We start from the raw sequence: 66,836 nt of genomic DNA, 5'->3' as shown, positions 1-66,836 counted from the left end.
AATCCTAATTAGATCTTAGGTTCCTCTTAGGTAAAGGCAGCTCTTTTTAATAAGCTTACTTTAGGTGCCATTATTAGCTTTCTAAGGTTTATTAGTATTATACGCTTTAGTTTTAATTCTAGAGGTATAGGTCTAGTTCTATCTAGCTTATAAAGTAGGATATTATTAAGGCCTTCCTAGGTAGCGTAGAGTTATTTTAGTGTCTAAGTATAGCGCGTTAACACGTTATTGCAGATAAAGTTTCTTTTAGGGTAGGATATTATTAAGGCCTTCCTAGGCAGTATAGGGTAAGCTTAGTATAATGTTATAGCTTATATAAATGCCTCTAAACTAAAGCTTGTAAAATACTATATTATAAAGATACTAAGCTAAAGAGAAAGAAAAGGGGGTTGCTAGGACCAAAGTAAATAAATATATAGTAGCAGCCGCTAAGGCGCTAGTAATAGGCGAGCCAATTATAGGTCGGCAGAATATAGCAGAATTTAGTAGGTGGTGTGCTACAGCGCCGTTATAAAGGTAGAAGTATAAGATATTTATTTATTAACTAAATTTAGTTAATATTAAGGAAAGGATCTAAATCTATAAAGGTAAGTAAGGAGAAAGATATAGGAATATTTAACTTAACACCATACTAAGACCCGTGATGCAGCTTTAACCTATAGGGGCTTAAAGCTAGGGGGGTATGTCGATCCAGGTCAGGTTTTAAAACGGGTTTCCTTACCGCCATCTTACTACCATCTCGGTCAGCAACTCGGTCAACCCCGGTTACCGACATAGTCTACTGCCCCTTCTTCCTTATATATATATAGAGGCTATAGAGCCACATTTAATAGACAGAGTCCTTATTCTTTACTTACTTATCGGTGCACGGACTACCGATCGACAGTATTATAAGCTTAATCGTGTAGGATCCCCCATAACTCCTACTAGAAAGCTTTTAAATAGCAATTAAATCGCCTTCGGGTTGCCATTGGGGCAGAGCTATACCGCTATACTGCCAATCATATACAGGTATACCAATTGCCTTAGGAGATAATCGCGTACGATCTAGATAGCCCTAATAGGTAGCTACTGTCTCCCTTATCTCCTAATCTGTATCTACTACTATAAGCAGATGCGATCTGCCAGCGTCTACTGGTGTATCTACTCTGCAGTATACGCAATCGTTTTAGGTAAAGGTAGAGGTCCTAATCCGTATTTTAATACCATTATGCGGACAGTGATCTTGTTAGATTGGAGTGAAGTGGATTTAACCCCCAAATCCACTCTATATACCAAAAAGCTAATAGAGCTCCAGGAACTCTAATACAGCTCCAGATCAAATATATACTATAAATAGTAAGTCTTAGCATTAGATCTAAATTAGACGTTAAGCAATAAATGAATAATAATAATATAACTATAGTATAAGCCTCTTATGCTGCCGCTATTAGAGAAAAGAATTTATCAATTTATTTATACTATAAGAGTTAGTTTAATAGTACTTATAGCTATTTAAAGACACCTTTATATCTTTTTTATCCTCTATATCCTATAGGTACTTACTATATTTAATCTTTAATAGTAAGAATACATCTAATATATTTACTATAGCTTTTTTCTATTCTATTAATTCTAACTAATACGCTAAGTAGTAGGGTTATATTAGATAGTACTTTAAGTTGAATTTAAAATAGTATATAATATCGTACTTTTTATTCTTATAGTGCTATTAAAGGTAGTGTATTGTAACGTGTCCCGCACTACGTCGCCATACGGCCAAAAAGATAAAGAGTGATTGCGAACCTATTGCGACTCTTGCGGGACCTAATATATATACTCTTACATATATATAGACATTTACCTTTAGCTTCTATATAATTACGCCATTTAGAAGCCTCTTTTCTATATTTTAGTAGTAGTTAACACCTTCTTTTTACTAATAGCTTCCTCTACTATATTATTATAATCCTTACTAAAGAACTCTACCTATTTATTAGCTACTACTTTAGTTAAAATATTTACTGCTTAAAGCGCCGTCTAAATAACTATAGTAATTTTAGCGTTTTTAGTATTAGTGGATATATTAATAGTTATAGCGGCCTTATATTTAACATTAAGATTAACCCTTTAAGCCTTTCGTTTATGCTTTAACTATACTTCTATTATTTTCTTTACTTCGCATTATTTATCTATATCGTTTACTTTCTTTAGGTATTATAGGATCCTTCGGATTTAATAACGCAATAATAGTAGTTAATTAATTAAGCCAGAAAGATTAAAGGCTATAATGTTTATAGCTTAATATATATTTTAAGCAATAAATACTTAGTATTTAAAGGCTCTAAATGGAATAGCTAGGATATTACTAAATATTTATATTTAGGATAAAGGCTTAAAAAATCTTTGGGCTATTCTATAATATAAAGAGGTGTCGGTATAGGTAGTATAGGTTTAATAGTAAGGTCTACTTCTTTAGGCGCTTTAGAAGTGTTCTTTATAGTATTTTTAGGTGCTTTAGCTTTCCTCCTATGCGTTATGGCGCTAACTAAAATAAGAAATAATATCGGCTTTAAATGGCTTCGAGATATAGGCGACAGCGATACATTAGCATGCAGGATGGGTGTTCTCATGCGCGAGTATAGAAAAAAGGTTCAAACAGGCGAGGATTCGGTGGTTGATCATGGTTTCTGACATTTGATCGTCTTTTTCCGAAGCGACTGTAAGTAAATTTTGGGCGTTGGCGGTTGGCCCACCATACAGCGATGTTCACGACCAGCTTCACCCCCCCCCCTTTAGCGAGCGCTGCGAGATTTCAAATTCGCTACGCGCATCCAATCTCGCTTGATTGCCGCCAGCTGTACATAGTAATTGTAGCGAAGCCATATGCTTGGCTGCAAGAACGTCGCGATCCCGCAGTGTCGTGATCTTCACCAGATATCGTGAGGTTTCCACCCGTATGATATTGCTAAATTTCATNGACCTCTCTGCAGAGACAGCGTTGTATTCGCGTTCTGGCGGCCACAAGGGAGGCGTAGTTACGGTGGGAGAAGGGGGAGAAGAGGAAGCGTACGTCTTTAATTTAATTCCCCTAGCCAACCAAGGCGTTTCTCTAGGGCAACCAAAAAGGTCCTTGCGTGTGGCNACAGCCGTTCGCTACAGGTACTACGTACGGCTAGTAGCAATTAAGCGAGGTTGGATACGCGTAGCGAATTTAAAATCTCGCAGCGCTTGCTAAAGGGGGGGGGTGAAGCTGGTCGTGAACATCAATAGTATGTCCACGGTTTGATTTGTATGGCTAAATTAGCCGCTAAGTCACAATTTGGTAGGCAGGAGGCCCGTGCGCTCAGCGCCATGTGGATATTACCCCATATTCACAGTCAATCTTTAATCGCCAGCAACGCCGTAGCAACGTCGCGCTCTTAACACCCGTTAAGTGGTATACGTAGAGCTGTCCAAGGGCTCTCTGCTCGCACTAGGATGGCAAGAATTGGCCGTAGGTTAATAGAGATATTTGCGTTTTAAATTAGGCGCTACTATTATATAAGTACCCTACTAAACTTATACTGCACTAAAATAAGCCCCTAAGGGGCTATAGATAAAGGCTTTAAGAGGACTCCTTAAAAGTTAAATATATATACTATTTTAAAGCTTTTTTACCTACTTAAAGCCGTTTATAAAGCTAATCTAGCGAGCACTATATCCGCTTCTGCTGTTAATTAACCTACTATATAGCCGCTTCCTTGCTAACCCTTTAGGCCTACGCAACCCGCCTAATTTCCTTAATAACCTTAAGCTATAGGGAGTACTATTAGAGCTCGTTCTACCAGCTAGCCTACTATTTACTACCCTATTTAGAATCTAGCGCTGCTATAAAAGGATTACCTCTAAGCCCTTTAGTCTACTCGCGCTAAAGGGCCTATATAGACTTTATTATACGGCATATACAATATATAGGCGGCTACTTAGGCGGCTGCTTGGGCTTAGGCCCTTACTATAGCTATAGCTATAGCTATAGCTATAGCGGCGCTAGTAAAGGGGAAGCTATAGTGCTTACCTAGGCTAATATATTCTAGCTTAATTCCGTAATAGATAAAGGCGCTAGTAGACGTACTATTGGTAGACGTACCGTTAGTAGGTATACTGTTAGACGTAAATATACGGATACTAAAGGGACCTTAAGCTAAAAGGTAAGGCTGCTAAATATAAGTAATTAAAGCTATAAAGACTGCGCCTACTAGGACTTGGCTATATAGTTAAATAACACCTATAGCTTGCGTACTTGGGCGTCTATAGTCTTTAGGCGGTTTATAATAGCTAGTATAGCCTAGTAAAGTATTAATAGCTAGCTAGGGCCTTCTTCCTCCTACTATAGGTAGGCTTTAACCTTCCGCGTAAAGGGTAGATAGGCCTTATACTAAAAAACTAGGTGGTTTTATATAGGGCTACTTAGGAATATCTTATAGAGGACTACTAAGTTCTATAGGATAACCTCCTAGAGATAAAATAGGAGGTTTATAGTGCCTATAGCCGTAAGGTTGTTAACCTAGCCAACCTAAAGGCTAAACTAACCCTTTTAGATGTTTAGCTTTAGCTAGATTATTAACAGTAGTATATTAAGGGGGGCAACGCTTGCCCTATAAATCTTAAAGCAGCCTATCTACGGCAAATAGCCGGCTATTGTCCGTATAAACTCCCGCGGTAGCGAGTTTAAGTAGTAGCTAACTATTTACTCCTAGTTTTACCTACTAGCGCGTTTAATCTGGTCCTTGCTAACCCCTTTTAGCTTCACTATTTTAGCGCTAGCGCTTCGCCTAATATAGGTCTTCTTTTATAAAAAGACGCTAATAGCCTAGAATGCCTTAGTAACCTACTCCCGCTATAAGTTATACGAGAAGGCCGTCTTACGGTCCCTAGCGCTGCTCTTAATTAGGCGGATATTATACTACGCTAACCACTTATTAAAGTCTAGGAACGGCTTATTACTAAGGTCCTAGTAGTATAGGAGGTAGAAAGCTAGCCCGCTAAGTATATAGATAAGCGGCTTCTTATTATATAGAGCTCTAATAGTCTTAAGGCGGCTATATTAGTTCTACTTACTAGCGTATATAGTAAATATTAGGGGCATATAGCGCGTAGGACCTTCCCCCTTAAACTTAAAGGTAAATAGGTCTAAGATCTCGGCGGAGCGCCTATTACTACCGCGGGTAAATATATAGTAGCCTAGTAGGATATCTACAAGTATATAAAGGTAGTATTCTAGTAAGGAGTCTCTACAGGCCTATAGCTCGCGGCAAACACTCTTAAACTCGTCCTCTATATATCCATTAAGTAGTATATCCCTACCCTTATCTATAAACTACTCCTTTTCCCACTACGCGTCCCTCCGTTATAGAACCTTTAGGTAATCCCTAATATTATCCTCCTACGGGGACTAGTAGCTATTTATCCTTATACCCTTCTACATCTAGTAGAAGTCTATTAGGGTAGTAATATAGCCATAAACTAAGCGCTAGGAGAGCCGCGTCTTATTCTAGGGCATATTATTACTAGCCTTACGGCTTTTTACTTTTAGTGGCTGGCCTATAACCTCCTTAATAAAAAAAAGAAGTAGCTTCTCTTCTATAACGGTATTACTATTATAGTACTACTTCCGCTTATAAAAGGCCTAGAAAAACGTGTATTAGTTATAAGTATACTACTCTATAAAGCACCTACCTACTTACCTTAAACTCTTTCTACTTCGGCTTATAATTTAAAGACGTATTTTTAGATCTCTCGGAATATATAAGGGTAAAGATACTCTACGCGTTAGCGCGTAGTTCGGCATTATTCGTAACGTTAATCTTTACATAACTAATTAATGGTATTTTTAAGATATATAGGACGCTGCTAGAGAAGCTACGCCCTAAGGGGGGGTTCCTATTTTCCTATATACGCAAATATAGACTAGGGAGAAAAGGTAGAGAAAGTATACCTACTAAATAAGTAACTTTACCGTATAGGGTAAATAAACGGGCGTATGGCTGGGCTAATAGGCCAATAGTACGCGCGTATTAGCGACTTGATTAGTAGGGGTAAAGACATTTAAAGATGTCCACGGCTTGGCTATAGGCTTGGCCGTAGATATCCGCGAATGTTAATGGGGGTCGTATATATTATATACGGCTCAGCGACTAAGCGGGCGCTTAGCTAAGCCGTAAACACTAATAGTATATCTACGGTTCGATTTATATAGCTAAATCAGCCGCTAAGTTATAATTTGGTAAGTAGGAGGCCTATACGCTTAGCGCTATATAGATATTACCCTATATCCACAGTCGATCTTTAATCGCCAGCAACGCCGCAGTAACGTCACGCTTTTAACACCTATTAAGCGGTATACGTAGAGCTGTTTAAGGGCTCTCTACTCGCATTAGGATGGCAAGAATTAGCTATAGGTTAATAGAGATATTTACGTTTTAGATTAGGCGCCGCTATTATATAAGTACCCTACTAAACTTATACCGCACTAAAATAAGCCCCTAAGGGGCTATAGATAAAGGCTTTAAGAGGACTCCTTAGAAGTTAGATATATATACTATTTTAAAGCTTTTTTACCCGCTTAAAGCCGTTTATAAAGCTAATCTAGTAAGCACTATATCCGCTTCTACTATTAATTAACCTACTATATAGCCGCTTTCTTACTAACCCTTTAGGCCTACGCGACCTACCTAATCTCCTTAATAACCTTAAGCTGTAGGGAGTACTATTAGAGCTTATTCTGCTAGCTAGCCTACTATCTACTACCCTATTTAGAATCTAGCGCTACTATAGAAGGATTACCTTTAAGCCCTTTAGTCCACTCGCGCTAAAGGGCCCGTATGGACTTTACTATATAATATATACAATATACAGACAGCTGCTTAGGCGGCTACTTAGGCTTAGGCCCTTATTACGGCTATAGCTATAGCTATAGCTGCGGCGGCGCCGGTAAAGGGGAAGCTATAGCGCTTACCCGGGCCGATATATCCTAACTTAATTCCGTGATAGATAGAGGCGCTAGTAGACGTACTATTAGTAAATATACCGTTGGTAGGTATGCTGTTAGACGTAAATATATAGATGCTAAAGGGACCTTAAGCTAAAAGGTAAGGCTGCTAGATGTAAGTAATTAAAGCTATAAAGACTATGCCTACTAGAACTCGGCTATACAGTTAAATAACGCCTATAGCTCGCGTGCTCGGGCGTCTATAGTCTTTAGGCGGTCTATAATAGCCAGTATAGCCTAGTAGAGTATTAATAGCTAGCTAGGGCCTTCTTTCTCCTATTATAGGTAGGCTTCGACCTTCCACGTAAAGGGTAGATAGGCCTTATACTAGAAGACTAGGTGGTTCTATATAGGGCTACTTAGGAACATCTTACGGAGGACTACTAAGTCCTATAGGATAACCTCCTAAAGATAAAACAGGAGGTTTATAGCGCCTATAACTATAAGGTTGTTAACCTAGCTAACTTAAGGGCTAAACTAACCCTTTTAGATGTCTAGCTCTGGCTAGATCGTTAATAGTAGTATATTAGGGGGGGCAACGCTTGCCCTATAAATCTTAAAGCAGCCTATCTACGGTAAATAGCCGGCTATTATCTGTATAAACTCCTACGGCAGCAAGTTTAAGTAGTAGCCGACTATCTGCTCCTAGTTTTACCTACTAGCGTATCTAATCTAGTCCTTACTAACCCCTTTTAGCTCTACTATCTTAGCGCTAGCGCTTCGCCTAATATAGGTCTTCTTCTATAAAAAGACGCTAATGGCTTAAAATGCTTTAGTAACCTACTTCCGCTATAAGTTATATAAGAAGGCCGTCTTATAGTCCCTAGCGCTGCTCTTAATTAGGCGGATATTATACTACGCTAACTACTTACTAAAGTCTAGGAACGGCTTATCGCTAAGGTCCTAGTAGTATAAGAGGTAAAAAGCTAGCCTACTAAGTATATAGATAAGCGGCTTCTTATTATATAGAGCTCCGATAGTTTTAAGGTAGCTATATTAGTTCTACTTACTAGCGTATATAGTAAATATTAGGGGTATATAGCGCGTAGAACCTTTCCCCTTAAACTTAAAGGTAAATAGGTCTAAGATCTCGGCGGAGCGCCTATCGCCGCTATAGGTAAGTATATAGTGGCTTAGTAGGATATCTATAAGCGTATAGAGGTAGTATTTTGGTAAGGAGTTTCCGCGGGTCTATAGCTTGCGGTAAACGCTTTTAAACTCATCCTCTGTATATCCGTTAAGTAGCGTATCCCTACCCTTATTTATAAACTACTCCTTTTCCTACTACGCGTCCCTCTATTATAGAACCTTTAGGTAATCCCTAACGTTATTCTCTTATAGGGACTAGTAGCTATTTATTTTTATACCCTTCTATATCTAGTAGAGGTCCGTTAAGGTAGTAATATAGCCGTAAACTAAGCGCTAGGAGAGCCGCGTCTTATCCTAAGGCACGTTATTACTAGCCTTACAGCTTTTTACTTTTAGTGGCTAGCCTATAACCTCCTTAACAAGGAAAAGAAGTAGCTTCTCTTCTATAATGGTATTGCTGTTATAGTACTGCTTCCGCTTATAAAAGGCCTAGGAAGATACGCGTTAGTTATAAGTATACTACTTTATAAAGTACCTACCTACTTACCTTAAACTCTTTCTGCTTTGGCTTATAATTTAGAGATATATTTTTAGGTCTTTTAGAACACATAAGGGTAAGGATACTCTACGCGTTAGCGCGTAGTTTAGTATTATTTACAACGTTAATCTTTACGTAACTAATTAATGGCATTTTTAAGATATATAGGACGCTGCTAGAGAAGCTGCGCCCTAAGGGGGGGTTCCTATTTTCCTATATACGCAGATATAGACTAGGGAAGAGAGGTAGAGAAAGTATACCTACTAAATAAGTAACCTTACTGTATAGGGTAAATAAACGGGCGTATGGCTGGGCTAATAGGCCAATAGTACGCGCGTATTAGCGACTTAATTAGTAGGGGTAAAGACATTTAAAGATGTCCACGGCTTAGCTATAGGCTTGGCCGTAGATATCCGCGAATGTTAACGGGGGTCGTATATATTACGTGCGGCTCAGTAACTAAGCGGGCGCTTAGCTAAGCTGTAAACACTAATAGTATGTCTATGGTTCGATTTGTATGGCTAAATCAGCCGCTAAGTCATAATTTAGTAGGCAGGAGGCCCGTGCGCTTAGCGCTATATAGATATTACCCTATATCTACAGTCAATCTTTAATCGCCAGCAACGCCGCAGCAATGTCGCGCTCTTAATACCCGTTAAATAGTATGCGTAGAGCTGTCCAAGGGCTCTTTACTCGCACTAGGATGGTAAGAATTAGCCATAGGTTAATAGAGATATTTGCGTTTTAAATTAGGCGCCGCTATTGTATAAGTACCCTACTAAACTTATACCGCACTAAAATAAGCCCCTAAGGGGCTATAGATAAAGGCTTTAAGAGGACTCCTTAAAAGTTAAATATATATACTATTTTAAAGCTTTTCTACCCGCTTAAAGCCGTTTATAAAGCTAATCTAGCAAGTACTATATCCGCTTCTACTGTTAATTAACCTACTATATAGCCGCTTCCTCGCTAACCCTTTAGGCCTACGCGACCCGCCTAATCTCCTTAATAACCTTAAGCTATAGGGAGTACTATTAGAGCTCGTTCTACCGGCCAGCCCGCTATTTACTATCCTATTTAGAATCTAGCGCTGCTATAGAAGGATTACCTCTAAGCCCTTTAGTTTACTCGCGCTAAAGGGCCTATATAGACTTTATTATACGGCACATATAATATACGGGCGGCTACTTAGGCGGCTGCTTGGGCTTAGGCCCTTACTACGGCTATAGCTATAGCTATAGCTGCGGCGGCGCCAGTAAAGGGGAAGCTATAGTGCTTACCTAGGCTAATATATTTTAGCTTAATTCCGCAATAGATAAAGGCGCTAGTAGACGTACTATTGGTAGACGTGCCGTTAGTAGATATACCGTTAGATATAAATATACGGATGCCGAAGGGACCTTAAGCCGAAAGGTAAGGCTACTAGATATAAGTAATTAAAGCTATAAAGACTGCGCCTACTAGGACTTAGCTATATGGTTAAATAACGCCTATAGCTTACGTACTTGGGCGTTTATAGTCTTTAGGCGGTCCGTAATAGCTAGCACGGCTTAGTAGAGTATTAATAGTTAACTAGGGCCTTCTTCCTCCTACTATAGGTAGGCTTTAACCTTCCGCGTAAAGGGTAAATAGGCCTTATACTAGAAGACCAGGTGGTTTTATATAGGGCTACTTAGGAATATCTTATAGAGGACTACTAAGTCCTATAGGATAACCTCCTAGAGATAAAATAGGAGGTTTATAGCGCCTATAGCCGTAAGGTTGTTAACCTAGCCGATTTAAAGGCTAAACTAACCCTTTTAGACGTCTAGCTCTAGCTAGATCGTCAACAGTAGTATATTAGGGGGGGCGACGCTTGCCCTACAAATCTTAAAGCAGCCTATTTGCGGCGAATAGCCGGCCATCGTCCGTATAAACTCCCGTAGTAGCAAGTTTAAGTAATAGCTAACTATTTACTCCTAGTTCTACCTATTAGCGCGTTTAATCTGGTCCTTGCTAACCCCTTTTAGCTTTACTATTTTAGCGCTAGCGCTTTGCCTAATATAGGTCTTCTTTTATAAAAAGACGCTAATAGCCTAGAATACCTTAGCAACCTACTCCCATTATAAGTTATACAAAAAGGCCGTCTTACGGTCCCCAGCGCTGCTCTTAATTAGGCGGATATTATATTACGCTAACTACTTACTAAAGTCTAGGAACGGCTTATTGCTAAGGTCCTAGTAGTATAGGAGGTAGAAAGCTAGCCCGCTAAGTATATAGATAAGCGGCTTCTTATTATATAGAGCTCTAATAGTCTTAAGGCGGCTATACTAGTTCTACTTACTAGCGCGTATAGTAAATATTAGGGGTATACAGCGCATAGGACCTTCCCCCTTAAACTTAAAGGTAAATAGGTTTAATATTTCGGCGGAGCGCCTATTACTACCGCGGGTAAGTATATAGTAGCCTAGTAGGATATCTATAAGTATATAAAGGTAGTATTCTAGTAAGGAGTCTCTGCAGGCCTATAGCTCGCGGTAGATACTCCTTAAACTAGTCCTCTTATATATCTATTAAGCAGTATATTCCCTACCCTTATCTATAAACTACTCCTTTTCCTACTACGCGTCTCCTCCGTTATAGAACCTTTAGGTAATCCCTAATATTATCCTCCCTAGCAGAAACTAGTGGCTAATTTATTCTTATAACCTGTTCATATTTAATAGAAGTTCTATTAGGAGTAGTAATATAGCCGTAAACTAAGCCGCTAGGAGAGCCGCGTTTGTCCCCTAGGGCATATTATTACTAGCCTTACGGCCTTTTTACTTTTAGTAGCTAGCCTATAACCTCCCTTAATAAGGAAAAGAAAGTAGCTTCCTCTTCCGTAAAGGTATTCCCGTTATAGCGAACTACTTCCGCTTATAAAAAGGTCTAGAAAAACGTGTATTAGTTTATAAGTATACTAACTCTATAAAGCACCTACCTACTTACCTTAAACTGCTTTCTACTTCAGCAGCTTATAATTTTTAAAGACGTTATTTTTAGGTCTCTCGAAATATATAAGGGTAAAAGATAACTCTACGCGTTAGCGCATAGTTCGGCATTATTTGCGACATTAATCTTTACGCAACTAAATAATGGCATTTTTAAGATATATAGGACGCTGCTAGAGAAGCTGCGCCCTAAGGGGGGGTCCCTATTTTCCTAATTACGCAGATAGTAGACTAGGGAGGAGAGGTAGAGAAGCATTACCTACTAGATAAGTAATTTTACCGCATAGGGTAAATAAAGGGGTACGGCTAGGCCAATAGGCTAATAGTACGCGCGCATGCAGGCGCACCGATTAGTAGGGTGAAGACATTCAATAGATGGCCACTGGCGTAGCAGTAGGCTTGCGCGATCTAGACATCCCGCGTATTAATAGACGGATCATATATTCACGGCTGCTTGAAAGACTTAAGCGGAGCGCAGTACGACCGAGCCTAAACCTAAACACCAATAGTATGATCTTACGGATCAATGCAGAAGCTAAATCAGCCGCTATAAGTTATAATTGCTACCAAAAGGCCCCGTCCACTTAGCGCGTATATAGATCCTTACCCATAAGCCAAACTCGATCGGGAATCGCTAATAAACAACTACCGCGACGTAACGTCCCCCTTTAATACCGATGGAACGCTAATACATACAGCTGCTAAGGACTCTACGCGAACTGAGAACGCAAGACAAGAAGCCCAGCCATATCCGCGCAAGTCGCAAAAGCTTACGCATACCCATAGCTAGGCGCCCGCTACCGATATTAAGGACCCACCTAAAGAAGACCGCAACTAAAAATAAGACCTAAGGGCTAGATAAGATACAAGGCTTTAAGAGACGCCTTAGAAGTTAGATATATATACTATTTTAAAGCTTTTTTACCTATTTAAAGCCGTTTATAAAGCTAATCTAGCGAGCACTATATCTACTTCTACTATTAATTAACCTACTATATAGCCGCTTCCTTACTAACCCTTTAGGCCTACGCGACCTACCTAATCTCCTTAATAACTTTAAGCTGTAGGGAGTACTATTAGAGCTTATTCTGCTAGCTAGCCTACTATTTACTACCCTATTTAGAATCTAGCGCTACTATAAAAGGATTACCTTTAAGCCCTTTAGTCTACTTGCGCTAAAGGGCCTGTACGGACTTTACTATATAGCATATACGATATACGGGCGGCTGCTTAGGCGGCTGCTTAGGCTTAGGCCCTTACTGCGGCTATAGCTGTAGCTATAGCTACAGCGGCGCCAGTAAAGGGGAAGCTATAGTGCTTACCTAGGCCAATATATCCTAACTTAATTCCGTAATAGATAAAGGCGCTAGTAGACATACCATTAGTAAATATACCGTTGGTAGGTGTGCTGTTAAACATAAATATATAGATACTAAAGGGACCTTAAGCTAAAAGGTAAGGCTGCTAGATGTAAGCAATTAAAGCTACAAAGACTGTGCCTACTAGAACTCGGCTATATAGTTAAATAATGCCTATAGCTCGCGTGCTTAGGCGTCTATAGTCTTTAAGCGGTCTATAATAGCTAGCACGGCCTAGTAGAGTATTAATAGCTAGCTAGGGCCTTTTTCCTCCTACTATAGGTAGGCTTCGACCTTCTGTATAAAGGGTAGATAGGCCTTATACTAGAAGACTAGGTGGTTCTATATAGGGCTACTTAGGAATATCTTGTGGAGGACTACTAAGTCCTATAGAATAACCTCCCAAAGATAAAATAGGAGGTTTATAGCGCCTATAGCTATAAGGTTATTAACCTAGCTAACTTAAGGGCTAAACTAACCCTTCTAGACGTCTAGCTCTGGCTAGATCGTCGACAGTAGTATATTAGGGGGGGCAACGCTTGCCCTATAAATCTTAAAGCAGCCTATCTACGGTAAATAGCCGGCTATTGTCTGTATAAACTCCTACGGCAGCGAGTTTAAGTAGCAGCCGACTATCTGCTTCTAATTTTACCTACTAGCGTATTTAATCTGGTCCTTACTAACCCCTTTTAGCTCTACTATCTTAGCGCTAGCGCTTCGCTTAATATAGGTCTTCTTCTATAAAAAGACGCTAATGGCTTAAAATACCTTAATAACCTACTTCCGCTGTAAGTTATACGAGAAGGCCGTCTTATAGTCCCTAGCGCTGCTCTTAATTAGGTGGATATTATACTACGCTAACTACTTACTAAAGTCTAGGAACGGCTTATTGCTAAGGTCCTAGTAGTATAAGAGGTAGAAAGCTAGCCCACTAAGTATATAGATAAGCGGCTTCTTATTATATAGAGCTCTAATAGTTTTAAGGTAGCTATACTAGTTCTACTTACTAGCGTATATAGTAAATATTAGGGGTATATAGCGCGTAAAACCTTCCCCCTTAAATTTAAAAGTAAATAGGTCTAAGATCTCGGCGGAGCGCCTATTGCCGCTATAGGTAAGTATATAGTGGCTTAGTAGGATATCTATAAGCGTACGGAGGTAGTATTTTAGTAAGGAGTTTCCGCGGGCTTATAGCTTGCGGTAGACGCTCTTAAACTCGTCCTCTATATATCCGTTAAGTAGCGTATTCCTACCCTTATTTATAAACTGCTCCTTTTCCCGCTACGCGTTCCTCTATTATAAAACCTTTAGGTAATCCCTAACATTATTCTCCCGCGGGGACTAGTAGCTGTTTATTTCTATACCCTTCTACATCTAGTAGAGGTCCGTTAGGGTAGTAATATAGCCGTAAACTAAGCGCTAGGAGAGCCGCGTCTTATCCTAGGGCACGTTATTACTAGCCTTACGGCTTTTTACTTTTAGTGGCTAGCCTATAACCTTCTTAACAAGGAAAAGAAGTAGCTTCTCTTCTATAATGGTATCGCCGTTATAGTACTGCTTCCGCTTATAAAAGGCCTAGGAAGACACGCGTTAGTTATAAATATACTACTTTATAAAGCACCTACCTACTTACCTTAAACTCTTTCTGCTTTGGCTTATAATTTAGAGACATATTTTTAGGTCTCTTGGAACGCATAAGGGTAAAGATACTCTACGCGTTAGCGCGTAGTTCGGCATTATTTGCGACGTTAATCTTTACGCAACTAATTAATAGCATTTTTAAGATATATAGGACGCTGCTAGAGAAGCTGCGCCCTAAGGGGGGGTTCCTATTTTCCTATATACGCAGACATAGACTAGGGAGGAGAGGTAGAGAAAGCATACCTACCGGATAAGTAACCTTACCGCATAGGGTAATAAACGGGCGCACGGCTGGGCCAATAGGCCAATAGTACGCGCGCATCAGCGACTCGATTAGTAGGGGTAAAGACATTCAAAGATGTCCACGGCTTGGCTGCAGGCTCGGCCGTGGACATCCGCGAATGTCGACGGGGGTCGTATGTATCACGTGCGGCTCAGCGACTGAGCGGGCGCTCAGCCGAGCCGTGAACACCACTGTAGTTGATCGAAGGCCGAACTTCTCGCTTTGCTCCCCAAGAACCTCCACTAGTGGAGATCCTACCAAAGCTAAACTCATCCTTGATCAAGGAACCTACAGCCTCGTATCCATTATTTTGGACGCTCTTACATACGGCCTGGATTCTGGGAACTAGAACGCAAGACTAAAAGCCCAGCCAATTCGCGCAAGTCGCAAAGCCATACCCATATATCACCGTTCCTGAGCACCTTTTAGAAGACCGCAAGTGGATTTCGACTAGGGGAAATGATGGAAGAAGACGATGATGAGTTCTACGGTCATGATGGGACGGCCAATGCTCCTGGCAGCGGTGATCAAAGCAAGCAGGACGCCTCTGCCAACGGCCAGGCCAATAACAAGGACGACAACTTGGACGAAGAGCTCGAGTCTGGAGAGGAAGAAGAAGAGGGCAGTGATTCAGTATGCGCCGACGGCTCTATCTTTAGCTCTCACATTTACTGACTGTTTTTTCAGGATATCGAGATCATCACTGATCGACCCCAAGCTCAAAAGCCTATATCGTGAGTTCTCCCAATCTCAATCACCCCAAATTTTCAGCATACCTCTTGGAGTTACCTTGTAAGAAGTACTAACTATCATAGCCAATCCACGGTTGACTCTATAAAAGACCCCCGCGCTACCGACCAAACCTCGAGTCGCTCGCAAACACACCAGCAACAATCCGCACCCAAAGCCACCCTCTCAGCTCCCACCGCCCCTTCCGCACCACAGCAGCCAGGCTCCAGTTATCCCGAAGTGCGCACCTCCACAATTGACGTCAATGCCGACCCAGTTTACCCACCCGTCGGCAAGCCCATCTCCCAAACCGACATCGACGCCGACCTCGCGGAGAACACGAAGCCATGGCGACTTCCTGGCGCTGACCAATCCGACTACTTCAACTATGGCTTTGACGAATTCACCTGGGAGATGTACCGGCAGCGACAAGCGACCATGACCGGCACGCTCGCGACCCAGAAAGCCGAAACGGCGCAATTCCAGCAAATGTTCGGCGGCGCGACGTCCGTCCCCTCGACCTCTCCCGCCCCGCCCGTCCCCGGCGCGCCCACGGGCCCCGCTGCCCAGCAGGCCAGCATGGCGAACCCCATGGCCGCGATGATGGGCATGCCCGGCATGCCCGGCAGCCAGGAGGAGATGGCCACCGCGATGCAGGCTGTCATGATGCAGCAGGGGATTACGGATCCCAGCCAGCTGGATTTTAATACCTTCATGGCGAGCTTTCAGCAGCAGATGGCGGGCGGTGGCATGCCCGGACAGCAGGCGCCGCAGCAGCAGCAACAGGCGCAGGCACAAGGCTATGGACAGGGCTACGGGAATTATGCGCAACAGCAAGGCGGAGGACAGCAGTATGGTGGAAGGGGACAAGGTGGACGCGGTGGAGGGAGAAGATGGTAGTTTAGGGAAAGGTTTCTTGCATTGGATGGCGTTTTTTGGTTGGATGGGTGTAGGATACCTAAAGCTGGGTTTGGTGGTCGCTTCAACGAGTCTTCCGTCGAAAGATTCACTACAGATGTCACCGAACGGCATCTAAAAGAAATATAAGAATAAATCCGGTCATTAATTTCACAATTCAATGACACTAAGATGTCAATATGATGGGTGCGCACAGGAAGTGGCTCCTCCCGGCAGTTCCAGCTTAACATGACCCTAGTCAAATACAGTCTAGAACAAACGCCGAGTTTTGTCTGTTTCCCATATAAGAGAATCCTCTAGGCATATTAGTGTCTTCAGTGTTTATTCCCCTATCTCATCTCCGCCTCCAAACGCGCCCCCAGGTATCCGTCCCTCATTCAGCTCCTTCTCCAGTCTCGTGATCTCCGACAGGCTCTTAGCATTCCTAATCAGCCCCTCCACTCGCTTCTTCTCCTTGTCCGTCAGCTTGACGCGGGCGACCTTCGAGCCGGGCGCGGAGCCGTTGACGTCAGATGGGATGTCGAAGGTGCGAGTTTTGATGCCCATAATCTGATTAGGAATGTAGTTAGTTGGAGATTTGGACGAGAACAACACGAAGGAAATGAAGTGGGGGAGCACGTACCTTAGAAGCTAACGCTGAAGGTTCATTAGCCGTGCCAAATAGCTCCTTGGCCTGGCTGCGTTCGGAATCTTTGACCTTTTGGAAGTCGAGGAAGCGGACTGAGGGGCAGCGGTAGAGGACCCAATAGCGGTAATGCTGTCGAAAGATTCATATTATCAGTATGCTTCTAAATGTCAAACCCGTGATCTGCGAACTGGCCAACAGACGTCTGGAGTCTTATTTCAGGAAATGGAAAGCTCACTTCTCTACTTGTAACCGGATTCTGTAACAGGACCAAATGTGTCAGATTCAGAAATCCCGCCAACGGATCCAGATCCGCGAGTTCAGAAATCTGGTTCTCAGTCAAGACCAGCGTCGTCAGGTGGGGTATCGACTTTGAAAGAGCTGGATGGATGACTGAGATGCGGTTACGTGCAAGTAGGAGGGTGCGCAGACGGGGACTGAGCGGGAAGTTGGATAGTTGTGAAATGTCATTGTCGGTAAAGTCGATCGCGTCTTGGTCCTATACGGTCCCAGAAGAACCGGAAGTCAGAGACAGCATTACAATCGTAGTCCGGTCTAGAACAGCGTGCGAGGCAGTATAATGAGAGGGATTCAACGTACCTTCGCAGCGCCCAAGTTCTCGATAGCGGGGATCTTGTGTCCTGTAGCCTCGCAAAAGAGAATTGATATTAATGCAGCTCAAAAAAGCGTAGTATCTGCCCCTTTCAGCGAGTACGCACCTCGTAGGTCCAGCTCGCGTTCTGTGAGTGGGTTGATGTAGGAGAGGGAGTTCTGGATTAGGTCCGCTGTTAGCCTCATTTTGTACCGTTTCTCCTTTCTGAAGATATCTTTTGTTTGTTTGATGAGTACCGCGGCGCAAGCCGGATATCCTTCTTGAGGATTTATTGGGAGAGGACTAGAGTGTAGTCGGTCTGTGGGAGGGGCACGATGTCGCGTTGTTATGAATGGGAACTTCTCGACATTGAAAAATACCGGGTGCACTAGCGCCTTTTTGGGAAATCCCGCCTCAGGCGAAGAGCGCTTGCCCTGCTATGTCATGGGAAATCTTTCAAATTAAGATCGCAATTAATTAGAGATGCTAGAATTGTCAACCATTCATCTACTGTCTAGGCTACCTATTGGAACACGTAAATTATGCCAGACCTGTCCACCGATATAATCATACCATAAGGATACTCCAATAAAGCTACATCAAGAATATTATCTAGATGACTTCTCAACAGGTGTTGCTGCTGCAAGGAAATAATAGACGACCTAGACGGCTTTGTAGAACCCCTCCTCGCTGACGTATTAGGGGTTCGGCTGCTATCTCGGACGTTGGAAGTCGACGACTGCTGGCCTTGTGGCTGTGACAGCAGCTCAGTAACAACAATGGTCTCCTGATTCGGCTGGCTGATGTTGTATTGCGGCTTAGACTCCTCTAGTTCTAGGCCGCTGACAATCATGGACGCTTCATAATGAGCAGTATCCCAGTATCGGACTTTCCAATCAGGGCCCGCAGTGACTAGGAAGAATTGTTTTGGATCGCTTCCATCGTCGGGAGGTTGTGTGCCTATCGCGAGGGATCGGATACCACGATTGATGCTTGTGCTACTTGTAGGCTCCAGTGATGTAGCGAAGCGGCCTAGCATGCCACCTGCCCTTTCTTCATCCACATCAATCAATGTCATGCTTTTGGGGCTATCCTTGCTCAAACCTGTGCGGTAGATTTCCTTGCAGAGGAGCTTCTCTAGATCCCAGACCGTTACTTCACCTTGGCCGGTACCGCCTGCGATGTATACCTTGCCTTTGCGTGATCGAACTGGCTGAAGAATTATCCGATGTATAGGAGATGAGCCGTGGAAGCCCCAGGCTTTAAGCCGCAGCTTGAATCGAAGATCCCAGAGATCTATCACACCATGAGTAGTGCCTAGAAGTAGCCAGTGATGTCGTTTATCGATACAAAAACAGGTTGGTGTACCGTGATGCAGAGGGTTCTGAAGCACATAGAGCTCGGCCATTGTTCTCAACTCCAAGGCAATAACTCGCGAAGTATTGGTGGCCAAAACCAACGTTGACTGAGTTTCGCTCTTGTAGTGCTCAGACCAAACAGCATACTCGCCATGACGAAGTTGGTGTTGCCGTAGAACTTTCAATTTTCCGTATTTCGTCCCACCTTGCACTTGGCTGTAATCCACTTTGACCACGTGGATACTGCCATCAGTACCCGTACATACGAAACAGTAGGTATTTTCGACAAACACGAGGCTTGAGGCTTTCGTACTCTCAGCCAGTCTGTAAGTTTGTCGGGATCGATGTGCAATATTTCGTTCCAAACGCCCAGAGTCCCAGATTTTGACGGAACCGTCGTCAGACCCAGTAATAAAGAACGAGTGATCTGGCGCAACAAGAACACGGCTAATAGCAGCGGTATGTTCGCCCATCATAGCCACTAGTGTTCCTTCAGGGCGCCATGGATTGGTGGATGAGGATGCTTGACCGTTACCACGCTTAATGGGTAGACGCCTGCTATTTGGTTGTATCTGCATCCCAAACTCAACCTCATCAACTGGATAGTTCTCTAAATAAAGAGAGTCTAGTAGTTTCAAAATACTAGGATCATTGCCAGTATAGTTATGCGCATCTTTGTACTTGATCCTCGAAGGGCTCTTCCGGTGCTGTTCTTGGGCAACTGCAAGCTGGGACTGCTGCCGACCTCTTGCCATGAAGTCGCGTTGGCTTGCACCGTCAACCTTACCGAAAGCATTCGTCGAAGTTGTTCCAGTCTCAGGAAGAGCCTTGTTGTCGTTGGGATTTAACAGACTTATGGCGCTATTCCTATGCCGAACAACATGACTATGTTCGCCCAGGGTGATACCGCCGATGGAGCTAACTGGAGATTGTCCGCCAGGAGAATCATTGCCTTTGGGTACCGATCTAGGTACTTGAAGAGAGGTACGACGAAGTTCAACATCAGAGGAAGGCGAGTCTTGAGCTGATCGTAGTGCGCCAGGCGATGACGATAGGCTAGGTAGAGTCGGTGTAGAACTCGTTCTCATGCCAGTCTCACCTCGTACTAGTTTGTCGACCTGAGTATTTGCATGAAGCCTCTTTCGATGAGACAGGTGACCATCCTCAGAGGTGGACGCGTCAAGCAAAGCGTCAGCAATTGTACGGGGCTGCCTCTCCTCGTTTGCTGAAGTTTCCCCATCTTTGACTTGTGCTTTTTCAAAGACCTCCTTATCATTATCAAACAAAACTGTTTGAGGAATGATATCTAGGTCTTTTAATGCAATGATGTTGTTGAAATTTGAGGGGACCGTATCGGGATCGTCTTTTCGTCTGCGGTGAGCTACCCGCCAAATGAACTCTCTGAGAGCTACAAGCTTAAACTCATCTTCAACGCCCATACCAGCATTCCGCAGACGAGTGAGCCATTGGTCATCCTCTTCATTCTTCGACAATCGGCTGAGAGCTTTTGGCCCAAGGTTTTTGGCAGAAACTGTTAGTATTGAATCTTCAGCAGATCCAAAAGAGAAGGTTCGTTGCTGCTTCGCTGGTATCCAGAACAGCCCTTTCTCAGATTTCATGGCCCAGGTCGAAGCCATATCTAAAATCAGTCTTGGTAATGGCTTCTTCAGCGAATCTAGAAGCCTCAATTCAGAAAGATCCGAAGGAAGCACTTTAAGATAGGTTTTGATGAGAGGAAGGACAATGCTGTGGGTATCAGCAATCGACAGAAACTTTGCAGCAGAGGATATAAAATGTGCGGCGGCTTCTCGAATCCAAATGTTCGGATGCATTGTGAAGCGTCCGACGATATCAACCAATTCCCAGGTCTTGGATCGCTGGAACAAACCAAGCTCTGCCATAGATGAGAACGATCTCAGGACCCTTTCCACAACAAACTCCTCCGGGTCCGTCAGTGCCTGAACCATTAACGGCAGAATAAATTCTTCAAGACTTGGACCCCCAACATATATTGCTACACCAACGATAGTCTCGAAGAAAGCGCATTTCAACATCCAATCGCGGTCATTGAGGTAGGTATTCAGATGGCTTAGTATAACGTCGTTCGCTTTAGTGCTTCCAAAAAATACACACAAAGTCGAGACAGATCCTAGCATAGCTCGTCGGACAGCCGAGTCGCTGTCTGTCAAAAGGGCTTTAGTCTGGACTTCAAATTGTGATACAAGGTCGTCTCGAGCTACATCAAAAAGAGTTTGATACACAGAATGACTCATACTGTCATCTTCAGCTTCAGGATCGCTGGTGGGTAAAGACCCGTCAGCACGTAGTGCCTGCATCATATCCAAGAACCTAGATGCGGTGCTGGCCAATGTAGCCATACAAGAGGCATATGTCATTCTTACCAGGGCACTTGGTTTCGTCGGCGATCCAGGCGCGAAGGGCTGGAGTCTTGGAAGTATGTATTCTGGGAAGATGTATGCGTTAATTGGCGAGACAACGGAGACAAGAGCAAGCTGTTTCACAGTAAGTTTGCTAAAAATAAAGAAAATAAAGTGAAGTTGGACGAAAAGGGATACGTACAAGCTGAGTCAAAGTGCGAAGTGCTGTTACCTTTACTAGGTCTGATTTATCGTTCAAGAGTGTCATCACGTATGGTAGAATACGATCAAGTTTTGCCTCATCTGTGGTTCTTTCCGCGAAGGCTAGCAATAGTTCACATGCGCGAATGCGAGCAGATGCCCTAGCTGTGCCCCTTAGGGAGGATACAACAATAGTGAGGAAGATGAGAGTTCCGTCATCTACCGATTTTCCTGAAGTAGGCGAGGCTTGGTGCTGGTAGTTCGGTATGTTGATAAAAAGTGGGAAGAGGTCATTGTCTAATTTGGAGGTAGGTTGGGGTGCTCTGCTTGGCTCTTTTCCATTCTCCTGACCCAAGAAGTATGAGATCTTGTCGAAGTCGTTATAGATCTTCTCAATCCGGTCATCGGATTCTCCAAGGTTCTCGGTTCCTGCAGTCACTGGTCTTCGACCTGAGGTAGGATCCGTAATGGTGTACATGTACTGCTGAAGAAATCCGTAGAAGTAATCTGGGAAGGCTTTGTGACGCCAGAAGTTTAAATACTCGTCCGCTGAATATCTCGACTCAGGCTCTAATTGGATCATGTGGGAGACCATTTCGCGAATATCTTTATCGTGAATTTTGCTGAGGTGTGTGTGTTCAGGCTCATACTCACCTTGGCGATATTTAAACAGCTGGCTCAATGAGAAGATAGGGGTTTCTAGGAATAACTCCGCAATCACACACCCAACGCTGAAAATATCCATCGCCCAGGTGACACCTGTCTCTCCGGGCTGTGCTCCAGCAGATAAAAACCTCTCCGGTGCCAAATAGCATGTGCGACGCCCAGAGGTGTCAAAATAAAAAGAAAAGTCTGCAGGATTGTCCTCTGGGAGATAAGTAGGTTTAAACGACGAAGAAAAGTCTGATAGATACAACCAGTTCCAGGAAGTAACTAATGAATTTTCCGTCTTTATGTCACCGTGATATATGTTCCGAGCATGACAATCACGGACAGCACATAGTAGTTGGAACGAGAGCCATTTCTTCTCAATGTCCTCGAGAAATGGCCGAGTACTGTGTGCATCAGCTGCAGTTCAAGACAAATATTTGAAAACATACCTCATGCGATCATATAACGAACTATGAATGTATTGCCGGACTAAATATCCATTTGTGCTCGTTTCCAAGATGCGGTGGTATCCCAGAGCATTTGGAACATCAGCAAGTACCTTTCTTTCGTCTAGACGTCAAATCAGCAACCCAAGAACCAGCACAAATTAAAAATGAACCGGATGCTGTACTTAGAAGAACCCGGACATATTCGTCAAGCTTCATGCTCGAATATGGTTTCATAACTACCTTCGCAACCACGAGGCCGTCTTTGTGTCGTGCTCTGATGGACTTCATGAAACGCGCATTTCCGAGAGACTTCTCGTATGTGAGATCAGCCAGCTCTGGGACATCGATGCCAGCCGAGCCAGCAGAGAGCGTTGTAAGGGAGTATCCTTGACCCATGATGACTTTCGGTTGTGATGATATCTCAAGTAAAGCGGTTATGTTGCTGCCTCGACGCCCTCATATTGCGTTCTTGCACCCCTTCTAGTGCCTACAGCGGTGGGAGAGATGTTGTTAATTTCCTGAGCCTGATAATGAATCCTCGAATGGCAATGAATTATCATTTGTTTTGTCTTGGTGAAGGTAAGTGTCATGTGCAGGCAGCGGTCATCAAGGCACGCTCGGCAAACCTGCCGAATCGCCTGCGCTATCATTATTACCACATTTTCGAGAACCAGTATCAAGCTTTCCTTAAAACAACAACCATGACTTCGAAACCCCAGAATATAGTCTTCTTTCACCCCGACCTAGGCATCGGTGGTGCGGAGCGTCTTGTCATAGATGCTGCCGTAGGCCTTCAAACCCTTGGACATAAAGTCACCATTTTTACCTCCTACTGCGATCCAAGGCACTGCTTCGATGAGGCCCGCGATGGTAAGCACCTTGTCGAACCATCACGACAACATATCACTCATGGCTTTGAAGAAGGTAGCTGAGACTCCGCTTTTCAAACCAAAGGAACCCTCGACGTACGCGTACACGGCAATTCCATCGTTCCCCCCACCATACTCGGCCGCCTCGCGATTCTTTGCGCGATTCTGAGGCAAATACACTTAGTACTTCAAATAGCACTTCTCTCGTCAGAGCTGCAGAAACTGAGCCCTACTGTATTTTTCGTAGATCAACTCAGTGCTAGTGTTCCGCTGCTCAAGCTACTACAGCCAAACACGCGGGTAATATTCTATTGCCATTTCCCGGACAAGCTTCTGGCAAAGAAAGGAGGTTTGTTGAAGACTTTGTACAGAGGCCCTTTTGATTGGGTGGAGAGCTGGAGCACAGGATGCAGCGATACGATCGTAGTTAACAGCAACTTCACGAAGAGCATTTTCGAGAAGGCATTTCCAAACTTGAAATACAGAGAACCAAGAGTGGTATACCCTTGTGTAGACACGAATGCAGCGGAGGAAGTGGAAAAGGCTAAGCCACTCTGGGAAAAGAAGAAAGTGCTCCTGAGCATCAATCGGTTCGAAAAGAAAAAAGATGTAGCCTTAGCTATAAGGGCATATGCAGGGTTGAGTCAGGAGGAGCGGAAGAGCACAAGGCTGGTGATAGCTGGTAAATATTTCACAAATATGCTATATTGAGTAATATTGAGTAAAGCTCGCTAATATCTCTATTCCGAAGGCGGATACGACCCCCGGGTTCAGGAAAATGTTTCCACCTATGCTGAACTCTGTGGCCTTGCATCTTCTCTGCACCTCAAACATGCCACAGCGAAAACAGTCATTAGCGCTCTTTCAGTCCCTGATGATATAGCTGTCATCTTCCTCCACTCGGTTCCGAGTGCCTTCAAATCAATACTCCTATCTACATCACGTCTTCTTGTCTATACACCTCTACACGAGCACTTCGGTATTGTACCTCTCGAGGCAATGATGGCAGGAATACCTGTGCTCGCAGCCAACGAAGGCGGGCCAACAGAGACTGTGATCGATGGCCAGACCGGCTGGCTGAGAGACGTCAGAAAGGTTCAAGACTGGACGGAGGTGATGCGTGCAGCCTTGGAGGATGGGCCTGGAGAGGAGAGGCTGAAGGAGATGGGAATGCGGGGACAGGAGAGAGTCAAGGCGGAATTTTCTAAAGAGAAAATGGCAGAGAGATTCGAGAATGAGATGCAAAATATGATGTATGCCGGAAGAGTACCCATGATAAGCATGATGGTAGTGATTGTAGGAGCAGGTCTGTTCGGGGTATTAATAGCATTGGCCTTCTACATGGTAGGCAAATCGCGCACCACAGTTTACACGTAAGAGCAGCTTCAGCATCACGTTCTCGTGTATCATACCACCATATCAGACATTGTTATTGTTCAAGGAGTTTCAAGTTTGATACAACAAGTTCGGATAGGATGAAAATGTAGCAATATGAGGATTTGTAATTAAATGAACAAAGTAGTAGAACGGTATGCTGACTAGCAAGCTGTATTGGGTTTATTACAGGCGAAGAGCAATGCAGGTGTTGACAGCGTGGTTCATACCCTGCCATGATTGCACAGCGATATTACACTGCAGGAAAAACAAACGTCAATCTGCACAGTCAGATAAGAGTATTGAATGACCTCTCACATGAACGTTTCGGACGGTGCAAGCAATTAAAGCTACAACCGCACATCTAAGTTCTGACATTAATTCAAGGCCTTGACTAAAGAACGGAAGCGGTGACGGTTCGGATAGTTAGCTCTTGGTATTCGGCGAGGTGCGAAAGTGGACCTGCCGCATCGATCGCCAATGTCAAAGTACGTCACTCACCAGGGCCAATCTAGCTGCGAAGAAATAAACGTTAGTTTTGCTTCCTAAGCGTCCGACCCTCCTGCAAACACTCTTTAACCACTCTCCATGATATAAGGGCGCCAACCGCATCCTTCCCCTCTATCAATTGACCCGTATCTTTCCCCTCAGACTCCAGATCAAGCGCGCGGCACTTCCGGAAGCTCGACATGCTGCTACGGCAGGCCGGGTTGAGCTCAGCACGCGTACTTAACCGCAGCGCAACACGATCGCCGCTCATAAACCCCAGGATACCTCACACATTCAGTCCTTACCTAGCTATACGAGCGTCATTCAGTAATGGACGGCCTTCAGCGACCCACAAGGGCACTCAACTCCCCTCTTCGTTGGCACTCCACTCACATATAAAGTGGCGCTTCCAACGTCCACTCCTCCCCCGATACGCGTCCACAAGGCCTCTGCCAGCTCCTCAATCTCGTTTCCTTCGATATTGCTATAAAGGCCTCGCGGCATTTGGGCTATTTGTCGCCATTAGCGGCGGGCTCGTAGTCGCTTTCTTCATATACGATGCTAGTACGTACAAGGAAGGACCTTCAATTGAAGAAGATATACCTGTGTCGGAAGTCGCATTACATCCAAGGAGAGGTGGACCTAAGAATTTGCCGATTGCTGAGCACTTAGTGGACGATGACGATAGCGCAGCAAAGAAAAACCAGAAACATAAACCAAAATTGGTTATACTAGGCACAGGATGGGGGAGTGTGGCTCTTCTGAAACAATTACATCCGGACGATTATCACGTCACAGTTGTTTCACCGTCAAACCACTTCCTCTTCACTCCTATGCTCCCTTCCGCCACTGTGGGTACTTTAGAGCTTAGATCGTTAGTAGAACCGATCAGAAGGATAGTGGCAAAAGTAAATGGCCATTTCTTGAAAGGGATGGCTGAGGATGTGGACTTTTCTGAGAAGCTTGTGGAAATATCTGCAATTGGACCAACTGGGGAGAAGGAGAACTTCTATCTACCCTACGATAAGCTTGTCATAGGCGTCGGTATACAGAAAACGTCCTTTATTTGCCAGTGAGGAGCTGACAGCTGCAGGTTCTGTGACCAACCCTCATGGTGTGAAAGGTCTTGAGAATTGCCATTTTCTTAAGGACATCAGTGATGCTAGGTTGATACGAAACGCGGTGATCCGCAATCTCGAAAGCGCCTGTCTTCCAACTACTTCCGATGAGGAGCGGCGGAGGTTGCTGTCTTTTGTCATCTCTGGCGGTGGTCCTACTGGAGTTGAGTTCGCTGCTGAACTCTATGACATGCTCAACGAAGATCTAGCGAAATATTTTCCGAAGATTCTCCGATGCGAAATCTCGGTACATGTCATCCAAAGCAGGGGCCACATTCTCAATACTTATGATGAAGCCCTCTCCAGATATGCCGAGGTGAGTATCCGATTGTTTAGAAATATCTTAGCTTCACTAATACGTGCTGTAGCAACGTTTTGCACATGATCAAGTTGAAGTTTTAACAAATTCAAGGGTTAAAGAGGTTCAACCGGACAAGATTCTTTTCTCTCAAAAAGATGAGAATGGGAAGATTGTTACCAAAGAGCTCCCAATGGGATTCTGTCTATGGTCAACCGGCGTTTCACAAACGGACTTCTGCCGACGTCTAGCTGCGAAATTGGATGGACAGAACAACAAACATGCTCTTGAAACTGACACTCACCTTCGTCTTATGGGCGCTCCCCTCGGAGATGTCTACGCTATCGGCGATTGTAGCACCGTGCAAAATAACGTCTCTGATCACATTGTGACTTTCCTTCGTACTCTGGCTTGGGAGAAAGGCAAAAACCCGGAAGAAATGCAAATCTCATTTGCCGACTGGCGAGGTGTTGCCAAACGTGTCAAATCACGCTTCCCGCAAGCTGCAGACCATCTTCGAAGACTAGACAAGCTCTTCGAGCAGTACGACAAGGACCAAAGCGGCACGCTCGACTTTGGCGAATTACGAGAACTTTTACTCCAGATTGACTCCAAGTTGACTTCATTACCCGCCACAGCACAGCGCGCGCATCAACAAGGCCAGTATCTGGGCCGTAAATTCAACAAAATGGCACAGATGGCACCGGGTATGCGGCTCAACCAAGTCGACTATGGCGATCTTGACGATGCCTGCTACAAGGCCTTTGAGTATCACCATCTTGGAAGCCTGGCATATATAGGTAATGCAGCCGTCTTCGATATCAACGGACTGAACTTTTCTGGAGGACTGCTGGCAGTGTACTTATGGCGGGGTATCTATTTCGCGCAGAGCGTGAGCCTAAGAACCCGGATTCTGTTGGCTATGGATTGGAGTAAAAGAGCACTTTTTGGAAGGGGTAAGTCTAATCTTTGAGGCATTGCAAATGGAGCACAAGCTAACGGTCGTTACAGATTTGATGAACTTTTGATGGAACAACTGTCAACATGATAGCCTTTTCCTTTTAGTCTATATATCCTTATTGCAGAGCAACCAACGCCACGAGAGCGTCTCCGTGTACAGCATTGATGTACACATCGACACTAGACAAGATTCCCTTTTCGTGGTCACCCCAGGCGTCATCACATATGATATTCTAGCGTAGAATACATGCCTTAAAACTCTCAGAACAGTCCCCTGAAACCTTGATCGGCTCTTCCAGCCACATTGCCTCGTGACTCTAAAGGCAGTTCCGCCTGCTCAATCAAAAATGCAGAAAAGAGCTGGCGGATAGCTTCGGTGTAAGCCAACATGCTTGACTGAAGGCATTGTGTCGTACGTTAATTAGTTTTAAATTATAAAGTCCAGCAGGATTACTTCAGCCCTCTAACTTCTTGCCCTCGTCTTACCCTTCACCCTCTCTACTAACTTATTTAGGTCGTCTCCAGCCGTGCCCTCCTCTAGATTATCTTTCATCTTCTTACTCTTCCTCCGTGTGCCTTCCTTATCCCCATCATCCCTCCTAGCCTTCCTTTTCCTCCTTCCCTCCTCTAACAGTGCCTTCATACCCTCTGTCCCTTTGAATTTCGGATTCGTCGGATCAATCGCAAATTCATAGCTCTCAAACAGCCTCGCAAATCTGGGGTCCTGAACATCCATTTTAAACCCATCAGTCTTCTCTTCGACCTCCTCTTCACCTGCCCCCTTCTTCCCTCTTTTCTTCTTCCCTTTCCGCTTTTTGGCCTTCTCGACCTTCGCAACCTCATTCATGTCAAAATGCCGCATTCCCGCTCCACCTACTGCATCATCATCCACCATCAGCAACTCTAGCTCCGCCCGCTGCGCCGCGGACGCAGCCTCCTCCTTCGCGTGTTCCTCACGCTTCTTAGCCTTCTCAGCGCGGCGCGCAGCCTTAGCCAAGTCGCGCGAGACAGTGGCAGGGTCGTCGAAGAAAGGATCATCGAAGGGATCTTTCCCTTCTCCCTCATCACCTTTTTCATTCGCTCCAGCGCCCGCTTTAACATCTGCAGCTCCTGCATCAGGGTCTCCCGCATTCCGCGCCGCCTTCGCCTTCTCTTTCCTCTTCGCCTTCCGCTCTTTCTCCTTCCGCACATACTTCTCAACCGTCGTTTCGTCTGTAATCGGCTCGTTTTCGAACACCGAGCCACGCGGCGCAGCGGCGGACAGGCCGGCCGAGAAAGTGACTTGCATGTCGCCGACCGGGGCGCCGGGCTCGCGCTTCTTAGGCTTGGACGGTCGGTCCGCAGAGAGGCCGAGCGCGGCGCGGAGCGCGACCGCCTTGTCGGCCTTCTCTTTCTTGCTGCTGCTGTTGCCGTGCTTGAGAGCCGAGCGTTCGGGTTCGTCGTCGGGCTCTTCTTCTGATGAGGAGCTGTCGCTGCCGACATAAGCCATGAGGTCGTTTTCGTCGATCTCTTTCCGGGAGAAGGCGCGCTTCTGGACCTCTTTTCGCGTGTTGTCGTCAGCGTCCCAGGTCAGTTTGACTTTGCTGTGGGTTAGCGCGTCTGTGACGAACTCATTGGGTCGGTATGCGTCGGGGATGACCGTGCACTCGTCGCGCGGCCTCTCGTCGAAAGTCACGTCGTCAGGTACGAAGCGGAGGTCGAAGAAGTTGGCCGAGGAGAGGTACTCGCGGCCGTCCATGGCATCGTAGAGGGATTTAGCTACGCTAGCGGAGGAACAGGTCAGGATGGCATAGTAGTAACGTAGGCGGTCGAGTTGGTAGGTGCGTAGGGCTGTTGGGTCGAACTCCTCGCCTTTGTTCTCCTTCAGTAGATCTTTCTTGATTTCTTCATCAACGGCGTCAGAGTCGGAATCAGACGGTTCGGGAGTGCCCTCATCGTCGAAATCGGCTGTCTTGTTCGCGGCAAAGATTTCCTTCGGAGGCCCCTCGAGCTCCTCCCTCTCTAGTCGCTCACGCCCAAACTCGCTGGGGTAAACCGTCACTTTCAGTATCCGCCCATCCGCTGACGCGAAGCTCGATGCGACAGCCATAAGGTCCACAGCACGGATGTTGTCCCAGTCAAGGTTCACCGCCGCGAGGCGTGCCGAGACCTCACCCATGGGCACGTCTGTCCCTCGTGCTAATTCGGCTTCCTCTTCAATTTCTGCTTCTTCTTCGTCCTCATCTTCATCTGACTCGCTCGTGCTCTCGTCTTCTGACGATGAAAAGCCTCCTTCGCGCGCAGGGTCATACTTCCGCTCCATTCGCCTCAATTCCTCCTGTACAGCGCCGCCCTCGTCTCCTTCATTCCCCTCTTTTCCATCCTCATCCTCGCCTTCTACCCGGTAAAACCGCTCCAGCTCTTTCCTCCCGGCGCCCTTCTCAACCTTCCGCCCATAACGATCAACGCTGGCTTTTTTCGAGAAGTCGTCATCACGCAAGATGTGCGCAAAGCGCTGGTCGAGCTTGGTGCGTGTGTTTTTCTTAGAAGGTAGGCGAAATCGCGGATCGGTTTGGATATTGGTGAAACGCGAGTCGGCTGCAAGACGTTAGCATTATAGCTCTGATGCAAGAATTAAGGCGAAGAAGAACGTACTGATGGTGGCTTCAGGCCTTGAGGGCCACGATTTCCGCGCTTTTTGCTTTGCTGGGAGAGCCATCGTGGAGGAGAGGGGGAGTTTGCAGTCAGTTACTCCGGTAAAGAGTGCAGAAGAACCATTTTTGGTTAGAGATCGAGCGCCAAGATTTCAGTCTTATCGATAAGAGAGGTTTATTAGAATGGAAGCACGCATACAAACATGTAATATCCCAATTCCAATGAACGAGTTGAAATTATTTCCTAGGATCCCATAAGAGTCTACAACAATTATATGCCTCAAATCCATTCAGGCCATTCCCGTTGTGCTATGTCATCCTTCGCCGCATTTTCTCCAGCCCTCTCCCCAAATCTCACCGTCGCCTCCGCAATATCCAGCAACGGATCTGTTCCTATCCGATCTTCTCCCTCCTCGATCAGGCGATCAAGCTCCGGATCTCTTGTTACTCTAACAACTGTGGGGAACCTGTTCGTGTATAAGCCACGGTTCTGAGCCATGGCGATCACGCCGAGGATCATGCAGACGACCGCCTAGAAAATGCTGAGACCGCTTGCAATAGCGAGGTCCCTTGGTTCGTAGGAGCATTGATTAACGAAGGGTGAGTAGGTGGCATTGGTAGTTGTATTGGATAGGGCTGCGCGGGTTGTGATGTCAAAAGGATTGGGCGCTCCGTACCGCCCACTCAACTCTCCACCAGACTTGAGCGTTTGGAGGCCCGATGCATTGAAGGCGTAATAATTCATTTGCGGACTCCCCACTAGGGCATTCATCGTTATAAAATCTGGCTGAGATGCATTTCTTGATGGGTAACTCTGGTAACCATGCATATTAAGGCCCAGTTGGTACATGATGGACTGGTAGCTCATGGTTTGGTTAACTGCCGGTCCGACGGTAAGCCGGGGATTCTCAATCCGGCAGTGAACTAATTCAGAAACTTAGTGTTCGCAGTGACATTCTGCTGACCGTTACTCGATAAATCAAAGTAGACAAGGTATGACGCATTACAGAAAGCGCATGAAATAAGAGCTAGATGAACACGCATGTAAAACTTGGAAGCGTCCGTGGAGAACATGTCAAGCATATTGTACATGTTGTTGAGGTCATTGTCGACGCTAAGGACTCCGGCTTTACCGAAGGAGCCGTTCATTCCAGGACCAAACCCTAATTGGGGGGTAAATCCTGCAAAGGCTACCAATGATTGGGTTGAATTCTCGTACTCCTCAAACGCACGGTTAACATACTGTTCGGTTGTATTGTCTGCTCTGGAACAAGACACAGCAGGTCCTTCAAATCTTAATGTATAACTGACGTTAGCATCGGAGGTCTGTCGGGAGACAGGAGTTATTACCCCTTGAATTAAACTAGGGAGGTCTGCTGGCGTCGTACTGGATGAAGCCCCACCAAACGTGGTGGTGTTGTTATCAGGATCATGGTACTGTACATTCCAGAGATAAAGTCGCGTTGAGTGATAATGAGCAGCTGCTTATTGGTAATGATCGATGGCTGCACCACTATCGTCCCAGGAGTGACAATCGCCGACAGGGAAGAAGCCTACCAATCTATAAGCAAGAGTAGCTAGTGAAATGATGGCTTTTAGTGAACTCACCATGTCACTGCTGCCAGTAAAGCCAGCAGAGGATGGTGCAGCCAGAATCGAAGATTAGTAAATTCCCAAGCACCGAAAACATGGTATCGAGACGTTCTACTTTCGGGGTGTCTATCCTCAACTAAAACCATAACCACTATGTATAAGCAACACTAGGCGCAGTTGCTAGAGACAATTTAACAATGAATGCAGCCGCAGTTCCAGCCCTAGTAACCCATTATTGTTGAGAGGCGTCGTTAACAATATGCTTATCCATGTGGTTGTAAAAGAAAGGATGAGCAAGAGCGCATTACCAGTAATGAAGCAGCATATCACTAATGTGGGAACCCTCCAATAGATATTACTAAGTCTGAATTTGGGCTTTGCCCTAGGAAATTTAGAAAACATTTCTAGGAGTGAGGTGATCTCCTGAGGATAAAGATTAAGATAATTGGTGAAAGAGCCTTTCGAAGAACAAGAATATAAAAAAAGTTCTAGCGACGAATATAAAGGACAGAGTCAATGTTTAAAATATCATATATCTTAAGCTGATGAAACTGTAAGTAGCACAGCGAATTATAAATATAATCTCAACAAGATAGTGAACTTGTTGCCCTAGCTATGAAACTGGCCCCAGTGCCGAAACCAACAGGGCTGAATATCTTGAAGAATTTTCTTCCAATAGATATTGAGGGCTTAGATTTCCGGTTAAGTCATTCCTGAAGGTTACCGCCCACTCTCAGCTATTAAGTCCTAGGATCCAGCTATTTTGTTTCACGTAGTGTTAGTCAGTGCAGCGCTTCTGCAGGGGCTCCAGTGCAAAACTGGCGCCAAGCGAAACAACTATGGATGTAACCTGGATTGATGACAGTATCGTCCAGCTCAATTTGGACAATCGCAGTGATGTACTGAGAACGGTATAAGTCCACAGGACGATGATGAGCCTCCGTTGGTCAGCGAGAAGTTGTGGTCGTACAGGTGAGGGGCCTGCACTTTACTAAGCCAAACTATACTCGCGTCATATTTGTAAATCCGCGGAAATGGTCAATTTACCAATTACAAAAGGAAGGATATCACCAGCTAGGAGAGTAATCAGGCATGATACTGTCATGCAAGTGCAAGTGTTTAGTTGAGCATTTCACTACAGCATTGACTACATCAGTTTTTCAACTACATACGAGTATCACAGCAACATACCAATGCTCTGATTGAAAGGTTTTCATAATGTCTCTTCCCAAAATCTCCCGCGTCCTCGCAGATGGCGTCCTAATTTTCTACCGCTACGCTGGCTCCCCAACTAACCCAACTCTCCTCCTTCTCCACGGCTATCCCAGTTCCTCATTCTACTTCCGCAATCTCATGCCACTCCTCAGCACCAAATACTATGTCGTAGCGCCTGACTACCCAGGTTTCGGCTTCACTGAAGTCCCAGGATCCCGAAACTACACCTACACCTTCGAAAACCTAACCACAACGGTCGGAAAATTCCTCGACGCTCTCCAGATCAGCAAATTCGCCCTCTACATATACGACTTCGGCGCGCCCATCGGTCTGCGTCTCGCGCTGCGACGCCCCTCCGCCATCACAGCTCTCATCACGCAAAACGGCAATGCGTACGAGGAAGGGCTAGGTGAGCGCTGGAAAGTGCCGCGCGAGTTCTGGGCGACCAACTCGCCGGACCTGCGCGCGGCCATCCGGGCCCAGGTCACAGATTTCGAGCGTACCAAGGGCCAGTACGTTAATGGGGCCGTGGACGGCGGGGCGCGCGTCGAGCCCGAGGCATATCATTTGGACTACGCGTTGTTGCAGAGACCGGGTGTTGTGGATGCTATGGTTGACTTATTTTATGATTATCGGACAAATGTGCAGATGTATCCCGAGTTCCAGCGGTATTTGAGGGAGAGGAAACCGCCGGTTTTAGTAGCCTGGGGGAAGAATGATGTTTCTTTTATTCCCCCTGGCGCGGAGGCATTCAAAAAGGATGTACCAGATGCGGAGGTGCATTTGGTGGAGGGAGGGCACTTTGCACTTGCTGGGATTGAGGAGACGTTTGCTAAATTGATTTTGGAGTTCTTAGAGAAGAAGTTGTAATGGGGTGGTGTTATTTACGGTGATTGAATATATTCAATCTTGAAGCGATATTCAATTTGGAGAAAAAGCAAATAGGGAGCAAAAAAAACTCACGTTAATTATTACCTTACCTTTTATAATCAAGCACTTGTTTTAATACTGTAGCTTGGTTCCAAATCCGCAGGCCTCAAAATCCGAGCTAGTTTCTTCCGGCCGATGAATGCTATGATGATCTTCGTGGAGGCATGCCCATCTATATAACAGACACTAGTAGAGGTCCGGCCGTAATTTGTATAACCATAAGTATGTTTAAAGACTAGTATTTGAGCCATGCGCATGAAGTGCTCTGCGTTAGTCGTTGATGTAGAGTTGACCAGGCGCTAAGATTTCGAAGTTATCGATAAGGACATGTCTTGTAATATAAGCTTGGCAATCATCATAGGCGTCACTGTCGTGTGCTCAAAGGGTCCAACAGCTCAACAACCGCCGCAACCTCTCTCTAAACCACCATCTACGCCGTAGAGCTGTTGTTAAAACTCTATTAAATATATTTAGCCGCCCCAGACGACCCAATGGCTTACACTAGCTTCTTCAAGTATGTATACCTGGTGTATTCCTTACGACCGCTTTTCATGTTCACCTCGCCTGACTAACACTTTCTTCTACGATAGCCGCCGCAACATCGCAATATTATCCCTTATGTCCCTCGGAGGCTCATACTTTATAATGAAATCTCGAACCTTGGCGGAGAAGAAGAGGGAGCGAGCTGTAGGAGACTACTCGGTTTCTGTGGATCGATCCGGTACGTTCGCCTCTGCGCAGCAGCTTACATAGCCTCCCTCCATCACAAACACTTCTCCAGGAGCTTACGGGATACTTTATAGGCGGTGGAATCTAAATGGCTCAAGAAAGCCTATCAGCACAACGTATCCTGATCACCGAAAATAATGATAACGGCAAGAAGGAATGGATATGGTGGCAACCTGACTTCAAAGGCGGAAACATGCTAACTAAAGCTCTTAATATTTTTATTTGGTCAAGATCTATCGATCTTTGGTGCAGAATTCTACATCCTAGGCGTTGAGAAGCTGTATAGCCTTACCTGAGCGCTCAAAAGAGCCCAGATTTTCTCTATTTCCTTCCAAAGTCTAAACCACCTCAACACCAAACAGAGCCAAATCAAGATTATTGCACTTCATTCTATTCTTCGTGTTCATTTTTTATTTCACGTCTGAATATTCTAAAGTTCGCAAAAGGATAAATACCCACAAACGTCATTCGTCGCCGAGGGATTACAAGGATGGATGTGCATGACGATCACGGACTAAGCTACGCCTTACTTCTCTCACCACCCCATAATCCTACCGTCTCACTGTCCCATGAATTTACCATCTCACTACCTCATAATCTTACCAGCTCGCTGCCCTATAGTCCTGACATCTCATTTAATTACTTCCACCATTCTGAACGGCAGTATTGGCTCGACCCCTCTCTCCAACCCCACTCACCCACCACCATCTTTCTGCGACATCCACCACAGCATCCCCCTCACCCGCGCGCAGCGTGACGATCGCAGTCCAAGTCACTCACCTACACGCCACGCAATTCATGACGCCGTCGCTCTTCGTGAACATCCGGTTCACACACACCGTCCCCGAGACGCCCTCCTACGTCGGCGGGAAACCCGCCCCTCTCCGCCCCTCCCCCCTTCCCTATACCACCCTAGCAGCAAATTTCTATTCATGGCTTCTAGCGTTACAATTCGAGTTTCCATACTGGCCTTGCCTCCCATCCCTAGACGCAGCTAAACCGCATATTTCGCGCATCTCCGCGCGCGCCACGAATACCCAAACCGGCCCGAGAAGTTGTGCCCAGCGGAGATATACAACGCGCTCTGCGCGGGCACCGCCAGGATCTGGGACGAGGTCGTGCGCGCGCCCAGCAGCGACCCGTACGCCGCGCACGCCGCCGCCATCACCACTACCGCCACCGCTTCAGCTGCGGCTGCGTCCGGCTCCGGGCACGGGCTGCGCAACCGCGTGGCGCTGCACATCATCTTCGTGCTGGCGGACGTCGACGCGGGGTGGGAGTAGGGGTTCGCGCTGCCGAAGGCCGGGGGACCGCGTGTGGATGCGGCAGCACATGACGGAGTTTGAGCGGCGGGCGGAGGAGGGGGGTCAGGATGGGGGAGCTAGTTAGGGGGTTGAGGGCGAGGGTGGATTTGCCCGGAGGGGTTTTCGCTGAAGGATGAGAAGGGAGAGAGAAGGGAGGGGGTTTTTATTGGTTCTATAAAGCGCATTCTCATACAACTGCAACTGCCCCCTTCTATCCAGCATCCAGCATTCAGCATCCAGCATCCAGTAATTTCCCAACGTGCTCCAAGCTCCGCGGTGTTTTCTTTGAGGGCTGTACAGCCGATATTGTTGGTTGTGAACTAACCTACAACTTCTTATGCGGCTTAATGGGCGCCGGATTCGCCACGGCGTCGATATTCCCAGCGAACTTCAGTGGCCCGACATCCGCCGTTGTCATGCGCGTATTATACTTCTTCCCGGAGATAAACTCAAACAGCATACTCATCGGGAACCCGATATCGAACGCACTCGCCGCATCGATCTCATCGATCTCCTGCTCCGTCAGTTCCAACCCCAACGCCTCAATATTCCCCTTCAGATGCTCGACCTTCCGTCCCCCAACGATCGGGAACACGTACGGCGCCTTGTGCATGACGTACGCCAGCGCGACCGACGTGATCAGCGTGCCCTTGACCGTCGCGATCTCCTCGAGCTTCTTGGAGACCCGGATGTCTGTTTCGGACGTGCCGAGCGACTTGCGCCCTTCGTTGCGCGCGCGCTCCGCGTCGCTCTTGAAGTTGCCCCTGCCCAGTGCGCCCCACGGTGCGAGTGCCATGCCTTCGGCTTGCGCCATGGGCAGGATGTCGCGCTCGAAATCGCGCGAGGCGGCGGACCAGTGGCCTTGGTAGACGGTGAATTGGCGGAGGCCGTGGTTGCGGGCATCTGGGTGGTGGGTTAGCTGGTTACTATGTCGAGGAGGGTTGGGAGGGGAGGCGCGTCGGGCAAGAGTGTGCGGATGTTGGATATTAGACTGCAGGCAGCTTGGGTGTTCAGGTGTTTGGGTATGGGTGTGTAAAAGAGGGGGTGGTGGTATGATAGAGGGACACTCACATTCGTTCGCCTTGCTCACAATCCACGCCGGCGTGTCGCTCACGCCCAAATACAGCACCTTCCCCGCGGCCACCATGTCGTTGAGCGACTGCATCAGCTCGGGGATGCTGGTCGACCAGTCCCACCAGTGCACGTACAGCAGGTCGATGTAGCTCGTCTGTAGCTTCTTCAAGCTCGCCTCGAGCGAGATATGCAGGCTCTTGGAGCTGTTACCCGCGTAGTTGACTTTCAGGGATGGTTGGCGGCTGTGCGCAGGAAAGCAGGTTGTGAACTTTGTGGCAACGACCATTTGGTCGCGCACGCCGCGCTCGGCCATCCATTCGCCGATCCAGGTCTCGCTTTCTTCGGCCTGGTAGCTGTTCGCGCTATGTCAGAGACAGGAATTAGCTTAGGTGCGGTGGAAACTGTGGTTGACGGGGTTGGTTGAGGGCTTCGTACGTGTCGATGAAGTTCCCACCGTTCTCGAAGAAGTAATCGAGGATTTCAAACGTCGTTTGCTTGTTGCACTCGCCCATCATATCTTTCCTGTATTGGGTAAGCCTTTGTATTCACAGAAGGGAAACAATAGTTGAGTAAGTACGGCTTCTTACCAGGCATCTCCAAAATTCATCGCTCCAAGGCATAGTGGCGATACTCGCACGCCCGCAGTGGGCGAGAGGATCCGATGGAAGTCGAGCAGACTCCTAGGAGTGGGGATGTCTCCGAATGGGCTGCGACTGTTAGACATGTTGACAGATGGATAAGAGGGGCTATAGAAGCTCGGCTAACGGTTAACTGGGAGGAGTAGCGGGGTGAGACGAAGGAATGCAAAGAGATGAAGAGACGAAGGGACTGAGGGACTAATGGACTTAAAGTGAGGAGTGAGGCCTTCAGCAAGAGCAGAGGCATGTTTATATAACTAATTTGTATGGGCATGACATCTTCGAGTTGACTCAGGTCCGTCCGGTCGAAACAGTGATGCGAGCAGCAAAGAGAGCTGCATCGCTATGGAACAGCTCTGGAACTGTCGTGCTGCTATTTCCGACCTCTATCTCCACCCCCAGTCTTTATCGACAATGAAAGAAAACCGGAGTTTCAGTTGTGCACGGATCTACTGCATGGGCACCTTAATCACAAGCTTAGACACCCTTCACAGGCCTTAATGGAGCGAAATAGTGCTGCCGAATATGATCCGGTGTCTTGTCAGTTACAATGCGAGAGTCGCTTTGCGGAGTGTCCCCTTGTTGGGCGGGAGTGTCTTCGGAAGCGACCCCACCGATTTTAGTCCGGCCTGGATATGGGCCTGATCCGGTCCCACTCCATAACCAGCTTCAAAATTCCATCCGCATAAAGTGGTCCGGCCCGTCGATTTTAATATTGCTATATCCGACTTCTACTGCTTTTAGCAGCGTAATTACGAACTTTACAAGCGGAGGCATTATTTATTGAGTCGAGGAATATCTTGAACTTGTGCAAACTCCGTCGACTTGAAGGATGATTACAGAGAGACCGAGATAAGTGGGCGATGCAGAGGCATTTGCAATCCAAATCTGGTTTAACACCTCTAAAAGCCACTTTGACCGCCATGGGAAAATCGATATCTTGATCGTCTGATAGCAGCCTTCTACATATTAACACTACCGGTAATTACATGTTGTTTCCAAGTGTTTGAAACGCCTCGAGGTGTTGACTCCTGAACACTGATCGCCGGTAATAACTGCTTGAAGCGAGCCTTGATCCCTCCAAAAGCATTTTGAATGAAAGATTAGTTGGCCCTTTGCTGAGCGGGTTGCCGCATCATCTTGTCCGCCCTGATACTCAGCACCTCACTCCGTCCGCTTCCTGACCCTGGGCAACACGAACCAGCAAATAAGCATGACCACAAAGAGTCCAATGCAGACAGGATGCAATACATAAGTCCCCACAGCTTGCGCCAACAAACCAGTCGTGAAGGGGGCAACAGCACCTCCGGAGCTTCCAGCTGACGCAATGAACCCAACCGCCGTCATCTGAACGTTGCGCGGCAACAGTTTGGCGAATATCGTCTGCGCGCAGGGATATACAGGGCCAAGCAGCAGACCGAGAACCGCGACTGCGACGGCATCACCGATGACGTTGGGGACGAGCCACACGAGGAGCTGAAATGCCATTGCTCCTGCCGTCATTCCAATCACGAAGGACCTTTCTCCGACTCTGTGAGCGACATGCGTGAGGACGAATCTACCCAGGGTGATTCCCGCCTGCAATAAAATCAGCTTCTGACAACCGGATTTTCTCCAATAAACTCACCCAGAAACCTGCAGTGACATAACCGATACGGGCTGGGTCACCGTTACGGTAGCTGATGAGGAATGAGATGACCCAACCCGAAATAGATACTTCGGCGCCTTGATATGCAAAGATGAAGAGCGCGCCGACAAGCGTGACTTGGCTCTTCAAGGCTTGTTTCATGAGTTGTGTCTTGCTCGGTTCGCCTGCCTCAATTGCTTCTCGTCGGCCCGCTGTTCGTTCCAGAGCAGTCAGTAGTCGGGTTGGAGCTTCTTCTTCGTATGACCAAAATGCCCAACCCGCAGAGGCGATACAGAAGAGTCGTAGGCCGAGGGTGATGAAGTAGAACCGTGACCAGAGGAGCCCATGCGAGACCATGGCAGTTGCTATAATTGGCCCAATGATGCCTATACCGGGCATCAGTATCAACAGAGGGAAGAAGATGATATCGATCAAGAGGGTAGTCAACAGGGTCTTACCTCCAATACCATAGCTGCCATGGGCGGATCCAAGAGTTACAGTGGAAGGGTGAAGATTAGAACAGAACACATTATTCAAGGCAAGATTAACGGCCATTCCATAGCCCAGTAGAAAGAACCTAAATGAAGGTTAGACAGTCTTAAGTATAGGAACTAGGAAAGCTTACCCTATAACTACTACCGGAAACGGTGGAGTAGCAACAAGCATAATATATGCAGCAAGCATTAGCAGCTCTGCAAAAATTAGAGACTTTGCCCGCCCGAGGCGGCCGAGAATCATATTAGTGAAGAACGCAGCTACGATGAACCCAAGGGCATTGCTGACGAAGATAAGAGCGACAATAGCGTAGCCTATATGGTAGTGGTTTTCCATGTAGGGTATAAGAGCACCGGGAGCTGCGATGAGATCAGCTTTGATTTTTTGGAACCCCTTGGAAACTTCGAGAGAACTCAAGATGGTGGTACTTCAGGTTCTGTTCCCATAAGCTACGTACCGCTATCGTTCAGCCCATTTCCGAAGTAAATCAAGCAGCAACTCAAGACTCTCCATTTATTCATTGGTGGATTTGACCAGCTTTGGACAAGCGATGTTGCTTCATCTTGCTTTGGGGATGGAGGTCTACTCATCTCCAATTCGTTAGGACTCATTGGTGTTACTGGAGTTTGTGCTCCAGTATAGGGCGTTTGACTAGTGCGTGTGGTCTGCGTTCCGCCACAAGAATTACTTGGCCCATTGTATCGGCTGCCCCACGTATAATTATCCAACTCGAAGGCTGATGGAGGTGAATTAAGGGTTTTCTGAAGAATTGCTGGTGGGCTGGTGACGGACTTTGGGCCGGGATGAATATCAAAATACCCAGCAAAGGAATTGGGAGGCATGATGAAACATTCGCTTGATTTTTTTGTAGGCTATCAGACAGAATCTTAGGAAGGAGTTGAGATTGAGGGAAGAAGAACTCAAGCTCGTTAGTCACAAAGGCTTTAAGCAGAAGGCAGACCAAATTAGTGTTGAGAGAAGAGGTTAGGAGGAAAGAGACGGGGTGATCATCGTAAAGTTTAAAGACTATTGCAAAATATGAATCCTCCTCAGAAGTGGGATAGTGTTACGTCCCTAGACCATACATAGCTTACCGTATGATACCCCTCGTGCGGGAGGTAAGTTGATTGATAAGACATGACGCTGGCGCTTTTCCCTACCCAGTGCCTCATGCATCGCGAGAAGATCACTCTGTTGAACAATCAGAAGAGGAAAATCTCCCCGGAACCGGAATTGATACCAAGGGGAAGCCATCCGTAAAAGTGGAGCTCGACGAAAGAACGGTTCTGATGTTGAATTAAAATAGACCTTTGATTCGAGGGCGGATTCTCGGCTCAGAAAGTTCTCGGCAAACTTTCCAGCTTCTAAAGGCGCCACCGAAGTTAGCAACCACTTTAACGCCTCTCGTGAATAATGGGCCGCCCAAAACGCAACCTTCTTGCGACAGCGGAGGAGACTTTGACACCGCCAGACGCCTTGTCCGAAGGCCAGTCGATAGCGCGAGTCACGAAAGCAGCCGGCAACAACCTCTATAATGCAGACCTCCCATCTAGCAGGCCCATCCTCGTTGAGCTGCCTTCTCGCTTTCGTTCTACCATCTGGATAAAACGGGGATCATATGTGGTCGTTGATACCAAAGCGCTTGCAGACCGTGATAATAAGCTGGATGGAGAAATCATTAATGTGGTAAGGGACGAAAGAGAATGGAGAAAACAGAGTTATTGGTGAGTGGGAGCATGCATGGAAACTTCACCGCATTTGTTAACGTCTTTCCCAGGCCAGCTGAATTTGCGAAGAAATCCGCATATGTAGACGATGCCGACGAGGAAGAGTCTACGATTGGTAAAATGCCGCCACAAGAATCGGATGACGAATCTTGAAAATGTTCTACCTGCTAGGATTCTATAGGACACTAATCGGTGTGCTGGTGCTGTGGTCCGCCGTTTACCATTACATCTTCGAAATCCTTCCTTGTACCCCACCACACACCCGCCACAGTTATTGCAAGAACACTCACAACCACCAACGAACTTGCTTCTGTGCTCGGGTAAACGTTCCAGGCCCACTCTTGCACAAGCCAGAGGCAATACTGAATGATAGGATGGAAGCCGGCCCGCCATAACAGGAAGGGTGTTGTCCACGCAATATAGGCGTAGAATTGATAATGGAGGGATCTCGCACAAAGCATGCCGATTGCGTTGGCTGTCAGGATTGTAGNCATGACGAATTGGGGTGTTATTTTCCTAGAAATTCGTTCTTGGTCCCAGGGATCATTAAATACCAAATTTATGAAATCCGGGAAGGGTCGTTGTGCTGGTTTGGTCCACCGGGTGATAGTAAAGAATGAAAGGAGACCGGCGTGCGCTCCCAATAGTGACAATGAGAAGCCCTTTGATAGAAAAATTTCTTCTTTAACAAATCTCCAGTTGACTGTCCATTTGTACAAGAACTGCCGTGTGAACTGGAATGCTCTGGATATGTATGAAGATGTGTAGTAATATAAGAACGGATATCCGTAAACGATCTATGCACCACTTAGACCAACCGGCACATCAAATTATGATAAACGTACCGTCATCTGCCCAATAATCAAAGCCTGCGTGATTGCTCTTGATTGGCCAATAGATTGAAGTAGAACCATACCGATTGCAGGAAGAGGCAGCAAAGCTGTCATCTTAACATTAAGACCAATCGTATACAAAAACGATCCAATAGTCCACATGCGCCTTTGGTAGGCATAGATAGCTAGGAAAAGCCCCAGGACCGCAAAGCAGTCATTAAAGCAGCGCAGGATAAAGATGCTATGCAGTCGTTTTGATAAAATAAGAAGTGGAAAAACGTATGGTGGTGCCTTGCATGAGCGTTTAGTTCTTACTTGAAGCAATACAATATAGGAAAGCGTCAAACCTTTGCTAGTCTATAGCAAGCCATTACCACGGCCAAGTTCGCCAGATATACAAGCCCAAAGATGATCTGAGCTAGGAGAATATTGGTCCCCCGATCTGTGAGCGCGTAGAGAGCGCGGTAAATATACACGTGAACAGCGGGATAGACAAGAGGGCCTGTTCCGCCTTCAATATTTTTGTAGTCTCGTTCTCCTGTGAGATAGATCTCAACTTGCTCCATATAAGCTTGCCAGTCGATTTCGGTGTCTAATAACGGCTTAGCAGAGGTTCGGACATTCTTGGCAAGATATCACAAACAGGGGATCGTCCATATTATTAGACCGCAAAGAGCCGCGTCCGCTATGAGGAGCAATGGCGAAAGCCATCTGGTATGCTTTGGGTTCCCCGCAAGGTCGACGCTCCGTTCGATTAAATTCATTGTGATAGATTTTTGTTGTGAGAAATATGGATGAGCTGATGCCTTATGGGACCTCACGGCATTATTAAAGGGGCCGTTAAGATCACGTGGCCTTAGTTGCAGGTTTCGCATGCACTCCGAAGGCATTTCTCAAGACAAATAGTGTTTCATATCAAGATTTAGGAAGCGAGAGCTTCCATCGCATTATTTTGTTCCGGATGGTCGATTTGCAGTTCTAGAACCGTTGTTATCTATTTTAGAACGTCACAAGTCACTCTAGTTCTACATGCACTGCGTATACCACCACAGATAATCTATTGTGGAGTCACAGCTCCATACTTTTCTCTATAGGAAAAGGAATTCCCCGGTATGACTCATAAAAATCGCCCAAGAAACTTCAGCTCTCTCATATACGCTGTGCACAGAGGTGTTTATGATAACTGTGATGCTAAATGCGTGGAATCAAGTCTTCTTGCCAAACGCTAAAATTAAAAATATGATAACGAGGTTTAGAAAAACGTGAAACAACATCATGGGTCTAGATAAAAAGGTCAGCGGGCCCCAGATACAGCACAGTACGCAAATGATGTATCCATTGTAGGAACTTACACAAGACTGAGAAAAACTTCCAGCCATGTTTTAGGCTTAGCACTCCCTTTCGGTGGCCTTGAGTCTTTGCATAAGATATTCCACTTCAACCTCTTTAGTCAAAGGTATGACCCAGTCCTAGTTCAGGGTCTTAGTTTCTACACCTCTAGGGGGCAGTCGGTAGTCTTACCTTATACATGGCTACCACAGCATCCACATTAATTTTGACAGGACTGTCAGATCCTCCATCCGGATCTGTGCCATATGTCTTTGCCTTCAATCTCAACCTCTCCAAGACCTGCTTCTCCACCTTAGCATCTGTGATAGCCTCATCTATTCCCTTCCTATCCTCTGACTTTATCAGCTTTACGAAGTGGTCCTTCTCCTTCCTAAACTTTGCCTCCGCAACAAATTTTCCAAAATGTATGCGTCGAGACAGTGCTTGTAAGCATGCCACATCGCAAGTAGCTGCAGACCCGTAGTTTTCCTGAGCCTCCCCTCTCTCCTCTCTGCCAAACTGTGCGCATGCAGCTGGCAAAATGAGTTTAATATAACATTCCTTGAGTTTCTTGTTTACATTCACATCGTTTGGGTGCAGGATTTGGGGGTAGTCTAGAGGTCTAAGGATGGGCGTCTCGAGGGCATCCGGGAAGAACGGGTATTCGTCTGGTGACTGATATCGGCGGACGAGTGAGTGGAAGCGTTCTTGCTCTCGGAGCATCCAATCAAATAGACTCAGAGAACTGTTAGGTATCCGCACGCCTCCCGGGACATAGATGGTATGGTTGAGAGGGAATTGGGCTCGCTCTATCAGGTGGAAAGTGATAGTGTCCTCAAGTCGGCTGGAAGTTGTCAGCTGGACTCAGCGTCCGCAGTTCGCACTAGGGGTTGTCACTTACATAAGTTGAAAACGAATGTTAGCAAGATCCAGAGCTTTCGACACATCAGAGAGATCAATTGCAGAATCCATAATGCCACAGCGTAGAACAGCCGAGCTAGTTAATACTGAAGAAGAGCGATTAACTTGTGTTCTTGGCTATCTTCAACCATAGCCGATGCCGGGAAGAGAATGACGCACTATGTAAGACCGCGACCTGCAGACCGACTTCATGCGACCTCAGGCACTCATCCCAACACCGCATGCTACCTTTTCACCAATTTCACCATTTCTTTACTAGCAGCTCCTTCCGACCATAATGACGCTCCCTACCAGCAATTAGGCCCTCCGACATACCTGCAACCTTTTCCTTCACATTTCCTTCGCATATTCGCATGGCCAGCTCCTCGAGCCGTGATGGCTCGCCGCCCCGTGGCAGATCAGGGAGCACGAGGCCAATGACACCGTCAGATGATGAATCTAGCATTATTGATGGTCTTCCTGTAAGCTCTTACCTGACATTTCAATATGCTGCATAAGCACAAAATCTAAACTTTTTTTTCTGGACAGACACGGCAGTTAGAAGCATTTGGGCGAAAAGTTACAGCAACTGCAGGCCACCTAATATCAGGGCCCCTGGGGGAAGGTGGTGTTAGCCAACACTACCAAAACGCACTTGGCGAGCTTCACAAAGAACTTAGGCGTCCAATGCTCCAACGATCGGTTTTCTCCTTTGCGCAAACAACTCCTCGAGAAATAGTGCGGTCTAGAATATCCGTACCAGAAATCCAACAACGAGCTCTTTCCTACCTCCCAGACGAGCTTCTCGCCAACATCCCCGAAGACAACAATGTATATTCGCTTTTTCAGGGGTTTCAGGCTTCTATGCCAGAGGAAAATAATGGTCTCAAGAATAGGTATGGACACAACTCGCGAGGTCAACGATTGTTAGGGGAAGCTGAAGATGACCCAAACGCACCGCCGTCTCTTGTCAAATTGAGAAAGGAGAAGCACAGTATGAGCCATCGGCTGGAGATGCTCGGTGTACGGAAGCACATGTGCGCTACCGAAATCCACGAAATTGACAACAAAATCGCAAATTTGAACACAATGCGCAAGATTGTTTTGGATAGACTAGCTGGGCTTGAGCAGGATGAAATGGACTTGGAGCGTGATATCCTAGATGTCGAAAACAGGCTTGAAGACCTCCAGGAAGAACTTGAAGATGCAGCAGCCTTGGCACCAAAGTCGCCCGATACTGGTGGAGCTCCAAGCACGGATGGGGGCTCGGGAGATTTCATGTCTGCATCTATTTATGAAAAATTGCCTTCTTCCCCGAAGTCTAAACGAAGGAAGAGACCAAGGAGGTTATCTCTGGCAATCCTACATGAGCATCTAGAGCCTGGGTCAAAGATCAAGGAATTAGAGGCACATAACGATATGATTACCGCGCTAGATTTCGATGTGCCATGGGGCACAATGGTCACGGCTGCTTTAGATGATACAGTAAGAGTGTGGGATCTTAGTGCTGGGCGATGCATGGGTTTTCTCGAAGGCCACCTTTCATCAGTGCGCTGCTTACAAGTGGAAGACAATATTGTTGCAACGGGTTCTATGGATGCTTCCATCCGTCTTTGGGATCTGAGTCGCGCAGAATACGCCCCGTTAGATAATCGGATAAATAAAGATGGCCAGGAGGAAGAGGATGACGGTTTAACATTCGAAAACGCCGAGGACGCTCCACCACCGCCACCACCAACTATCATGNAGGATTGTCCATTATTCTCACTTGAAGCCCACATGGACGAAGTCACGGCGCTTCATTTCCGGGGTGACACCCTTGTCTCTGGCTCAGCAGATAAAACTCTTCGACAGTGGGATTTAGTGAAAGGCCGTTGTGTGCAAACCCTTGATGTCTTGTGGGCAGCAGCACAAGCAACAGCCACCTTAAATGCGAACAGCAGCCAATGGCGTCAGACAGGACGGTTACCTGACGCATCAGCTGATTTCGTTGGTGCTCTTCAAGTCTTCGATGCCGCACTCGCATGCGGAACTGCTGATGGTATGGTACGACTTTGGGATCTCAGAAGCGGGCAAGTGCACCGGAGCCTAGTGGGACATACAGGGCCAGTGACTTGTCTGCAGTTTGACGACGTCCATCTCGTCACGGGAAGTTTAGACAGAAGCATTCGGGTAAGCAAAACTAGTCATTATATCGATCCTCATGGCAACTGGCTGACTTAAGCAGATCTGGGATCTCCGTACCGGCTCAATTTATGACGCCTACGCCTACGATAATCCTGTTACCAGCATGATGTTCGACGCGCGCCGCATTGTCACCGCCGCAGGTGAAGACGTCGTCAAAGTCTACGACAAGACGGACGGCCGGCACTGGAACTGCGGGCCGGGTGTCGGTGCGGACGATGAGGCTGGTGTTCTCTCCATAGTCGAGCGGGTGCGCATCAAGGACGGCTACACAGTTGAAGGGCGCAAGAACGGCATGGTAGGCGTCTGGTCTTGTTAGAGTAAAAAATGTATATAACGGGCATTTTGATGGCGCCGACATGTTATGTATAGTATCAGGCGCATGACATCGATTTTCTTTGTAGCGCTGTTGGCTGTGCTGGGATGTGGGTGTTGGATAGACAGGTTTCGTGTTGTAACATCAACCGTTATGACTTTTTGCTCCGACTTGTTTTGCTGTTACATGCGCAGTTTGATGAAAGCGTAAACGCGTGATACTCCACTCGTTCAGTCCGTATCACACCATATGGACTTTATACCAGCCCTTGAAGTATGCCAAAGCTAAAGATAGAAGGGCTCATATATTCTTCTGAAACACTCAAAATCATCCACCATGGTGTAAATAGGAAACCAAATTACGTGCACACCTTAACGGAGCATGGGATACCTAGCCAGCATTCATGGCTACATTGCTGGCTGTTTGAATTGACGATTCTGGTCTCGTGAATTCTGCCTCTGGTAGCTTAAGATCCGCATTGCGTTTGGACGCCTCTGGTGACAGAAAGGCATCTTAGACGCTCGTCAACAATAATTCGAATCTCCACCGGGATTAGAAAGCAAAAGTCTGTAGTCCTGCATTAATAGAACGTGATTCTAGCACCCGTACTAACGTGTTTCACTGCTCATCCGGCCACCCCACCAGCACCAAGACGCGTCTTCGTGCCTGTAAGAGCATATACATTAGATCCCGCAAGAGCCGCGCAAGTTCGCGAGTACTCTCTGTCTTTTTTGCCGTATGGCGACGTGGAGCGGGACACGTTACAGTACCAAAATACTTTGCTTTTTAATTTTTATATATATCCACCTATAGATTTTCTAGCTATGCTTTTAGAATTCTTTATACCTAAAAGCTCTTTAGTATCTTATAAATTCTTTTTAGTTCTCTATCCTTTTAGGTTACTCCAGGCACACGGGAGGAAGATTCACTTTTTGTGAGCAAAGAAAATGGGCATTGTTTAGCGTCCTCTACGTAGCCGAAATAAGTGTCGGTTTGGGGCACGTGCGCGCCCCACCCAAACAAAGCCCCCTGAGCATGCCTCACAATCATAACAAACCTCACAACACCACCATTTCGCACCCAAATTCGTTCGCCATAATTACTAATTATGACCTGAGTTACCAAGGAGCCTGCATCCCAAAAGATGCGGGCAAAACACTTTACCCCACCCCCAGAATTATACTACAACGCTAGGGAAAATAAGTATCTAAAGACTCCTCCACGTATAGGAGTTCTCTACGCCAAAATCTTTAGCCAATTACTGGGTAAGGCTATTCCTCCAGCTATTATATAGTAGGCTATTAGAATTATAGAGCGCTCTTAGCAACGTATTATGGCCTTAAAGCAATACAGAACTATATATAATTCTAGGCTAGAAATAAGAGGGAGAAATCGAGCTCTTATAAAGGAAGACACCCACGCTATTACCGTGTATTTAGACGACCCCAATCTTAATTAAGACTTAAAATCAGCCCTATAGCAGACTATTATTTAAAAGGCCCTAAATTATAAAGATCTTTTAATGGTTCTAGCTTAAAGAACAGGTCGCCAACCTCTTGGAAATAAGCTAAATTAAAGAGCTATAAAAAAGGATAAAGGGTATATTAATGCAAAGATAGAAGAAGAGAAGTGGCTTAACCCGGAGCAGGCAGATAGAAGAAAGAATTGGTGCTATTTACAGCTAGAAGAAAGACCCCATCCTAAGGACTGAAATAATATTGCTTTTTGTAATAAATATCACTTTGGTTTAGGTGCTAAAGAAACCCATAAAATTAAGAGAAGAAGTAGTAATCTTTACCGCTATTTACCACAGAATATTTATAGGAAGAAGGGGGTTACTAAAAAGGATAAAAAGGAGAAGGCCTAAGAGAAGAAGCATTTTAAACTGTTTAATGTCTTTATTGTTATTAGCAAGACCTAGAAGAAGTTCTTCTTATATAAGGTGGATAACTAGGTAAGTAAAATAAACTTAAAAGCCTATACCGAGCAGGTATTGCTATAGCTTCTTTTAAAGTTTAATATTAAGGGAATTACTTTATACCAGGATACAGATTCAGCGTATAAATTAAGGGAGTCTTTAGCCTAGGCAAAGGAATAGGACTTAAAGCTTCTAACATTATCTAGTTTATTACCAGATCTATTAATTATAGAGTCCTTAGCCCATCCTATTAAGAAGAAATTCCATTTAAAGCGCGTGGAAGAGGACACAGCATTGGAGCGTTTTATAGATGTTTAGGAGAACCAAGTGGATCAGGAGAAGATTGCAGAGATGTACAGCTGGTACACGAAGCGCCTACATGAGTGCATTAGGGCCGACGGGCAGATGACTCGATATTGAATTGATTTGGCTGTATTGTGGTATTGTGATCGTGAAGTATGATTTTGGTGGGTGCGCACGTGCCCCAAACCGACACTTATTTCGGCTACGTAGAGGCGTCCAATTCTCCACTACACTTGAAAGAGGTATATACAAAGCACTTAACATTTAAAGTATACACGGATGTGGATTGAAAACCTACATCTCCTAATACTTGCACCTTACTATATACTCCAAATGGACACAACTTTAAAGTCTTAATGTATACACTTTGAAACCATTCTAACGTAATAATTACCCATGAAATCTATCAGGTTTTGCCGTGGGCCCGGAGAATTTTAACCATGTGAGACAATTTACATAGCTCCGCAGTTTCTAGAGGAGTCTTCCCGTGCCGGCCTGTGATGTTTGGATCCGCCCCGCGTCTTAGAAGCAATTGGACACGCTCTGCGTCTTCCATTTCGACCCCCCGATGCAACGCTGTTCCTGCGAAGAGCAACTCATATATTGGATCCTTCACCTTCGTCTTCTCAACGTAATTGATATCCACCCCAGCATCCAGCAGGTACGTCATTATCTTAATCGCCTCTTGAGACCTGTCGGTGTTTGCCGATGCTGCCACCAATGCCTCCGTGTTCTGCAGCGTCGCTCCATGTTCCACGAGAGCCTGCACAATTCCGAACATGCCGTTTACCGCAGCTCGAGTAAGCGGATCTCCACCAGGACCCGTGTGCAGATCCGGATTAGCGCCGTGGGAGAGATGCCAGTCTACTAGCGTGGCGTTATTGTTACTGACCGCAGAGCTGTGCACCCCGTCAACGTCAGCGACTATGGGGAGTCGAAGGTGATCTTTCCATACTTGATACTCGTCATTTCCGGCCTCCCATTTATGTCCCACCCGTGGTCTAGGAATTCCTGAAACACGTCTATTGAACCGCTCTGGTGTGCGGCGTAAACAGCACGCTCATTGATTTCAGCGTTGTGGTTGAGAAGAAACCCAACCAAGGGCGCGTAGCCATTTTCGGCTGCAGATTCGAGTTGCAGTTGACAAGCGTGGCTTTTGAGGGATGCGCTGCCAGCGATGGTTGCATATTCTGGGGTACCGAGAAACCACCGATCCAGCAAAGACTGGGCCTCTTGGAGGCGTTCAGCTTGACAAGCGTCGTTTGCTGCGCGCAGAAGGGGATCGTTCGTAGTGTGACTCATAATTCAAAAGAGAATAACAAAGGTTTGTTTAGTAAAAATAAAGAAGCTTTTAAAAATAAGAATGCAAATATACTGGAAGAAAAAGAGTTCCTAGAGTAGTAGTGGAAGGAAGGACCACTTAGAACACTTTATAACCTTATTAATTTAATTAATACGCCTTAGCTTATATAGCTATTTAAGCAATATTAAGTTAATAAGAACATACTTCTATAGAAAGGCTTCTAAATTAAGTAGCTTATTAAGCCTGTTAAGACCCACTAGAATAGCTACTATACTGCCTTTAAATAAGCTACTAAGCTTTAAGCGTCTCTTAATTTGTTTACTTAGTACCAGATTATAAAGTATAAAAAGGAAACGGCCTCCCTTAGATCTAAAGGCAAGGAGGTACCTAAGCCTTGCCGCTATATCGCCGTTAGCGGCTTAAATGTATATAATTAGTTAATTATTAATAAATATATGGAGATCTTTAGCCCTCTTAAAGAAGCTATAAGCTTAGTAAAAGGCAGAGGCAAGGCTAGTAAATATAGCGCGATTTAGAAGGTCATTCTTATGTTTAATTAGCTGCTTATAGTCTTTAAAGAAAAGAAGGATTATATTGCTAAAGCTATAATAGAGGACTATCCAAATTAAGAAGCTATAGAGAATTATTTTATAATTAATCTTAACGCGGCCTAGGTAAAGCTAAATAACTACTACCTTAAGCTTAATAATACTCTAGTATATTATGCAGTAGTCCTTTTATATTCTTATTTTAAGCGCTTCTACTAGAATACATAGAAGGATCGGCCTAATTAGATTATTAGCGGCAATACTACCTTTTAAACTCTCTAGCTTTAGTATAAAGATTATTTACTACCTTTATTAGCAGAACTAAAGGCACTATATCTAAAGTGCGTATGAGCCTCCGCTGGCCGTAATAGCTATATTAATGCCTACTCTAGTGCCTTAATACTAAGCTAGATAGTCTATAAGAATAAGTATATATAGTAGAAGTTGCTTAATCCTCTATTAAAGGAACACCTATTGGCCTAGGATCTAATTAAGTACTAATAGTAGATATAAATTAAGTTTCTACACCTTACCTAGTTCGCTTTTAATATACTAACTATACTAGCTATAAGCTTGGATTATAAGCTTGGATTTAGTAAAGCTAGTAATCTACTAGAGCCTTATTAATTTAGGCTACAGCCAATAATAATTGCTGCTCTATAATGCACGCGTTCTTAGAAGAAGATAGGTTATAAAAAGGCCGCTAGAGAAGGTAGTAAGTCTATTAATTTATATAAAGCTAATAGCTAATAAAGGGACAGCTGCTACACCTCCTTCCTCTGCTACAAGATTAGAGCAGATATACGTATGCAAAAGGCTATGATTGCTTCACTTGAATCAATGTTGGAAATTGAGCCAAATAATGAGAGAGCTCAATCAATGTTGGCTGCTTGTATGGTAATACTTGCAGATCTCTCCCAATCCTCTATACTACGCCAAGATCGCGATCTACGCACTGCCTTAACCGCGTCTACCTTATAAACTACCTTTAAGCCGCGCAAATAAGCTTATACCTTATACTACAATTAATTAATAGTGGAGGAGCTTAGTAGGCAAGATACTGCTACTAGGCGAAGCCATGGCGGATTTTCTATAAAACTTTAAATTCTATAGAACTTCAAATTCTATACTATCTTGGCAAGTAATTAACAAGCAAGCAAGCAAGCAGAGGGCTTCTAAATCGGGTAATTAAGCAAGCAGAGGGGTGTTTTGCTTGCTTGCTTGCTTATCAGCAAGTCTGCTTCTACGCCATCGTCCAGACCAGAGAAGGCACAAGGTCTGCGCCTGCCACTGCCCAACTTGAGAAAGTGAAAGGAGATGCTTTCGAGGTTGTCGAAGTCCTGCAAGTACTGAAAGATGCCTCGCCAGCTTCGATCCAGCCTGATTTGAAAGAACGTAAGGGATCGAAGGCGATGGCGACACTGTAGTAGAAGCTCAGTCAGGTTCGTCTCCGAAAAGGCACATGCTGAAATATCAATTCCTGGATATGGGATAGGCCAATTGGCTCGAAATAGAAAGGCTCAAAAAGTTCAACTTTCCAATCAAGCTTTTGCAAATGTGCCGCTTCCGATACTAAATTCCAAGTCCAATCGCAATGACCATCGTCAATATAGAGCCTCGGCGACAGCTCCTTAAGGTTGGACAATGCTCTCTTGAATGTTGGCCTCCTAATTTGTTCCGAGTGAATTTGACTAATTTTGACTCAATTACCATTAGTATCTGACCCAAATTTAATATGAAATGTCTCAAGTGGTAAGCCGGTTTCCGCAATAAGAATAAAGCCGAGTCCAGGTAAATCGCTGCATCCAATCGCATCTATCCTTGGAGAGACCATATGGTCATATTCGTATGGGGCTCCAACGTAAATAGATCGGCAGTTGGCAAATCGAAGAATACTATCGCGTACTTGTTGTATGACTGGTAAGCCGGGGAGTACAGATTTGGAAGCGTCCCGGTCCCAAATAAGTCCACGCCCTGCTTCTTTATCCCAGTCTAGCCGAAAGACTTTTACATGTAGATCTTGAGAGGTCGTCTAGCTTTCGTATACTCGCGAGTGATAGATTTGTGGTGACTTTGGTACAGTAGGTGTGTCCGAAATAGTAAGACGACATTTCTGCAAGCGCTTTTCAAGTCAATCGTAAGAAGCGCAGCTCAGCTAGCTGAAGATTTTGTGCCACGCATTCGATAATTTCTGGAGGAATTGCTGCAAGTTGAACGTTCATATTGTCTATGTTATGGCACCGCGCCGCGGGCATAGAAGGACAATCTCGTACTACTGAACAAGTTTATTGTAAGGTCTATCGTGTTTGACGAATAGTGAAAATATGTGAAGAAAATGAGGCACAAATATTGGGTTAACTTAGGGGTAAGTTCCTACTAGTAATAAGGACTATACCCTTAATAATTAAGAACTCCTAAGGCAAAATAACAAGGTCTAGGTGCTAAATTACACACTACTATAACAGAAGATCTTTAAGTGGAATTGTAATAATCCTATAGGCGGCTACTCTAGTTTTAACTATACCTTTAAGGTAATTATGTGGAAGTATGCTTAGAATAGCCTTACCCTTAATCTTATTAACTATCCTTAACTTAAAGATGCAAACTTTATTAAACTTAGTAGGGTCATACTTCTTAAATTTAAAGACTCCTCTTATAATAAGACTGTCGATCTCCTACTTGTCGGATACTTAGAAAGGAGCTCCTAGGGTTATAATACGACCTTCCTTTTAAAGCTATTTTGCGAGCTTAAAGTTAGTCTTCTCTTTAGCTGTTATAAAGGCTATTAATAACTTAGCTCTATTCTTAATGGCGGTAATAAATTATTCTTTAAAATTAATAAGATATTAGCGATTTTGTAATTCCTTCGGGCGACCTCTACCGCGTTATAGTTGTGGCGTATCTACTATAATTATATTGGGATTATAGTCGCCTTCTAGAGCACGTTAATTATAGTTCTCCTCTAGGGTATCTTCTAAGGCATCCTGTAAAGGCTTAGAATTGTTATTTTTATAGTAAGGCTTAATAACAGTTAAATAGAATTAAGTGGGTCTATAAGGCATCTAAATAGTATAAGTTTAACCATTAATTGTAATAAGTTAGTGTGGGCCTAACTATTCTCCCTTTTTACGCTATATATATACTTTAGACTAAAGTAGCAGATTAAGCGTAGTTAAGGTGTTTAGGCCATTTCTTATTCCTAATATATTATTAACCTAGCGTATAGCATAGAGATATTGCACCTCCTTTATTGCCTTATAAATAGCCTTGGCTTATTATATAATAGAGGGAGATAGTAGAGAATTATTAGTTATTTAAGGGTAGGCGCCAAAGACTAGTAACGTAGGTACGAGTCTATCTAGGCCAGCAGAATTATTAATAGCTTTAACAGCCATTTATAAGGTAAGTTTTTCGCTAGCGTCCTTTAGTTCTAAAGAGATAATCTTATATACGCGGCGTAATAGCGTATAATATTGCTTTACTTTTCTAATACTATTATATACCTTAATAGGGACTTCCTTAACCTTAATTGCTATTACCTTTATCTATTATCGGAACTCTATAAATAAGAAGTTCTTTTTTACATTATAGATAATTTAATTAGGGGGTCCTAAATAAATATTAATCTAGTATAACTAAAGGGTATTCTATACGTTTCTGGCTAATATATCTTTTAAGAAACGCGCGGCTTAGAAGGAGGTTAAGAAGTTAATAACTTAGAGTACTAGTTTGCCGCTAAAATATATAACGTTAATAATAATATAGAAGTTAAAGTTATAGTTATCCTTAAGGGTAAACTTAAATCGGCTAGGGGACTTCTAGTTTATTTAGTAGTAATAGTAATACTTTATAAGATGCTTAATTGCCTTAACCTTAACTTTATAGCCTACTTACTAAAGAACCCTAAGTAATTAATAAACGGATAGGTAGCTAAAATAATGGTATAGTTGGCGTAACTCTAACTTAGTTAAATAGCTTTAAGTAATACTCTTTTCTAGTTAATAAAGGAGCAACTAGGGGTAACCCTACTTGCGTATAACAGGCACCCAATTATCTCCTTAAATAAGTATATTCTTAAGGTTATTAAGCTTAATACCTAATTTATTTATATCTTTAATGTAAAATAGAAATAGGGTATTTGTAGAAACAACGTAAAAAGTAATATACCCTAAGGGGGTTTAAACCCTAATTGTGCCGAGAGAGATTATAGTACCTTTACCAAAACGAATCGTATATTGGCCTACTATTAATTAGTTAATCTAAATAGAGCTATTAAGCTACTAAAGAGCTCAAACTTAAGGTTCTCCTACTATAGATACTCTTACGGCTCCTATATCTGGCATAATACTATAAAAGACATTTACTAAGTATCTATTGTTAAAGGAAAACGCGGAACTCTCCTTTAGCTTATTAAAGATATTTAACTTCGTAATAGAATGGAGCGTAGATTGGTTATTAAAAATAGCGACGGTTTGTATACTATTTACCTTACTATACTTAGTAAAGTATTAGTTAGGAGAGTAGTCCTTAATTTCTATATCTATAAGGAGCTATTTAGTCTTATTAACCTTACCCTTAAGATCTTCTGCGCCTTTATATTAAACCAGGAAGCTTTAAAAGTAGGCCGTAGTAACCTTACAATTTTTAACATTTTTTATACTCTAACGGAACTTATTATATGCCTTTTTTCGCTTATTAAGGGAGTGTTTAGTTAACTGGTAATTTAGCTTCTTATAAACATAGCACTTTTTTTAGCAATTACTTTGAAATAAACCTCTATAAGAACCTCTATAATTGCCTTATAGTTAACGTTAATTATACCCTTTACTATATTCCCTACTACGGCCACTATATATTCGGTTAGTCTAGTTATAATTATATTAGTTAGGAATACTTAGTTAGGCAGGGTTTTTAGTATAGAACTATTAAGGTTCTTATATTTGTATTACAATACCTATAGTAGAGCGTAGTTTGGTATATACTCCTTTAAATATATCCACAGATTTATATAGCGCCAAATTACACTTAAAAACACTACGGTAGGCTAAGATAACCTAGTCCCTTAAACTGTTCTTATTTTAGTAAGTTTTAGTAAAGCTATATTAGATTTTCTAAAGTTTATTAAAAAGTAGTTAAAGGCACTCTAAATAAGTCTTTATTAGGTTAGAAGCAATAACTCTCTAGAGCGTAGTCTCCCGCTATTTAGATATATAAAGTTAGCGATTCTTATTAGTCTTAAAGTGGGCTTTAGTAAGCTAAAGCATTATATTAAAGTTATAGTTTTTACCCGTAATATAGTTGTAATAGAATGTTACTACCTATCCCTTTAATATAATAGAGAAAGCGTAATAGTACTAATAGCGTTAAATTTTAACCTTATTATAACAGTTATAAAAGACCTATAGTTTTGCTCCAAGTATATTATATAATTCTCCTTTAAACTTCTTCTCTTTATCCAAATATACCTTTATTAGATTCATAACTTCTTATAGTAAAGGCTTACCGGTTAGCTAGAGTAGAGGAGGTAGAGGCGGAGCAATTTTAAGTAGGAGAGTACCTCTAGGTAGGAGAGCAGCTTTAGGTAGGGGGTTAGCGTTCTAGGGGTTTTAATATAAATTAAAGTTGCCTTCTAAAGAATATAGGTTATTTTTAGGTTTCCGTAATTAATATATAATTTTAGCTTCTGTCTATATTAGTTCTTTTATACTAGTAATAACGGCCTAAATATTGCTAGTAATTAGGTTACTATTCTTAGTAATATATACCCTATTCCTACAGAGAAAGTCTTAAAAATCTTAAATAATATTAACGTTGCTAAGTGCCTAGGTATTAGCAGTCCATCCTATAAAATCCTCCCTAAAATACTCCTATAGTTGTAAATCGGCGTAGTATCTATTTCGGTAGAATATAATATAGTGTAGGAGAAAGCCGTTAACTTGTTTTACGGTATAAGTTATTATATTAAAGGCAAATTCGTCCTAATCTTTATTAATAAGTTTTATATACTTAGCTACCCCTAGTAGTAAGGAGTCTTTCTAGTTATTTAAAATAGGCGTAGCCATGTTTTCGGAGGGAGGGAAGTGTTATTGGTATAGGGATTATCGTTTAGTACACGTTCGTAACGTGTATTTGCGGGTATAGGGCTTAGGACCAGTTTTAGCCTTAAATCGCGAAGACTCGTAAAGCGTGTTATTTTATGTAATAGACGCAAGAATCTATAATCTTAAAAAGGCTTAGGACTAGTTCTAGCCTTTAAATCCTTAGATTTTAAAGAAGAGTTCTATTTAAGGTTTAGGACTAGTTCTAACCTTAAAAGACAGTTTTCTCTAGTATAAGTAGTACTGGTATAGTAGCTTATCTCTTCTTAGTAGAATACCTAGCTGCTCTATAGTATAATAGTAAAGTTAACTACTAATCAGTATTAGTTATATAAGGTGATATTACGTAGCTACGGTTCGTAAATAGTATAATAATGGTTATTATTCTTCTTATCTTAATAAGAGAGGGCGAGGAGCTTAAGGCTCCTCGCTACGCTAGTGCCGCGGCGACACGTGACGGCAACTTGCCGCACGTAACGGCAACTTGCTATATGTGACGGCAATATGCCTTATATGGTAACCCCTTGCCTTTATTCCCAACACTAACTATACCTTATATTTAAAACTTTATAAAACTAGTATATACCCTAAAGCGCAATTTATCTCTAAACCCTAAAGGCTTTATATATAACCTTATAGACCTTAACGCTATTTAATCCTATATACCCTTAAGGACTAATAAATAAAGAATATAAGCCGTAAATAGAGAATACTTTAAATATAGTAAAAAGGGATATATTAAAAGGAATTGCCAAACTTACCCTTTTAAAAAGGTCCGCCGTAGTTCCTCTTAGTCCTTAAATTATATTTAGTTACTATAAAGCATCTCTCCTTTAGTTAACTTAGAAAATAAATTATTCTAGGGCCAAGTTACGCCTTAGGATAAGAAATGGAAGAGTATAAGTATTTAGGCTCTTTTAGCGCTAATATATAATATAACTCCCTTAATATACTTAGTAAAATTATTACTTAAAATACTACGTACCCTATAAACATGCATATAATTATTTAAATTTAATATAATATAAATTACCCTTACTATAAACCCTAAACTAATATAAGAAAGTTATAACAGCTAATTATAGCAAAGAATGCGAAGATAATTGTATAATTACAGCACCTGTTATACCAACCGCGTGCCTACGCGTTCGGTACACCAGGTACGCGTTTACGCATTTAGTGCACTAACCACTCGCTTACGCGTCTGGTGCACTTATAAAGCACTAATTAATTAGGGGGAGGACGCATTAGTATATAGACCACGTAGTCTGCTTTATATAATTGATAGTTACTACTATCTAAACGAGCATATAATACTACACGTATTTCGTGCCCCTGGATACAACTTACTCGTACTATTAAGTTAGTATAAATACTGATTAGTGAGCGCGTATAGATCAGCAATTACTTAATACCTCCCCCCGAGCGATATATATGACAACGACCACCTATTTAGACTCCTAGTATAACCTGCTAGAAGGTTAGAAGTTGGGGATTACGGACTATCACCAACTCTGTATACTTATTTAAGTCTTAGTACGGTTTACTAAAAGTATAATAGACGCGAATATAGACCTGTACGGAACCCCCTACCCTTAAACCTCAAACCCCTATCCCTACTACACCCTCTTTTAATACCTCTGACGTCTTTTTAGACCCCTTATAGAGACCCTCTACCCTTTTGCAAACCGTTACGGACTTATTAATTACCTTTACGGACCGTTACGGAGACCTCCTACCTTTCTGTAAACTACTACGGATCTATTAAGACCCCTTACGGACACCTTTACCCTTCTACAAACTGCTACGGATATTAACTGCCTTTACGGACCACTACAAGACCTTTTCCACCCACTGCGTACTATACTACACTATATAGTATAGCAGACCTAAAGAAGCAAGTTGATAAAGGCTAGGAAAAGTAGAGGTAGGGAGTTAACCTTACGTCTATACCTGACGTCAATAACTATATTAAATTTAAAGTTCTTAAATATAAATATTTTAAGCTTATAAATGTCGACCTATAGGAGCAATACTAGGAAGACTTCGCGGACTTTACGGAAGCTATCTTTAAAGTATACAACCCTACTACTATCCGTAACCTACGGACCCTCTTATATAACTAAGGTATATAGGTTAAAAGGAATAAACGAGTTACTATTGTATAGTCCTTATATAACACAATATATAAGAAGGACCAAACAGAATAGACTAAAGAGGAAATCCTAGACTAGTTCCAAGAAATTAAAAAACTCTTTACTTCTTCTAAACTTAATATAATTGCTAGCCTTATACCTAACCCACTTAACCAAATTTGTTCTATAAACCTAAGTAGTTTTAGAATTAATTTTATGGGCTAAAGTATACCTAGTACTTAAGTTACGGACCGTAATACCCCTATAACCCAAATTACGGACTATAATACCCCCGCAAACTAAAATACGGACTAAATTACCCCCGTTATTTAAGTTATAGATCCATAAGCTATATATCCGTAAACTATATATCCGTAAGCCATATATCCATAAACTATAAATCTGTAAGTTATAGATCCGTAACCTACCTAACTAAAGACCTACGGCAAGGAGCTAGCTAACCTAGCTAAGCTCTATACTAACGAATCTAAATATAGCGGCGAAAATAATAACTTTAACTTTAAACTAACTATCTTTACGGACCTTTGCTAGAAGGCTAATATTCCTAAATAAGAGTTTAGCTAAGCCTACTCTACTATACTGCGCGGCCTAGCACTTGACCACTACTACACTAACCTTAAAAGTAACCCCCTTAGTGTTTCTTTTAATAAGCTATGTAAAGCTATATATAACTACTTTAAAGGACCGGAATATAAGCGTAATATCCTTACCTAATGGAATGCGACCAAGCTATGGACCGTAATGGACAAGAACACTAAAAAATTAACCATAGAGTGCCTGCAAATCCTTATTAAAGACCTCCGCCACCTATAGCATAGTCTTAATATTAAGCTTTAAACGGACGACTTCCTGTATAATAAACTTATTACGGCCTACTAGGAAGTAGAGCTTTATAAGTACGCCTACTATAAGCCTGCAGATACCTTAACTAGCCTTATTAATAATCTACGCTCCTCTATTATAATGTACGAAGTCTTAAACCTACTAGGTAGCACTTAAGCCTTTATTACGGATATTTAATATCTATAAACAGACTTAGACGTCTACTTTACGGACCGCCGCTACCGCTAGCAGCACCTGTACCGACTAAGTCCTACCTATAACCCCTATAGCAACCCCCGTATGAAAATACACCCCCATAAATAAACTAGCTAGAAGTGCTTTATATGCGGTAAGAAAGGATATTGGTTTATAAGGTATACCTAGGAAGAATATAATAAGTCTAGAAAGAGACTTAATAGCCGTATTAACTAGTTTATTTTGGAATACGAAGGAAAGAAAGTAGAAGAGCCCCCTAATAAGTTAATAGAAGCCCTTATAATTGACTTTAACTTAGACGCTTAGGAATAAGAGACCTTAGAGATATTCCTAACTACTTTTAGACCTTTTACGGATAGCTAAGCCTTTAATATTACGACTATATTAGCCGACCGTTCCTTTATATACTTAATTGCGCCCAAAAACTATTCCGCAAGCACCCCTATTATGGATGTTATAAATTATAAGCAGGACCTATTTGCATATATTACTACAGAACGCTATACCCCTAAAGAATTCTACGGCGTTATGATCAATATAGGTGCCTTTAAGAAGTCTACCGTAGGTTACGGACAATACCTTGTATATAAAACCACCGTAAATAATAATATAGACATTAGTACTATGTAAACTGGGGCTGTAAACGTCTAATTCGGCATTAGCTTAACTGCATTAATTAGATTAGTTAAAGTTAAGACCCTAATTGGCCTAGTTAACTTCTATATAGTAAAAGCGGACACCCCTTTTCTACTCTGCCTTGCGGATATAGATAGATTATAGGTTTACTATAATAATGTTACGGATACCCTAATCGGCCCCGTAACTGCCCTAAGAAGTAAGTATATTACCCTACCAATTATACAATGATTTAGACACCCGTTCCTTATATAGGGAGAAACTTTACAGACCTATATTTAGGAATCTTTTAACTATAACCCGTGCTACCTTACTAGTATGGAAATCCACTACCTATACCGCCGTTTCGGCTACCTATTAGCTAAAAAGCTGCATAGAGTCCTTAAACGTTTTAGATATGACGACGTTAATAGGAAGGCAATTAACCACCTAACTAAATACTGCTCCTACTGCTAGAAATACGGACGTTCCCTAGGCCGATTTAAGTTCACCCTTTATAAGGATTTTAACTTTAACTACTTAGTATACGTAGACATTATGTATATTAACGGCAGCCTAGTACTATATATAATTAATAAGGTAACCCGTTATTAAGCCGCCCGTTAGTTATAAAATATATCCGTAAAGTATACCTAGGATATCTTACGGACCTGCTAGATTAACACGTACGTTAGACCCCCGCAGTATATTACCTATAACGCCGGTAGAAACTTTATTAGTAAGGAATTCCAGTAATATGCTACGGCCATAGCTATCTCTATAAAAGCCGTTTTAGTTAAGGCGTATTAGTCTATTAGGCTTATTAAGTAAGCTTACCTAGCCTTACAGAGAGCTTACTAGATTATTACGGATAAATATAAGGACATTTAAAAGGAACTGGCTTTATAGATAGCCGTAAAAGCTATTAATGACACTGCTGGCCTGGATAGACTAGTACTTACCCTCTTAGTTTACAGAGCCTATCTAAGGATAAGTAAATTAGATCCTTTTGCCCTGTATATTATAAAATAAGTAGCCGCAATATAGAAGGTAATAGCTAAGATAGTTAAGCTACGGGCTAAATAAACTGTTAATAACGCCCTATATTACCGCAACGGACCTAATATAACCCTAGTATACGACCTCCCGCTTAACTCTAAAGTCCTTATATAGCGTAAAAGCGGCAATTAGAATGGACCTTATTGCCTACTAGCCGTAAAAAACAAGACATGCTACGTATAACTCCCTAGCGGGCTAACTAGCTTTAGAAGTACGTCCGTAAAACCCTACTTTCGGCCTAAAGACAACTATGACGTCAAGCTAGACGAACTGGAAACACCCATTAAACTAGATAAACTAAAAGCACCCCTGCCTACCTTAGAAGTCCCCTAGGAATTTACTAAACCCGTTAAACCTATAAAGTGTAGTTAAGGACGCCCCTAAAAGCACCCTATAACTAAGAACCCCGTAATAAAGAATTACTTAACCTCTATAGGAATATCCGCAAGGCAATCTCCGCCTATAGATATATTAGTTTTAGTATAGGAATCCCCTTTTACGGACTTACGGCGTAAAGAGATTAATAGACTACTTAAAAAGGGTATCTTTACGGTTATAATAGAGAAAGACGTCCCGTAAGGCGTCCGTATATTTAACTTACGCTTTATTAATAAGATTAAGCACCCTAGTACTAATAAAGCCTTTAAGAAATTAAGGCTTATTATATAAGCTTATAACGATAAGGGAAAGGACTTAGTCCTTATATAATTGCCTATAATTTAACGAGTTAGCCAACGGATTATACTTATACTTATGCCCGGCCTATAGTAAAGCAAACCTATAGCTCTTTACCTATAGGATATCTTATAAGCCTACGTATAGTCTAATACCTACCTAAGCAGAAATATCTTTATATAACTACCCCGTAAGCTTAACCTATAACTAAAAATAATTTTATGGGTTATAAAACCTCTTTACGGAGTACTAGAAGCTAGAAACTATTAGTTTAAGATATACTACTAGTACTACGTTAGTAAACTTAAAATGGAACAGTCGACCTATAACCCCTACCTTTTATACAGCCTATCGAACGGCCTTAGTATTATTAAACTCTAAATAAACGATACCCTATTCCTAGCAGACTAAACCTTTATAGACGCTAAAGAAACTAAACTATAAAAGGCTAAGTTCTTGGCAAATCCGTAAGAGTAGTTAACTAAGTAGAACCTAATTAAGTTTAATAAAGGCTTAATTATATAAAAGGGCAACCTAATTAAGCTGACTTAGGAACGCCAAGCTTAAAACCTAAAGCCTATTATAGTAAAGCCTATAGACCTTACTAGTTCCCGCGAAGAGACCCGTAAGACCGTAAATATAAAGGACTAATATACTGTATAGTGTGTAAGAGGCGCCTATATTGCCACAGTCTGTTAGCCTAAATCTACCTATGATTTATTCTTTACGGCCTAGGTAATAGACCTATAAGAAGAAAATATTAAGCAGCTTAATAAGCGCATTTAGTGGCAAATTAATAATGCAGTAAGGGGACTTACTTTTGTACTACTGGACCTAAGTTTTCTTAGCTTATTAGTATTTATGGACGCCTCCTTTACTAATACCAGGGACCTATTATCGCAAATTGGCTTTATAATCGTACTTACGGACTATAATTAGGACGTAAATATCCTATACTGGTCCTTAATTAAATGTAAATGGGTAACTTGTAGTGTACTAGCTTCTAAACTATATGCACTAGCTTATAGCTTTAATATAGCAGCCGCAATTAAATTAATGGTCTAGAAGATTCTATAACTAGAGTAGTTACCCCTATTTTTATACACTAATTTAAAGTCCCTTTATAACTACCTAGTTAAACTAGATATAATATAAAAGAAGAGGCTTATAGTTAACCTAATGTGCTTATATTAGGCCTATAAATGACATAAAATTACAAAGGTTAAATAAATTAGTAGCGGAGACAACTTAGTAGACGCCATAACTAAGGCAAAGCTATATTAAGCCCTTAAAACCCTAATTAATATGAATAAGCTTAACCTAAAAGTTATAAAATGGGTAGAACGGGACTAATAGAGTACCTATAGTACGCCTACGGCCCGTTAGAAGGCCGTACGGCTTATTATATGGCCTATTCTACGGACTATAAGCTATTAGGTAGAAAACGGTAGAAAGCTATAATAAAACTTAGTGGACTTACGTGACCTACTAAATTCTACTATATTCTGCTAGGGTAGTTAAATTAACTAATTACGATTTTCTATCCCCGGGATGGAAAATCGCCATTAGCTTACTTAGCACTAGCGCCTTAGCGGCCCTTAAGATCTAACTTATAGCTTGTCTACTGCCCGTTAAAAGGCCTTATAGTTTATTTTATGGACCGTAAGTAGAACTTACGGCTAGCTTAGGGCACTGTTTAGAAGGTAGCCTAAACGGCACCTTAGAGGAGTTCTCCTATGTATTTTCTTTTATATTTTATGGTTCTGTTAGAATAGTTATGGAGGCTATATATAGGTGGTTTTATTTTTTAAGTACCGCTAGTGTATAATTATAGCACCTGTTGTACTAACCGCGTGCCTACGCATTTGGTATACCAGGTACGCGTTTACGCGTTTAGTGCACTAACTACTTACTTACGCGTCTAGTGCACTTATAAAGTACTGACTAATTAGGGGGAGGACGTATTAGTATATAGACTACGTAGTCTGCTTTATATAATTGACAGTTACTACTATCTAAACGAGCATATAATACTATACGTATTTCGTGCCCCTGGATACAACTTACTCGTGCTATTAAGTTAGTACGAACAATAATATATTAAAACCCCTTAAAATTTATATAATATAAGCCGCACCCTTTTATTTGTTAGTAAGGAAATAAGACTATAAGATCTTTACTATAATACTAAAAGATATTAAAAAAGTGTTAAAACTAAAGCAATATATTAACCCCTAACCTCTTATACCTAAAAAATATTATAATTTAATTAATACGTTTAAGAAATAATTTATAAACTAACTACCCCTATATTAAAACGAGTATAATTTTAAAATAGAACTTAAACCTAGTATAACGCTAAAGTTTAGCCTATTATACGGTATATTACGAGAAAAGCTGCTTATAATATAATAATACCTTAAAGAGTACTTAGAGAAAGGATTTATTTACCCTAGTTAATTACTATTTACCTCGCCTATATTATTTATTAAGAAACCTAAAGGAGGCTTAAGGTTCTATATTAATTATTAAGCCTTAAATGCAATTATAATTTAAAACCAATATCTAATTTCTCTACTTTAAGAAACGCTTAACTACTTAATAAAAGTATAATACTTTATAAAGCTTAATATAGTTGCTACCTTTAATTAAATCTATATTTATAAAGGAGATAAAAAGTATATAGCTTTCTATATATAATAGAGATCTTTTAAATATCTAATAATGCTATTTAGTGTAAAGAACGGTCCTAGTATGTTTTAGTAATATATTAATAATATACTTCGCGAATTCCTTAATCTATTTATTACCGTATATATTAATAATATTTTAATCTATTTATCTTTACTTTTTAAGCATTAGAAGTATATCTAAATAGTTCTTAAACACCTATAAAACGCGGGCTTATAATGCAATATTAAGAAATATAAGTTATATACTTAGGCCTAATTATATCCTATAATGGAATTAAAATAGACCCTAAAAAAATTACTGTAATTATAAACTAGGAAAGTCCTAGTAGTATATAAAATATTTAAGGATTTCTAAGATTTGCAAATTTTTATTATTAATTTATTAATTACTTTTTAAAAATTATTTAGCTATTAGTAAACTTAATAAGGAAGAATATAAGATTTAAATAGACTACTTGTTCGTACTAACTTAATAGTATAAGTAAGTCGTATCCCGGGGCACGAAATACGTATAGTATTATATGCTCTTTGGGATGGTAGTAACTGTCAATTCTATTATAGTAGACTACGTAGTCTATATACTAACGCGCCTCCCCCCTAATTAGTTAGTATATAGGTGGTTAGTGCACGAACGTATAAATACGCGTTTGTATACTAGGTGCTATAATTATATACTAGCGGTACTTAGAAAATAAAATCACTTATATATAGCCTCCGTAATTGCCTTAATAGAACTATAAAATACGTAAGGAAATACATAGGAAATCCCTTTAAGGTGCCGTCTAGGCTGCCTTTTAAATGGTGCCCTAAGCTAGCCGTAAGTTCTACTTATGGTCCGTAAAATAAACCATATAGCCTTTTAACGGGCAGTAGATAAGCCATAAGTTAGATCTTAAGGGCCGCTAAGGCGCTAGTGCTAAGTGAGCTAATGGCGATTTTCCGTGCCTGGTATGGAAAATCGTAATTAGTTAATTTGACTACTGTGGCAAAATATAGTAGAATTT

The 66,836-nt window shown here is 43.3% G+C and overlaps 17 protein-coding genes across 17 annotated transcripts; 8 read left to right on the top strand and 9 right to left on the bottom strand.

Annotated features, from left to right (window-relative positions):
- The first annotated feature begins 15,092 nt into the window (after positions 1-15,092).
- K441DRAFT_153836 (Fip1-domain-containing protein) lies at positions 15,093-16,663 on the top strand. Its single transcript, XM_067640212.1, has 3 exons — positions 15,093-15,523; positions 15,578-15,624; positions 15,706-16,663. Exons 1-3 carry the CDS (start codon positions 15,350-15,352, stop codon positions 16,517-16,519), a joined length of 1,035 nt encoding a protein of 344 aa, XP_067502541.1. The 5' UTR covers positions 15,093-15,349; the 3' UTR covers positions 16,520-16,663.
- A 195-nt stretch (positions 16,664-16,858) lies between these two features.
- Positions 16,859-17,960, bottom strand: K441DRAFT_567771 (small nuclear ribonucleoprotein U2, A; the record flags this gene model as incomplete). The annotated part of the gene is made up of 5 exons (XM_067643808.1): positions 16,859-17,086; positions 17,160-17,294; positions 17,401-17,661; positions 17,763-17,803; positions 17,882-17,960. The coding sequence occupies 5 exons, from the start codon at positions 17,958-17,960 to the stop codon at positions 16,859-16,861; spliced, it is 744 nt and encodes a 247-aa protein (XP_067502540.1).
- A 279-nt stretch (positions 17,961-18,239) lies between these two features.
- On the bottom strand, positions 18,240-23,363 carry K441DRAFT_639108 (ARM repeat-containing protein). The gene is made up of 4 exons (XM_067646565.1): positions 22,974-23,363; positions 22,792-22,912; positions 21,693-22,746; positions 18,240-21,625 (listed from the first exon to the last, which is right to left on the bottom strand). Exons 1-4 carry the CDS (start codon positions 23,185-23,187, stop codon positions 18,278-18,280), a joined length of 4,737 nt encoding a protein of 1,578 aa, XP_067502539.1. The 5' UTR covers positions 23,188-23,363; the 3' UTR covers positions 18,240-18,277.
- Positions 23,364-23,472: 109 nt separating this feature from the next.
- K441DRAFT_639104 (glycosyltransferase family 4 protein) lies at positions 23,473-25,284 on the top strand. The gene is made up of 3 exons (XM_067646564.1): positions 23,473-23,661; positions 23,746-24,342; positions 24,412-25,284. Exons 1-3 carry the CDS (start codon positions 23,493-23,495, stop codon positions 25,035-25,037), a joined length of 1,392 nt encoding a protein of 463 aa, XP_067502538.1. The 5' UTR covers positions 23,473-23,492; the 3' UTR covers positions 25,038-25,284.
- A 214-nt stretch (positions 25,285-25,498) lies between these two features.
- On the top strand, positions 25,499-28,212 carry K441DRAFT_153793 (uncharacterized protein). Its single transcript, XM_067640211.1, has 4 exons — positions 25,499-26,567; positions 26,617-26,957; positions 27,010-27,895; positions 27,951-28,212. Exons 1-4 carry the CDS (start codon positions 25,724-25,726, stop codon positions 27,965-27,967), a joined length of 2,088 nt encoding a protein of 695 aa, XP_067502537.1. The 5' UTR covers positions 25,499-25,723; the 3' UTR covers positions 27,968-28,212.
- Positions 28,213-28,362: 150 nt separating this feature from the next.
- On the bottom strand, positions 28,363-30,622 carry K441DRAFT_613776 (uncharacterized protein; the record flags this gene model as incomplete). Its single annotated transcript, XM_067645652.1, has 2 exons — positions 30,534-30,622; positions 28,363-30,476 (listed from the first exon to the last, which is right to left on the bottom strand). Exons 1-2 carry the CDS (start codon positions 30,595-30,597, stop codon positions 28,363-28,365), a joined length of 2,178 nt encoding a protein of 725 aa, XP_067502536.1. The 5' UTR covers positions 30,598-30,622.
- A 190-nt stretch (positions 30,623-30,812) lies between these two features.
- K441DRAFT_678558 (uncharacterized protein) lies at positions 30,813-32,143 on the bottom strand (the record flags this gene model as incomplete). Its single annotated transcript, XM_067651171.1, has 5 exons — positions 30,813-30,999; positions 31,210-31,456; positions 31,498-31,796; positions 31,976-32,085; positions 32,141-32,143. 5 exons carry the CDS (start codon positions 32,141-32,143, stop codon positions 30,813-30,815), a joined length of 846 nt encoding a protein of 281 aa, XP_067502535.1.
- A 1,035-nt stretch (positions 32,144-33,178) lies between these two features.
- On the top strand, positions 33,179-34,388 carry K441DRAFT_662261 (putative hydrolase). Its single transcript, XM_067649011.1, has one exon. It carries the CDS (start codon positions 33,344-33,346, stop codon positions 34,208-34,210), a length of 867 nt encoding a protein of 288 aa, XP_067502534.1. The 5' UTR covers positions 33,179-33,343; the 3' UTR covers positions 34,211-34,388.
- Positions 34,389-34,786: 398 nt separating this feature from the next.
- K441DRAFT_567913 (uncharacterized protein) lies at positions 34,787-35,023 on the top strand (the record flags this gene model as incomplete). The annotated part of the gene is made up of 1 exon (XM_067643815.1): positions 34,787-35,023. The coding sequence occupies one exon, from the start codon at positions 34,787-34,789 to the stop codon at positions 35,021-35,023; it is 237 nt and encodes a 78-aa protein (XP_067502533.1).
- Positions 35,024-35,435: 412 nt separating this feature from the next.
- On the top strand, positions 35,436-36,508 carry K441DRAFT_153658 (uncharacterized protein). Its single transcript, XM_067640210.1, has one exon. It carries the CDS (start codon positions 35,798-35,800, stop codon positions 36,386-36,388), a length of 591 nt encoding a protein of 196 aa, XP_067502532.1. The 5' UTR covers positions 35,436-35,797; the 3' UTR covers positions 36,389-36,508.
- On the bottom strand, positions 36,507-38,550 carry K441DRAFT_662255 (Aldo/keto reductase). Its single transcript, XM_067649010.1, has 4 exons — positions 37,965-38,550; positions 37,813-37,899; positions 37,375-37,739; positions 36,507-37,206 (listed from the first exon to the last, which is right to left on the bottom strand). The coding sequence occupies exons 1-4, from the start codon at positions 38,099-38,101 to the stop codon at positions 36,629-36,631; spliced, it is 1,167 nt and encodes a 388-aa protein (XP_067502531.1). The 5' UTR covers positions 38,102-38,550; the 3' UTR covers positions 36,507-36,628.
- A 407-nt stretch (positions 38,551-38,957) lies between these two features.
- On the bottom strand, positions 38,958-40,812 carry K441DRAFT_639088 (MFS general substrate transporter). Its single transcript, XM_067646563.1, has 5 exons — positions 40,595-40,812; positions 40,268-40,496; positions 40,101-40,219; positions 39,643-40,028; positions 38,958-39,593 (listed from the first exon to the last, which is right to left on the bottom strand). The coding sequence occupies exons 1-5, from the start codon at positions 40,746-40,748 to the stop codon at positions 39,180-39,182; spliced, it is 1,302 nt and encodes a 433-aa protein (XP_067502530.1). The 5' UTR covers positions 40,749-40,812; the 3' UTR covers positions 38,958-39,179.
- Positions 40,813-41,550: 738 nt separating this feature from the next.
- On the top strand, positions 41,551-42,017 carry K441DRAFT_568075 (nucleic acid-binding protein; the record flags this gene model as incomplete). The annotated part of the gene is made up of 2 exons (XM_067643819.1): positions 41,551-41,861; positions 41,915-42,017. 2 exons carry the CDS (start codon positions 41,551-41,553, stop codon positions 42,015-42,017), a joined length of 414 nt encoding a protein of 137 aa, XP_067502529.1.
- On the bottom strand, positions 41,695-43,438 carry K441DRAFT_706412 (glycosyltransferase family 58 protein). Its single transcript, XM_067653659.1, has 4 exons — positions 43,341-43,438; positions 43,045-43,289; positions 42,710-42,988; positions 41,695-42,661 (listed from the first exon to the last, which is right to left on the bottom strand). Exons 2-4 carry the CDS (start codon positions 43,261-43,263, stop codon positions 42,050-42,052), a joined length of 1,110 nt encoding a protein of 369 aa, XP_067502528.1. The 5' UTR covers positions 43,264-43,289; positions 43,341-43,438; the 3' UTR covers positions 41,695-42,049.
- Positions 43,439-43,654: 216 nt separating this feature from the next.
- K441DRAFT_662252 (chorismate mutase) lies at positions 43,655-45,155 on the bottom strand. Its single transcript, XM_067649009.1, has 4 exons — positions 44,928-45,155; positions 44,219-44,870; positions 44,050-44,166; positions 43,655-43,978 (listed from the first exon to the last, which is right to left on the bottom strand). Exons 1-3 carry the CDS (start codon positions 44,996-44,998, stop codon positions 44,086-44,088), a joined length of 804 nt encoding a protein of 267 aa, XP_067502527.1. The 5' UTR covers positions 44,999-45,155; the 3' UTR covers positions 43,655-43,978; positions 44,050-44,085.
- Positions 44,976-47,780, top strand: K441DRAFT_706411 (mitochondrial division protein 1). Its single transcript, XM_067653658.1, has 3 exons — positions 44,976-45,408; positions 45,476-47,098; positions 47,154-47,780. The coding sequence occupies exons 1-3, from the start codon at positions 45,301-45,303 to the stop codon at positions 47,427-47,429; spliced, it is 2,007 nt and encodes a 668-aa protein (XP_067502526.1). The 5' UTR covers positions 44,976-45,300; the 3' UTR covers positions 47,430-47,780.
- A 2,273-nt stretch (positions 47,781-50,053) lies between these two features.
- On the bottom strand, positions 50,054-50,949 carry K441DRAFT_567745 (ankyrin; the record flags this gene model as incomplete). The annotated part of the gene is made up of 2 exons (XM_067643806.1): positions 50,054-50,534; positions 50,603-50,949. 2 exons carry the CDS (start codon positions 50,947-50,949, stop codon positions 50,054-50,056), a joined length of 828 nt encoding a protein of 275 aa, XP_067502525.1.
- Positions 50,950-66,836: the final 15,887 nt, after the last annotated feature.

The sequence above is a fragment of the Cenococcum geophilum genome (genome assembly GCF_001692895.1).
Source record: "Cenococcum geophilum 1.58 unplaced genomic scaffold K441scaffold_29, whole genome shotgun sequence".
NCBI classification, from domain to species: Eukaryota; Fungi; Ascomycota; class Dothideomycetes; order Gloniales; family Gloniaceae; genus Cenococcum; species Cenococcum geophilum.
Note: the sequence above shows the minus strand (reverse complement) of the source record. Positions and strands in the feature narration are given on the sequence as shown.

Bases quoted from the DNA above. Each gene is read 5' to 3' on its own strand.
- K441DRAFT_662261 (XM_067649011.1), top strand. From the start codon at position 33,344: ATGTCTCTTCCCAAAATCTCCCGCGTCCTCGCAGATGGCGTCCTAATT.
- K441DRAFT_662255 (XM_067649010.1), bottom strand. From the start codon at position 38,101: ATGTCTAACAGTCGCAGCCCATTCGGAGACATCCCCACTCCTAGGAGT. The intron at 37,900-37,964 runs GTAAGAAGCCGT...TACCCAATACAG, and splicing joins ATGAATTTTGGAGATGCCTG to GAAAGATATGATGGGCGAGT. The intron at 37,207-37,374 runs GTGAGTGTCCCT...CCCACCACCCAG, and splicing joins TGTGAGCAAGGCGAACGAAT to ATGCCCGCAACCACGGCCTC.
- K441DRAFT_639104 (XM_067646564.1), top strand. From the start codon at position 23,493: ATGACTTCGAAACCCCAGAATATAGTCTTCTTTCACCCCGACCTAGGC. The intron at 23,662-23,745 runs GTAAGCACCTTG...TTCAAACCAAAG, and splicing joins CTTCGATGAGGCCCGCGATG to GAACCCTCGACGTACGCGTA. The intron at 24,343-24,411 runs GTAAATATTTCA...TCTATTCCGAAG, and splicing joins CACAAGGCTGGTGATAGCTG to GCGGATACGACCCCCGGGTT.
- K441DRAFT_639108 (XM_067646565.1), bottom strand. From the start codon at position 23,187: ATGGGTCAAGGATACTCCCTTACAACGCTCTCTGCTGGCTCGGCTGGC. The intron at 22,913-22,973 runs GTACAGCATCCG...TTTGACGTCTAG, and splicing joins ATATGTCCGGGTTCTTCTAA to ACGAAAGAAAGGTACTTGCT. The intron at 21,626-21,692 runs GTACGTATCCCT...ACTGTGAAACAG, and splicing joins TTCGCACTTTGACTCAGCTT to CTTGCTCTTGTCTCCGTTGT.
- K441DRAFT_153658 (XM_067640210.1), top strand. From the start codon at position 35,798: ATGACGCCGTCGCTCTTCGTGAACATCCGGTTCACACACACCGTCCCC.
- K441DRAFT_662252 (XM_067649009.1), bottom strand. From the start codon at position 44,998: ATGGATTCTGCAATTGATCTCTCTGATGTGTCGAAAGCTCTGGATCTT. The intron at 44,871-44,927 runs GTAAGTGACAAC...GACAACTTCCAG, and splicing joins AACATTCGTTTTCAACTTAT to CCGACTTGAGGACACTATCA. The intron at 44,167-44,218 runs GTAAGACTACCG...ACCCTGAACTAG, and splicing joins CTGTGGTAGCCATGTATAAG to GACTGGGTCATACCTTTGAC.
- K441DRAFT_639088 (XM_067646563.1), bottom strand. From the start codon at position 40,748: ATGAGTCCTAACGAATTGGAGATGAGTAGACCTCCATCCCCAAAGCAA. The intron at 40,220-40,267 runs GTAAGCTTTCCT...ACCTTCATTTAG, and splicing joins TTTCCGGTAGTAGTTATAGG to GTTCTTTCTACTGGGCTATG. The intron at 39,594-39,642 runs GTGAGTTTATTG...ATTTTATTGCAG, and splicing joins ATGTCACTGCAGGTTTCTGG to GCGGGAATCACCCTGGGTAG.
- K441DRAFT_153793 (XM_067640211.1), top strand. From the start codon at position 25,724: ATGCTGCTACGGCAGGCCGGGTTGAGCTCAGCACGCGTACTTAACCGC. The intron at 26,568-26,616 runs GTATACAGAAAA...TGACAGCTGCAG, and splicing joins TAAGCTTGTCATAGGCGTCG to GTTCTGTGACCAACCCTCAT. The intron at 26,958-27,009 runs GTGAGTATCCGA...TACGTGCTGTAG, and splicing joins CCCTCTCCAGATATGCCGAG to CAACGTTTTGCACATGATCA.
- K441DRAFT_153836 (XM_067640212.1), top strand. From the start codon at position 15,350: ATGATGGAAGAAGACGATGATGAGTTCTACGGTCATGATGGGACGGCC. The intron at 15,524-15,577 runs GTATGCGCCGAC...CTGTTTTTTCAG, and splicing joins AAGAAGAGGGCAGTGATTCA to GATATCGAGATCATCACTGA. The intron at 15,625-15,705 runs GTGAGTTCTCCC...TAACTATCATAG, and splicing joins CAAGCTCAAAAGCCTATATC to CCAATCCACGGTTGACTCTA.